This window comes from Podarcis erhardii (assembly GCF_964252035.2).
Source record: "Podarcis erhardii genome assembly, chromosome: 13".
NCBI classification, from domain to species: Eukaryota; Metazoa; Chordata; class Lepidosauria; order Squamata; family Lacertidae; genus Podarcis; species Podarcis erhardii.
The window spans coordinates 28,728,392-28,800,480 of NC_138502.1; the positions used below are offsets into that span (position 1 = coordinate 28,728,392).

At 44.6% G+C, this 72,089-nt stretch overlaps 1 protein-coding gene, 1 long non-coding RNA gene and 1 pseudogene across 3 annotated transcripts; 1 reads left to right on the forward strand and 2 right to left on the reverse strand.

Annotated features, from left to right (window-relative positions):
• Positions 1-2,805: 2,805 nt before the first annotated feature.
• Positions 2,806-46,364, reverse strand: LOC309327050 (uncharacterized protein). The gene is made up of 15 exons (XM_081836086.1): positions 45,764-46,364; positions 44,347-44,429; positions 43,618-43,774; positions 43,313-43,469; positions 42,218-42,387; positions 41,261-41,487; positions 39,491-39,615; positions 16,534-17,117; positions 14,740-14,822; positions 12,947-13,103; positions 11,499-11,660; positions 9,007-9,132; positions 8,428-8,651; positions 5,900-6,831; positions 2,806-3,587 (listed from the first exon to the last, which is right to left on the reverse strand). Exons 1-15 carry the CDS (start codon positions 46,253-46,255, stop codon positions 3,580-3,582), a joined length of 3,687 nt encoding a protein of 1,228 aa, XP_081692212.1. The 5' UTR covers positions 46,256-46,364; the 3' UTR covers positions 2,806-3,579.
• LOC309328272 (interleukin-13 receptor subunit alpha-1-like) lies at positions 23,688-32,108 on the forward strand (annotated as a pseudogene). The gene is made up of 2 exons (XR_014161589.1): positions 23,688-23,973; positions 29,617-32,108. The product of XR_014161589.1 is annotated as an interleukin-13 receptor subunit alpha-1-like (transcript).
• A 13,033-nt stretch (positions 46,365-59,397) lies between the features above and the next one.
• On the reverse strand, positions 59,398-61,595 carry LOC309328349. Its single transcript, XR_014150804.1, has 2 exons — positions 61,383-61,595; positions 59,398-60,056 (listed from the first exon to the last, which is right to left on the reverse strand). It is a non-coding gene; the product is annotated as an uncharacterized lncRNA (long non-coding RNA).
• Positions 61,596-72,089: the final 10,494 nt, after the last annotated feature.

The following is a 72,089-nucleotide window of genomic DNA, read 5'->3' on the forward strand; positions in this document are numbered from 1 at the left end:
TCAAAGGGATGGGCAAGGGAAGGATTCAGCAGACAGGGTGTGTGTCATTAGTGTTAATAAGATAAACTTAATTGCAAAATGATGCGTCCTCATTCTCACTCTTTGTTCCTTTATTTCTGCATTCTGGAGCATCCTCCAGAGTTTCTGCTGTGGCTGCGTCTCAGCCTGACTATTCTCCAGTCATAGAGGTGTGTTTGGAGGGAAGAACTGGAGGTGTTCTCTGCCACTGCCTTATAAAAGATCCTGACTGTTGGCATTCAAGCCCATAACTGGAGGGAGAGAAGCAGGAAGGCAGGTGGAAAATGTGATTTGAACACTGGGTTTAAATTAGAATTAATGTGTGGTGAGGAAAGGAGATAGTGTATGAGCTCAAGACTTGCAGTCACAACAAACTTGGATGTAGGGTTGCAAGGTCAGGAGCATCCCAGACCCTGAAATTTCAGAGCCCAAACCTGAGACCTAGGGGCAGTTCCTGAAGGTGTCATGGAGGCATAGCTGTCAACGTTTCCCTTTTTTAAAGGGAAATTCCCATATTCCGAATAGGATTCATTGCAAGAAAAGGGAAAAGTTGACAGCTATGCGTGGAGGTGGGCCCTGGAGATGGGGGTTAATTGGGAGAAGGGAGTGGAGGAAGGCAGCTCCCAACAGAATGTCTGTGCTACAATTTGGAGCTAGCTGTTGCTAAGCTGAATCTTGCAAGTTGTATGCACAATCTTCTTAATTATTTTTAATTATTCTTAAAGGCACTCTCACCCACCTGGAGATTCAGGTCCTCCACCTGCCACCTGGAGTGGGACAGGTAAACCTGGAGACTTCAGGTCAGAGCTGGAGGTTTGGCAACACTACCTAGAGTCTGTGGCAACTGGCCCTAAGAGGCATTTTCCTGGGATTTCCTTCTGATGAAACAGAGATGCTTTCAGTATAAAACATCTGTGTTAGGCTCTGGGAGAAGGCTGTGGCTCAGTAGCAGAGCACATACATTGCATGCAGAAGGCACTGGGTTCAAACCCAGGTGTCTTCAGATGGGGCTGGGGAAGACTTTTGCCCGAATCCCTGGGGCGCTGCTGCCTGTCAGCATCAAGAGTGCCAAGCTAGATGGAGCAGTGACCTGACTTGGTATAAGACAGTTCCTTATGTTCCTAGGATATAGGTGATGTGGCATATTCGCAAGTGACATCACAAAATTATTTAGGGGACTCAAATCTCACTGGGGTAACCTCCCTGAACCCCTTTCAAAAAAAATGGATCGCATTGATACATGATCCTCTGGGTCTCTTTCAACTCTACAATTCTCTGATTCTGTGTTTGGACACCTCCACCACAAGGCCTCTCCAACATCCATCTTAGTTTACAGGGGGCAGCAGCAAGGAAGGTTTGTGGCAACTGCAGTCTTCAAGCATACATGGCCATGCCAACTGGTGCAAGGAAGCAAAGGGACGAACCCTCATCAGCTGCAACTTCATATAAGGACAACCCAGCAACGTGCTCCATCTCAAGTTTCTCCAGATATGCATGATGCCATTTTAATTTTGGGTGGGGCTATTGGCGGGGCTGCAAAAGAGATCAGGCTGCCAGTATTCATTGCACCATCAGAGGATTAAGCTACGTGGCAATCACCAGCTTCATGACTCGGCAACTCCCACACTGCTTCACTTTTTAAAAGGGGGGACAATGTTTCCTTGTTGCTGGTGGACCTTACAACTGGATCCTGGACACAATCCTTGGTCAATTAGAAAAGTACTGGAAAGGTTCGAAGGAATTATGTGCATGCTCTTCCTTTTGCTGCTGTGATATAGGCAACCCTCCTCCTTCCCTTAGGGCTAGTCTGTGCTCCTCACACATGACAATTATGGGTGGGGCCAGTGCTGGACTTAGGTATAAGCTAAACAAGCTATAGCTTAGGGTCCCATTCTCTTGGGGCCCCCCCCAAAAAATTAAAGGAAAAAACTGGATGTACATTTCCAAAATATAAGATAAAAAACATGAAATAAAACCTACATACAGCAACAGTGTTTTGTGTTGTGTAGACTCCTATGATGTAAGTAATGGGCCCCGCCTGCTAGCCTGCTCCCTAAAATATCACTGGTTTGCTCATTTCTATATATAGGGTGCCTACATTCTGCATGGACTGATTGCATGGCAACATGCGTAAATGGCTTTAGATACCTATTAGGTCCATAAATTACCATGTAGCATATATTCAACACACAAAAACAGTGGTAATTTGTTGTTGACAAAGGACAGCTGGACATATAAAGGGCCCCATTACCTACATTAGCTTAGGGCCTCATCAAACCTAAATCTGGCCCTGGGTGGGGCCAAAGCTAGTGATGGGTGGGGCCAGAGCCCAAAGTGGGAGGAGTCACTCCTTTTCACTTTCTGCCACTCCCCCCCCCCACTCTCAAGCTCTCTCTTTCTGACATGCCCTGCCAGATCTGTCACCATTCCTGAGGATATATCTACCTGATAGGTTTCTGCACCACTGATAGCGTCAGGGCCTGAGCAATCCCAGCTTCTAGTTGCCCAGGAGCCAAAGATCTGAAACCATTATTCTACCCGTGTGCATAGGCTTGTTTGTCACAAGGGTGTGTGTGTGTGTGTGTGTGTGTGTGTGTGTGTGTGTGATATCAGCTTGGTGGCAACGCCTCCATTCCCAAATGCTGCAAGACTTCGAGAAGGAGCACACTTCTGAAACTTTTTAGAATGAACATTCAGCTGCCTCCCCAACTCTGTACCTCATGGTTACAAAACAGCCAGGCAGCCAGAAGCAACATTTGTGAAACAGAATCACTTTGGAAACCCATATTCCCAATTGCTTTATGCAGAAGTAAACTTTTATTAGAGGTGCAAGCACAGAGAAGATTGCAGAGAATGGGAAAAGCAGGTGTACATCAGAGGCAGGAAGGGAATCCATCTATACACACCCTTTATGTCCTTGCCACCTACACGAGAGGTTAGACGATGTGGGACTCCAATTTGTTTATGAAAATCCAAATGTATATTCACCTAAATTTTCTGAACTTTCTTGATCACCTATGCTGTGATGGCAGATATAGGTTGGGGCAAGTTAATCTACTTAAGGGTTTAGTTTCTTTCTTTTTAAGTGAAATTTCAAAAGTATAATAAATTTTTGAAATGTAAGAAGATTCTAATTCAAAACCTCTGCTTAATTCCGAAGGCATGTGCCATTTCATTTCAGGTATGTTAAAGCGCACATTTTGTTATGCACATTGGCTTCCATTGCAGCACTATTTTGGACAATATTTGGACATTGCCTTGTATATGCCGATTTAACATGTAGAATGTCCCTTTTCTTGCTTTGCAGCTCAGTCTAAAGATGGTACCCAACAAGGCTGCAGCAACTAAGTACATCTGGAAAATGTTATGGAATCATATAGTTTTGGAAGGGAAACCAAGGGTTGCGAGGGGCGGGGCATGCATTTGGGACCGGCCCCACTGACTTCATACTATCAGCAGTATCGGTCAAATGGAAGTAGAATTGTTTCTTGCTCTTTGCTCTTGCTTCAATCCGTTCTTTTATTTGGAAGAGGGAGATGTAGTCATGCCTTAATACGTCGGTTAATAGCCTATTGAAAGAGAGAGGAACATGTTTTTGCATTTTAAAGGCTCAGTGGTCACCAACGAAGAAGAAGAAGAAGAGTTTGGATTTGATATCCCACTTTATCACTACCCAAAGGAGTCTCAAAGCGGCTAACATTCTCCTTTCCCTTCCTCCCCCACAACAAACACTCTGTGAGGTGAGTGGGGCTGAGAGACTTCAGAGAAGTGTGACTGGCCCAAGGTCACCCAGCAGCTGCATGTGGAGGAGCGGGGAAGCGAACCTGGTTCACCAGATTACGAGTCCACCGCTCTTAACCACTGCACCACACTGGCTCTCAAACCACTCGGGAACAAGACCCAGATAGAGTCAGAGCAACCACACATAGCCAGAAACCTTAGCAGACTTTCTGGCCTTTCTGGCTTCTCCCACATCTTCCATTGTTACTCCTCTTTCTAACATTCAGCCCCACTCACGTAACTCTAGAAAACAAAAGATAGAAGATCAGGATACATTTTAAGTCCTATTCCTGCCCCCACCTCTTGCTCATATGGACAGGGTCCCCATATTCCAGATCTGCAAATCTCGGTTGCCTAGGTAAAGGTAAAGGGACCCCTGACCATTAGGTCCAGTCATGGCCGACTCTGGGGTTGCGGCACTCATCTCACTTTATTGGCCGAGGGAGCTGGCGTACAGCTTCCGGGTCATGTGGCCAGCATGACTAAGCCGCTTCAGGCGAACCAGAGCAGCGCACGGAAACGCCGTTTACCTTCCCACTGGAGCAGTACCTATTTATCTACTTGCACTTTGACGTGCTTTCGAACTGCTAGGTTGGCAGGAGCAGGGACCGAGCAACAGGAGCTCACCCCGTCGCGGGGATTCGAACCGCCAACCTTCTGATCGGCAAGCCCTAGGCTCTGTGGTTTAACCCACAGTGCCACCCACATCCCTACTATTATTAACCAAATTGTTTGCAATTGTTTTATTCCAGAGATGTGTTTGTGCATCATCTGCATAAAACTCACAGTGGCAAACATATCAAATAAGGAAAATGGAGGCAATAAAACATGATCCTAAAATCAATAATGCTCTAATTTGCTGAGAATTAAGCACCATTCATTTTAACACAATGCTGTAGCCTTAAACACATATATAATCTAGATCCAAACATAAGTTCATGACTCATGGCTACATTTACCACATAGTTGGGCCCTGTGTAGCTGGTTTCCTATTTTTAAAATAATCAGCACTTCTCCAAAGCTGGATCAGAACAATAGCATGCAGGGGAGATTCAACCTTTTTACCCCTCTCATAGTCACATTCTGAATCTCCCTCTTCTCCTGCAGTTACTGTTGTACCTTAGGTCCCAAATGCCTTGCAAGTTGAATGTTTTGGCTCCCGAATGCCACAAACCTGGAAGTGAGTGTTCCAGTTTGCGAATGTTCTTTAGAACCTGAAAGTTCAACAGGGCTGACAGGGCTTCCAATTGGCTGCAGGAGCTTCCTGCAGCCAACTGAAGCCGAGCTTTGGTTTCTGAATGTTTTGGAGGTCGAATGGACTTCCAGAATGGATTCCATTCAACTTCCAAGGTACAACTGTATAGACAAGGGCTAAGGTAAAGGTACCCCTGCCCGTACGGGCCAGTCGTTACCGACTCTAGGGTTGCACGCTCATCTCGCTCAAGAGGCCGGGAACCGGCACCGTCCGAAGACACTTCCGGGTCACATGGCCAGTGTGATGAAGCTGCAACTGGCGAGCCAGCCCCAGTGCCGCACACAGAAACGCCGTTTACTTTCCCGCTATAAAGCGGTACCTATTTATCTACTTGCATTTAGGGGTGCTTTCGAACTGCTAGGTGGGCAGGAGCTGGGACTGAATGACGGGAGCTCACCCTGCCGCGGGGATTTGAACCGTCGACCTTACAATCAGCAAGTCCTAGGCACTGAGGTTTTACCCACAGCACCATCCGCTAATTGATGTTAAATTAGCATAAAATGTTGATGAAAAGATGGAATGAAAATTATGTATACACACAGATGTATACATCCTGTTACAGAAATGCATAGATTGAGAAAGGTTAACTCAATGTTTCCAGGACAAGAAAGACTGGTTACAGGAAGTTCAGAACCTTTAAACACCTTTAAACAAAAACTTTTCTTTCTGCAAAGATTATGCAGGCATGAGATTTTTAGTTGATGGTGTCTGATTTAAAATTTTTAAATTGTTTCTATTATGTATAGCTACTATCCTAAACTGCTTTGATCATTTTTGTTTTTTAAAAAATATATTTTTCTAAATAAATAAATAAATAAATAATAAACATGGTATGGTTCTTCTTACCTTGCTCTTCGTAAGAGCCAGACTGGGATTGGGTGGATGAATGGCTGTGACATAATGAAGGCCTGCTTTGAGATGAGGGAGAAGATTGATAATGGCCACCACTTCCTCCAGAACTTCCTCCTTGTGAAATTCCACCAGGAGATTGCTGGCCTCCACTTCCTCCTCCTCTAGAACTTCCTCCTTGTGAAATTCCACCAGGAGATTGCTGCCCTCCACTTCCTCCTCTAGAACTTCCTCCTTGTGAAATTCCACCCGGTGATTGTCCTCCTCCACTTCCTCCTCCTCTAGAACTTCCTCCTTGAGAAATTCCACCAGGCGATTGCTGGCCTCCACTTCCTCCTCCTCTAGAACTTCCTCCTTGAGAAATTCCACCAGGCGATTGTCGTCCTCCACTAGAACTTCCTCCTTGAGAAATTCCACCAGGCGATTGCTGACCTCCACTTCCTCCTCCTCTAGAACTTCCTCCTTGAGAAATTCCACCAGGCGATTGTCGTCCTCCACTAGAACTTCCTCCATATGACATTCCACCAGGAGATTGCTGGCCTCCTCCTCTAGAACTTCCTCCATATGACATTCCACCAGGAGATTGCTGGCCTCCACTTCCTCCTCCTCTAGAACTTCCTCCTTGAGAAATTCCACCAGGTGATTGTCCTCCTCCACTTCCTCCTCCTCTAGAACTTCCTCCTTGAGAAATTCCACCAGGCGATTGTCGTCCTCCGCTAGAACTTCCTCCATATGACATTCCACCAGGAGATTGCTGGCCTCCACTTCCTCCTCCTCTAGAGCTTCCTCCATATGACATTCCACCAGGAGATTGCTGGCCTCCACTTCCTCCTCCTCTAGAACTTCCTCCATATGACATTCCACCAGATGATCGTCCTCCTCCTGAACTTCCACCAGATGATCCACCTCCTCCTTGCCCTATATCAGCCCTTTGATAAATAAAAAGAGGTGTCATTTTAGATGGGGGAAGAGAGATATCAGCTGCATGATTTGACAGCTCCTCTTTTGTATTTATATCATTTTTTTGCTGTATCATTGTGCCCCAGCCTGAATCAAATAACGTGGGTGATAAAAAGTACAGTGATATTTTGAGCAGATTGCCCAAGTTCATATTTGTTTGCCAAAATTTAAACACACTGGGATAGCTGCGACTAAGTAGGTCAACTTGCCTCTCCTTGATATCAATGTGAAAAGTTAGCCATGGCTTATTTTATTCAAAACATAATTATGCTTCATCAGAAGATTCCAGGGTAGTGCACAAAAGTGGGGAAACAATTCACACAATATATATACAACTATAAACAAAACAGCACAAGCTTCACTGATTTTGGTGGGATCTAAGTAGAACAGTCTGGATTGAAATCAAATCTTCTGATTTAGAGTTCCCTCTACCCAACATCCCTCATTACGGATGCTGTTGAATGCAGAAGGTTTGTGGTGTGAGGGATGGGAAGTTTAAAAGTAAAATATTTGACAGGTTAATAATATTTAGTGCAGTTGCCTTCTATGACACCAAGAAAATGTACAATTTAACATCTACCCCACAAAACACAATCCCAAGACTACCTGTAATTTATGGCAGCAGTTCATCTCACCAGGCATAAAAGTGCAGGAAAGTCTCTTATTTGAGGAAGAAGTGTATATTTAGATATTCAAAAGGATTTCAGGAAGCAACAGAGCAAAAATTGTTCAAGCCTGCCAGCGACTAAAGATTCACTGGATCAAAATCTGGCATGGACCTGGGGTCAAAACTGGGATTGGGTAGAAATTATAGAGCAGGAGATGTGCCCACCCTCCTCTCTGGCCCTAGAACCAGTAAAGGGCATGTCTACTGGAGCATGGCATTTTTAGCTGGATTTACCACTGAGTACCAACCAGTCTGGGATGCGGGTGGTGCTATGGTCTAAACCACAGAGCCTAGAGCTTGCCGATCAGAAGGTCAGCGGTTCGAATCCCCATGACGGGGTGAGCTCCCATCGCTCGGTCCCTGCTCCTGCCAACCTAGCAGTTTGAAAGCACGTCAAAGTGCAAGTAGATAAATAGGTACCACTTTGGCGAGAAGGTAAACAGCATTTCTGTGCGCTACTCTGGTTCTCTGGAAGTGGCATAGTCATGCTGGCCACATGACCCAGAAGCTGTATGCCAGTTCCCTCGGCCAATAAAGTGAGATGAGCACTGCAACCCCAGAGTCATCCACAACTGGACCTAACGGTCAGGGCCCCCTTTACTTTTCCCAACCAGTCTGGTCCAGTGGATAGGGTTGTAGAGTGGGGTCTGAAAATTTCAACTGTCAGTTGCACTTCCTCAATCTATCATCCAATTTCAAAGGTTTGTTGGGAAAGTGAATCAAGAGGTCATAAAGAGCCTTGCAGGACAATAAGCGCTCAAGAGGTGTAAAGCATAACAATTGCAAGTTTTGGGGAGAGATGTTCTCCAGGAGGAGATTCTCAGAGCCATTTCTCCCACAATCCTATAAATAGCGATGGCCGTATTATTGGACTCATTTCTGTGTGAATTCTACATACGCAAGGTGCTTCCCTTCCTCAAGCAGTTGACGATACTGGTTGATCTCCCCCTCCAGATGGGTCTTGATTCCAAGGAGTGTCTGGTACTCCTGGCTTTGATTCTGGATCTCATACTTAATACTGGCCAGCTCGTGTTCCAGGGGCTCAACGAGGCTCACAATCTGCTGCAGCTGCATGTTGTAGCGTCCTTCTGTGTCGTTCAGGTTGTTTTGCAGAGACTGGAGCTGCAAAGCAAATACAAAGCCTTCAAGAGCAGGGGCAAAACATAGGCCTAGCTTTGTTCATTCATTCCTGCATATCAGGTGTGGGGACCATTTGACCCTTCAGATGTTGCTGAACAACTTCCATCAGCCCTAGCAAGCATAGCCAATGGCCAGGGCTGATGGAAGATTTAGAACAGCAACATTTGGGAGGGGCAGCAAAGTGTCCCCACTCCTGTTCCACATTAGGTGTCAGGTCTAGCATAGCCTTCTTTCTGGTATGGTGTGAAGCTGCATTGCACCAAAAGATCCCAATGGCTTCAAGCAACTGAGACTAGTTCTACAGAACGATGACACAGAATTGGAAGCTGTGACTCACTAAACTAATCTGCGACTTCAGCTCAATTTCCAGGGTTTGATATTGCTGACTGAGCTCCATCACTTCTTTGCTACCGGTCCCAATCTCCTGGTCGCTCGACTTTTCTTGCTGACGAGATTCCTCCATCTGGAAAACACAAACAGAGGGCCATGAATCGGGCTTTCCGCAAGTATACACATTCCAAAACAAAGTGGGGGGAAATGAGGAGAATGTGTTGTGCAAAACAGAGGAATGGCAACTTTGGTGGATTTTCATAGTTGTTCCTATGCAGACACTTGAAATCATGGACAATTTGTTTATTTCCCCCTGCCCAAACTTAACAAATATCATTAATTGAAAAGATGGGAATATTTGTGTTTTTCACACTTTGGTGACAACAGTAACAATGTATTTTTTTCAATAATATTTCTAAACATGCAGTGCATATGTTACTAACCTCGTCTCAAATCTTAATGCAGTGGTACCTCGAACATAATCCGTTTCGGAAGTCCATTCAACTTCCAAAATGTTTGGAAACCAAGGTGCAGGGAAGTTTTTAACATTTGATGAATTATTGTATTTTAATCTTTGGTTGGAAGCCACCCAGAGTGGCTGGGGAAACCCAGCCGGATGGGCGGGCTATAATCAATAAATTAGTAGTAGTAGTAGTAGTAGTAGTAGTAGTAGTAGTAGTACGATTGGCTTCAGGAAGCTCCTGCATCCAATTGGAAGCTGTGGAAGCCCCATCGGACATTCGGGTTCCAAAGAACGTTCGCAAACCAGAACACTCACTTCCAGATTTGCAGCATTCGGGAGCCAAAATGTTTGACTTGTAAGGCATTCAGGATTCAAGGTGTATAAGAAGCCTGCCAGGTCAGAACAGAGGCCCATCTAATTCAGGTTCCAATTTCCTACAGTGGCCAATAGGAAGCCCACAAGTAAGCCATGAGCACAATGGCACTCTCCCCTCCTGTGGTTTCAGAGTCATATAGTATTCAGTGTCACATGACCTCCAACAGAGGAAGTAGAACCTAGCCATCAGGGTTATTAGCATTCTCCTCTTGCTGATAGCCTTGTCCTCTGTGACTTTGTCAGATCCTCTTTCAAAGCCAGCCAAACTGGTTTGTCATCCCTGCCTGCTGTGGGAGACTGTTCCATAATTCAATTATGCACTCGGTTTTCAACGGGTGAAGTGAGGGCACTTGGGGAAAGCACCGGGAAGGTATTGTTTTATACTCTGAGTGCTAAAGGTATGTTTACACTCTAAGGCTACATTGATTTGATTAAGTTTTCTAAAGAACTTGGGAACTGTAGCTCAGCCAGGGCGCTGAACATCTTCTGATAATGATCCCTAGTGTCAGATGGCTGTTGCGGTTGCTCGAGAGTAACCAGGCAGGACTCCAACCTGTGTTTTACAGGCTTTATTTTGGTGCAAACTATTTACACTGAAGAGCCCCAAAGCTCATGTTTGGCTCAACTGCTAGCAGAATCTGGGAGTGGTCTTTTATTGGACCTCCCCCAACATAAGAGTTTCATTAACCCCAACCTTCTCCTCCCCTCTCTGTGCTCCAGACTACTGCGCAGGATGGGCGATGGCAAGGGCGTGTTTCCTTCCTGTCCGGCTTGCTCAGGCGCGGAGTTAAGGCTTTTACTAGCATCCTCTGGTCCTTGCACCTCTTCCCCACTGGAGGTGGGGCTTTCCTCCTCCCCAGAAGAGGAACTGCTTTGCAAGATTTTCAGAGGCTCCCTGTAACACAACTGCCCTTCTATTTCTCGCCTTTGAGCTGATGGCAGTTCCCTGACACCTAGCCTCCTGTGTACAATTTGATTTCTCAAGGCTTCCAGGGCGGCGAGCTGGGGAATGACGATTAATAATAATAATAATAATAATAATAATAATAATAATAATAATAATTTATTTATACCCTGCCCATCTGGCTGGGCTTCCCCAGCCACTCTGGGCGGCTTCCAAAAAAATATTAAGATACTGTAATACATCAAACATTAAAAGCTTCCCTAAACAGGGCTGCTTTCAGATGTCTTCTAAAAGTCTGGTTGGTGTTGTTCTCTTTGACATCTGGTAGGAAGGCGTTCCACAGGACGGGTGCCACTACTGAGAAGGCCCTCTGCCTGGTTCCCTGTAACTTGGCTTCTCGTAGTGAGGGAACCGCCAGAAGGCCCTCAGCGCTGGACCTCAGTGTCTGGGTAGAATGATGGGGGTGGAGACGCTCCTTCAGATATACTGGACCAAGGCTGTTTAGGGCTTAAAAGGTCAGCACCAACACTTTGAATTGTGCTCGGAAATGTAAATTGATCATAAATCAATTTATGACTCTGGTACAGATTCCAGTGTTTGCTCCCCACACAGCTACCTACAAGTAGGCAAGCAATTGGGTACCTTTTTCTTATGTCAGACCCCTAATGAGTTAAAATTCTTTATTTCTTTTAGAGCTGGGGTAGGTTGCGGCAAAGCATCCTTTGACCCTGTTCACTGCACTCCCGGGGTTACTCACCTTCGCCTCATACCATTGTTCGACCTCTCTGCGGTTTTCCTGAATGATCTGTTCATATTCGTGTCTCAGATCATCCAGTCTCTTTTTCAGATCCACTCCGGGCTTGGAATCAACCTCAACAGTGACATCCCCACCGGACTGGTGTTGCATACTGTTCTTTACCTGCATGTCCAAAACAAATAAAACATTGAGACCCTCCCGGCACACACAGTGGGCACACTTCCTTAGGCACACCAATGTGTAAATGATTTACTGAGTCGGCGGGTGGTGGGTGCTCATTACTGAGAGCATTTGTACCCCACTCGTCAGCCAAAAAGACTTCCAGAGTGACTCACATACAGTCAGTTAAAGCAAGACAGTCCCTGTCCACAGGCTTACATTAAATAAATAAAAGACACACGAGAAAATGGACAGGGAAACCAAACTCAGGCACCAATTCTCAAACAGCTTTTCTTATAATGACCAACTGGCACAGTTCTAAATATTAAAGAATATTTAGAAAACTATGGAATAAAAGGAAACATCTTGGCAGAATTAGACTGATCCCTGTATTGTATAAATATAAGTTCGTAGGGAGGTAAAAAGAAACTATATAAGAAATATGTAACTGTGTGGTATAAAGTAATGGATAGAGAAGGTACAGAGATATTAATTGGAAGTCAGTTTTAAATTTCTTCTCTATAAGTTTTATAATTGTGTTCAGTATCAGAAGTATATATGATGATAATTATATTAATTTTCTTATATCTTATAGTGTGGTGGTTTGTTTGATTTTTCTGTTATTTGATTGATTGATTGATTGATTGATTGATTGATTGTATATTTGTTTACTTGTATGTACATCTGTTTTCTCATAAATGTATTTATTTTATATTAATAAAGATTAAAAAAACAGTTCAGGGGCAAGAGGTATGTGATGTATCTGGGCTGTTACAGCAGAGGTGATGGAGTAAACTCTGCTTCCCATCTCTCCCACTGACATAGTCACATTCAAAGTAATGGAGCGTATCCCATTCAAAGCAATGGCGTGTGGTTAGACTGCATCCTTCTTTGAGCTCATGTTTGACTGGGCATTGAAATGTGCAGCAATTTCATGCCCATAATTCCCAATTCTGCCAAGACTATGCACACACTATGTGCAAAATTGATGGGTTTCTGGGGAGCCTGGGGTGTGGGGAATCCTTTGGGGGGGGATGCTGAACCTTGCCTGGGAATCCCTCCTCTGTTTTAAAGTTCCCAAGAGTTACCATAAGGCCAGAGCTGCTGCGTCCTTTAGTCCCATACCTAGTGGGAAATAAGCTGCTGGTATATTCTGGGATTTCACAGAAATATTGGAAGATCTCAGTGGAGTGAGGAAGAAGATGCAAACTTCCTTTCTGAAATTTAACACGTGTCTTCCAAAGGCCTTGGATTTCATTCCAGGCAAGAGGGGAGTGGGCGGCTCTTACTTCACTGTGGTTTTTCTTAAGATGGCTCAGTTCTTCCTGCAGGGATTCATACTCCATCTCCAGGTCAGACTTTTCCAAAGTCAGCTTATCCAAAAGGGGACGTAAACCTTGCAGATCAGCCTCAACGCTTTGGAGAAGACCAGCCTCTGTCTCATACCTAAGAAAGCCAAGGAAGTTAGTCTGTAAGGCAACAAAGGCGCAATCTGCAGCGATCCATTTTGTTTGCAACAAAACTATTTGGTTGCTGTTGTTTCAAACGTCTCTCAGGGACCAATCCTAAATTCTAGGGATGCCAACAGGATTTCCAGAGGCTGGTACACTGGAAGAGCTACCTGCATGTTCTTGCCCCCCACCCCACCCCACTGCCACCTGCCGCTGCCATCAATTGATAGGAACTTCTGTTTCTGTACATGTGTCTAGCTTAGCATAGCCTACCTTGCTGGGTTGTTGTAAAGAGAAAAAGGGAGAGGGAAGGTAATTTACACAACCTTGGGCCCCTGAGAGGAAAAGCAAGGCAGGAATGCAACCTTCTTGTATTAATTTCCAAGGCCCTAAGTATTTAAGGTCCAGGATACCTCAAGGACTGCCTAATTCCTTACGTCTCTGCCCAGTCACAGAAGTCTTTGGGAAAGTCACTTGAACAGCCAGGAGGAAAAGCAAGATAGAAATATACAACTGCAAGCAGCAAATACTCAAAGCAAAACACTCACACACATTTTGTCATCCTGATAAAATATCATTGTTTTGAAGTATAGTCTATGGGAATTTGCTGTAGCTGCAAAGATATTTAATGATTTTATGGTTTCATTTGCTGATATTGTTTATGGAAGCAGAGTGGTTTAACCATCAATCCCTCTTCCCAGGGATTATTTTATACATACATACATACAGTGGTACCTCTGGTTACGTACTTAATTCGTTCCGGAGGTCTGTTCTTAACCTGAAACTGTTCTTAACCTGAAGCATCACTTTAGCTAATGGGGCCTCCTGCTGCAGCTGCACCACCGGAGCACGATTTCTGTTCTCATCCTGAAGCAAAGTTCTTAACCCGAGGTAATATTTCTGGGTTAGAAGTCTGTAACCTGAAGCGTATGTAACCCGAGGTACCACCATTGTACATACATACATACATACATACATACATACATACATACATACCCCACCCATCTGGCTGTGTTTCCCCATCCACCCTGAGCGGCTCCCAATAGAATATCAATATCACCAACAACAACAACAGTGATAAAAGATCAAACATTAAAAACTTCCCTAAACAGGGCTGCGTTCAGATGTCTTCTAAAAGTTTATTTCCTTGACAACTGATGGGAGGACGTTCCACAGGGTGGGTGCCACTACCAAGAAGGCACTCTACCTGGTTCCCTGTAACCTCACTTCTTGTGGTGAGGGAACCGCCAGAAAGCCCTCAGAGCTGGACCTCAGTGTCCAGGGTGAATGATGGGGAGCTCTGGGAATAATAGCTTCATGCAGTGCTTTTTTTCTATATATATAAAAAACGTTTAGGGGTACTCTCATTTTCCTACTCATATTGAATTACTGCCCCTCAATGAGGCTAAACTTAGATTCACAAAATGTTAAGGGGTATGCGTGCCTCTGTGTACCCCCAGAAAAAAGCACTGGCTCTATGAGATGAATAGGGGTCTCCTAAGAGTTCACAGCACCCTCAATGAACTACAGTTCCCAGGATTCTTTGAGAGAAGCCATGGCTGTTTAAAGTGGTATAAGAGCATGGGTGTGGGTGTGGCCTAGTAGGAAGCATCGCTGTATAATGGTCTTACTTCATCTTGAAGTCATTAGCAGCCATCTTTGTGTTATCGATGTCCAGGAGCATCTTGTTACTCTCGGCCACCGCATCAACCAGCTACAAGGAGTAAAGGGCACATTTGGTTACTAAGGATTCGGGACCACCATATTTCCCATAGTGATACAAAGGGAAGAAATACCAGACGCAAAACATCACTTTTTTAAAAAAATAATAATAATCATGTGTGGAAAGCTGACATTCTGATTGACATTCTGATTGTTGCCATTAGTGCTTAACTAGATGTTATTTAAAACTTGTGGCCGCCATCGAACCACAGCTCTTCCCCACATTCCCCACATTTAATTGAAGCAGTCGTGCTTTCCTCTAGGATACTACAACCTGGTGGGACCTCAAGCAAGCCAAGTCATTCTCCTTCTCATTCTGCAGGGTGGCATCCAACAAAGTAGATCTGCAGGCGTAAGAATTTGCTCTTTCGCTATGGAGCTTCCCCTCCCTCTCCTCTCCCAGGCACCCCACACCCCTCCCAAATCTGCTCCAGAGGAAAACTCCAGAACAGATTTAGGGATATACAGGGAGGGGAGAGGTAGAAGAAGTGCTTAGAAAGTAGAAGCAATTTTTATCTCTTTTAGTATTTTAGCTTTTGTATGTTTCAAAGTAGGGTTGTTATTTTTTCTTAATTTTTTACCTTTTGTAACCCCCTCCCCCATCAAGCGGTACATAAATTTTATGGAAAAATACATACAATAAAGTAAAATACTAGCTGCTGGAAACTGCAGAATGGGAGAATGTCATTGCACTCGTGGTTTTTCCATTGGCATCTATGAGAACAGGATGCTGCACGAGGTGAGCCTTTTGCCTGTTCCAGCAAGGCCTTTATTATATTCTTATGTCCCTCCCCTTTGTGATCTGAACAAAACACACATGTCACTAGGGGTGGATCTACACACAGGGGGAAAAACTCTATAAAAAGTAAGAAATTAAATTGTTATAAGAAAAGAAAAAAGACACTATATAAAATCGCTTAGATATTTTTTTTGCTCTCCAGCACCATCTGTTGTTGCATGTTTATAATGCATCCAAAACGCTGTTTCTTGACTAATGTAGCTGAGTCCTAGGTTCCTTAAGGAAAAAGTATTCACTGGCACCAGTGAGGGTTGGTATGTGACAATAATCTTCTTAAAAAAGAAACAATGGGAACTTTTCCGCAAGGCTTTATTTTAGTCATAGATCTGCTCCCTGATTGTTTCTTTTTGTGAATTGTTTTTAAACACACAGACACAACTCACATCAAAATTGTGCACATTTTATATGTATTCTACCCCTAAAGTAACACATTTTATTAATTATTTTTTTAAAAAACCACTTTCCCTAAAATACACATTTCTCCATATGTATAAATCTGGAATAAGTTAATCTGGTTTGGTTCTCTTTAAAATATCGACCATTTGGAGCCCTCCTCCAATCCTTGCTGTTGAGCAGTTCTCACAATCCATTCACCATAATCCCCATTCTACTGGATTTGAGAAGATGTTGCCAGCTTTGTGCCGCGTTCCACAAATGACCTTCTTAGTCGGAGCCCAAAGAGAAGCCCCTCTCCGAGAGTCAAAGCAGATGGGGAAGGGTGAATGAAACTTTATTTGCGTCGGCCATCGGCCATAGCTACCAAAGAACATTGGGATGTACGCAGAACAAAATAAAAAGCCGCTTATATAAAACACTTTTAGGGTCCTGAATCAGCAATCAAATAGTGGACCTTACTCGGATTGCCCCAGCTAGAAACTCTGATGGGGAAGGGTGATTACGCTACCTCGTGGGAGAGCTTGTCAATCTCGTCGTAGTAAGAGCTGTAGTCTTTCGGTGCGCCGCTCTGCCCATGTTTCCGATGCCACTCTTCGATCAGGTGCTCCAGCTGGTTGTTCTCTGCTTCCAGGTTCCGCACCTGGTCCAGATAAGAGGCCAGGCGGTCGTTGAGGTTCTGCATGGTGCTCTTCTCGTTGTTGGAGAGGAACCCAGCATCGTCGCCGCCACCAAACCCAAACCCCCCAGAGCTGCCTCCGAAGCCGCCGCCGCCACTAAAGCCACCACCACCAAAGCCGCCGCCACCAAAGCCGCTGCCACCAAAGCCACTCCCACCACTGAAGCCACTCCCACCCCCATAGCTATGCCCACCACCAAAGCCACCACCAAACCCTCCAGGCATGCTATGGCATATCCCCCCTCCAGAGCCAGATCTTCCTCCACTATAACTTCCACCAGAAAACCCTTGACTTTTTCTCATGGAGGAAGCGTTTCTCCTAGAGGAGACTGAGGAAGACCCTCCTCCTCCACCGCCACCGCCACCACCACAGGTAGAAGTCTGCTTGAAGCTAGAGATACAGCTCATCATGACGGCTATGTGGGGATTCTATCCAAAGCGATCTTTATTTATACCTTCTACTCCAGGTGTTTCTCCATCCTATGTGGGTTTGTCTGGCTTTATTTGCTGATCCCTGGCATGATTTGCCAAAGGTGACTGTCATTATTTCCAACAATCCCAGTCTGTGTGAGTTTGTTTGTTTGTTTAAAATTCCAACGGTGTAATTTTCACCTGGGTGGCTCCGTGTTTCGTTCTGATCACTTCCACGATTTTACACACCAAGTGACTCCTGCAAGTTTGGACTTAGCCTCCTTCAGCCCTGCAATAACATGAAAATTGCAACAAGGATTATTTGAGATCTATGGGTAGAATTGCAATTGCATACAGCCTCCTTGGCCCACGTAAGTGACCTCCTAGAGAGGGACTTGAAAGTTGAAATGGAAGAGTCATAGAATTGTGCAGGTCAGCCTTTGCCTACCTGTGTTCTTCAGATGCTATTGGACTCCAACTCCCATCAGCACCAGGTAATCTGGCAACTGTCAGACGTGGTGGTAGTTTTAGTCCCAACAACATCCAGAGAAAGTGAGAGAGCTTAATATATTTAATATTTTATTGTTTAATATATTTATACCCCACCTTTCTCCAAAGCTGGAATTCGGGTTGGCTTACAATATTTAAAAACATCATTATGAAAAACACACTACAGTGGTACCTCAGGTTAAGTACTTAATTCGTTCCAGAGGTCTGTTCTTAACCTGAAACTGTTCTTAACCTGAAGCACCACTTTAGCTAATGGGGCCTCCTGCTGCTGCTGCTGCTGCTGCTGCCGGAGAACGATTTCTGTTCTCATCCTGAAGCAAAGTTCTTACCCTGAAGTACTATTTCTGGGTTAGCGGAGTCTGTAACCTGAAGCGTCTGTAACCTGAAGCGTATGTTACCTGAGGTACCACTGTAGTTAAAAACAGTAAGTAAACTAGGGCTGCCATGCGTTCAGAATTTCCTGGGCATAGCTGGGATTCATTCATCGAAAATGGCGTCAGGGTGGAATTTTTGAAAATGGCTGCCCATATCGGAAGTGTTGCTCAACAACTTTTGAGTCCAGATTTTCACTTTTCGAAATATGGTAACCCTGAAGGAAGCTACGTCAAAGCTCATTTAAAGCGAGCAATTAAAAACAGTTTGCCCTGATAGTGGCCCAGTTGTCAGCATCATCTGCACCTTAATTTTCAAAAGCCTGTTTGAAAAGGAAAGTCTTAGCTGGCTGGTGGAAGGACAGCAAAGAGGAGCCAGCCTGACTTCTCTTGGGAGGGAATTCCACAATATGGGAGCAGCCACTGAAAAGACCCTTTCTCTCTCTCTCAAGAAGAGGCACTGAGTTCTGCCCAACATTGGGTGGGGCTTGTCGCATACGCATGATGCCACACATGTGAGACACGCGTATGATGTCACACACAGTGGGAGGAGGCCATGAGACCTGCTGAGGCCCGACGCCACCATGAGTAGGTCTGACCCCACCGCCACTGTGGGGTGCCCGCCAAGGCCCACCACCACCATAGGGAGGCCAGTAGGGCCCGGTTTCCACAGAAAGGCCTGCCAATACCTGGCCCCTCAAGATGGGGGGGAGCTCAACCCCTTCCCCCATACTTTGGGGGGGGGCAACATGTTCTCAGCCCCAGAGTTGGCACCTATGCTCCCATGCCACCACCAACCAAGAAAAGAGAAGGGGAGCTGAAGTTTAGGTGTGCTCCAAGCCTATTATGCATTGCTGATTGACAGAATGATTGCTAGCTTGGGTACTCCTTGGGTGGCCTGTTCCACAAGGCTGGGGCCATGACAGCAAAACGAAAGCCCTGCTCTAAAGCAACTTCCTTGGCTAATGTGATGCTGAAACTAAGCACCCACATGAAATTCTTGAGGAGGAGGGTTCTGGATTCCTGATCATTTCTCCTGTCAGGATTCTTTCCGAGAGAGCCACGTGGGTGCCTAGTTTCTGCTTGCATAGGAATCACTCCAAAAGCATTCATATGCAAATTGCATCTTTTGTGAGAAAGAACCCCCCAGCCTCAGGTTCTCCATTTGGAAAATGTGCTTAAAAGTATTTATCTTCTCCTCAGAGCTACCATGGGTGTGAATGAGCTGAAGAGTGTTCAGCATTATATATTAATATAAGAATGGTGTTGTCAAATATAAGGCATGATGGAAAGCCTGAAAAGGGCAATGGGAAAATTTCATGTTACAGTGGTACCTCGGGTTAAGAACTTAATTCGTTCTGGAGGTCCGTTCTTAACCTGAAACTGTTCTTAACCTGAGGTACCACTTTAGCTAATGAGGCCTTCCACTGCCGCCGCGCCACCAGAGCACAATTTCTGTTCTCATCCTGAAGCAAAGTTTTTAACCTGAGATAATATTTCTGGGTTAGCAGAGTCTGTAACCTGAAGTGTCTATAACCTGAAGCATCTGTAACCTGAGGTACCACTGTATTGGGCACATGTGAAGCTTTTCCGGTTAAGTGGGCGACATGTACTTCCTGGAAGCAGCCCACTTTTTCTGCTAGATGAAGACTGGGGGAGAGTGGGAGACTCAGCCTTCCTTAACTTGCTGTCTTTCCAGTGAAGCTGGACTACGACTCCCATCATCCTTGGCCATTGGCCATGTTGACTGTGACTGATGGGAGTTGGAGTCCAATACAACTGAGTCCTCTGCAATGGAGGGGTTCTTATTTTGTCTGGGGCTCTCGGGAAGTCCAGTGCTCTCCCTCAGGAAGTAATGATGACTACTAACTTGGATGGCTTTGCAAGAGGAATGGAGAAGTCATGGAGAAGTCAATCACTAGTTGCCATGACAGCATGGTCTGAGGCAGTAATGCTTCTAAATGCTAGTTGGTGGAAGCTGCAGAAGGGCAGAGTGTTTTTGTGCTCAAGTCCTGACTGCTGATTTTCTATGGGTATCTGGTTGGCCACTGGATGCTGGACTAGATAAGCCATTGGCCTGATCCACCAGGGGCCTTCTTCTGTTCTTATGTGGTTCTTCTAACCTTCCCAAGAACAGATGAATCTATGGAGCAGAGATGAAACTAAAGACTGGAGTTGTTGTTGTTGTTGTTGATCATCATCATCTTGCTGTTATTGTAGTTGTTACAGTGGTACCTCGGGTTACACACGCTTCAGGTTACAGACGCTTCAGGTTACAGACTCCACTGTACAGTAGTACCTCGGGTTAAGAACTTTGCTTCAGGATAAGAACAGAAATCGTGCAGCAGGAGGCCCCATTAGCTAAAGTAGTGCTTCAGGTTAAGAACAGTTTCAGGTTAAGAACGGACCTCCAGAACGAATTAAGTACTTAACCCGAGGTACCACTGTACTTGCCTTTCTTCACTGCTCATCCATTTTAGGGAGAGGGCAGTCACACTTGTCCTCAATAGCCCTCAAAATCATGGAACTGTCCAGGGATCATAAGGAGAGTTATGATCAGAAGAGTCTTTGAGCTGGTTAGTTGACATGAAATGGTCATTATGGCTTTAAATGACACACAGCAGCCACTGTTTGTCCTCTAGTGGCTGGAACTTGTGACACCTACCATCGCTGTGGCTTTCACCTTCAGTTTGTGTATATTTTTAACCTTTGGAATGACAAACGTAGCTTCAGCAAATCTGTCTATGCTCCACTTGAGATCTTGATCACATTCCTGCAGGACTGCCCCCCTGTTCCCCATGGGGACACTCAACAACCTGCATAAAGTTTTAGCATTTGGACAGATTATAGCCAGGTAATAACAATCTGGCTCTTTTAAAGACCTGTGTTTTATATATATCCTGTACAGTGCATCACCTGAAGCAGCTGGTTTTAAATCAATAGATGACTTCAGCAGGGCCTTCACCTACCTAGGCAGTGTGTTTAGAAAAGCTGTCATAATTATATTTTGGAAGCGTGCTGCAGATGATTTGTGGTCATGCTTCGTTGTCATTGGGTGTCTGCCTGGCACTGAGTGGCAAGATTTACCTGTTGCTATTACAAGAAACTTCCTGGCTGCACAAGGCTTGGTTTGTGTTTCCAGGCTGTGGTTAGACTAAAATAGTTTGAGAAGTCTTGGTGAGCACATACTTGAAAAGTGCACTCCAGCTAACTGGTCAAAGAAAACCCAGGGAAGTGCTGCAACCTTTCACATCCATGTTTCAAAACGCAAGGGAACGCGGAAATGTTTCCTACTCTAAAGTAAGGTCACCTCCAGACTGTCAATGCTTTGGAAGAGGGATTCAAGAGGATGCCAGGGGTTTAGGTTTGTGCAATTAAAGTGGATTAAAGAGTCCTTGGTGCAACAAATCAACTTCTCAGGTGTTTTGTTTGCAGTTAGGAAACTGATGAGGACATGTACTGAAATATGTGGGATGAGCAAACAATGACCGCTCCCCACTTAAAACGGGGGGCGCCTTTTGCGTGGACGCGTGCAGCCCTGGATCTGGAGTGGCCCCATCAGCATAGGCTTTGCCTTCCCTCAGGTGGGATACCTGGAGGTCCCCGCCTACCCCAGTGAGTTGTCCAATCCCACCTGGGGGAAGCGTTGCCAGGGAAACCAGGCCAGGTAAGGGGAGGGATTACCTGCCCACACAATAGAGGGTGGATCTTAATTGTTAATCCTCACTTGGCTCCAGAGCTTCTCCCACCCTACCCACCCTCAGTTAATGTCTTCTTTTGCAGGTTAACTTTTCTTCATAGGTTTTGCAGGTTAACCTGTCTCCACAGGTATGCGGGCGCTGCTACGATAAGGTCGCTGTTAAAGGGCAGGAAAGGAATTTCCCTGCATTGGCAGGTTTCGCCTTTCCCGTAGCAAAACGTCACAACTTTGGCGGTATCAGGCCTTGGGCGGAATCCTTTAGTCCATCTTCCTCTTTGCGGCGGCGATACCAGGGTTCCCCGTTAAAGGGGTTTTTGAAGGGAGGCTTTGGCCGTACGCCGAAAGGTCGTCATTGCTCTCCCCTGCGGCGGCGTAACGGGGGCGGCTATCTCTGCTTGAACATATGTTCTCCAGAGCCGGCCCATCCCCCCCACACACACTGGATAACCCTGATGCTCCCTAGGTCCCCGGCTGGGGACTAGGGAGGGAGAACGCCCAATGCCTGAGCCAAGGTCTACCCACATTTGAAATTTAATAAAGTTGTGGCCAATTTAATCCCATAGCACATTGTCTAGAGTCGTTATTCCACATGACGGGGGGGACCACTCGGGATCTGGGGACTCCGCCTGTCCACGCAATTAACGAGAAGATGTGCAAACACTTTGCAGGCAAACCAGGAGGGATGTGTGATGGATGTTCATTGCAGTACAACCTCATTGCAAACAGATCGGAACAAATGCTCAGTAAAGACTGGAGAGAGAGAGAGAGAGAGAGAGAGAGAGAGAGAGAGAGAGAGAGAGGTGGAATAATAGAATCCTTGAACTGGAAGGAACCCTGAGGATCATTTAGTCCAGTGTTTCCCAAACTTGGGTCTCCAGCTGCTTTTGGACTACAATTCCCATCCCAATGACTTTAAAAAGGATTGGAAACCTTTTAAGATATATATACAGCAGCAATACATTGAAATGAACTCACTTGCAGGATTTGAGTAATACACTTACAATGAACAAATACAAACAGTAAATACAAATAGGGACTAAGAGGTTAAGAACTGATTAGGAAAGGAATTTATTTTAGAATAGAAGGTACGCAAAATTATATGCAGAACGGAAATAATATACTCTAAACCAGAAAGGGAAGTTGGGGGGAGTCATGGGGGGGTTAAATTGAAAATGTAAAATGTAATCTATTTTTTCTGAATATGTTAAAATTTGGCGAAAAACCTCAATAAAAAATATTTACACACAAAAAAACCTCACAATTCCCACCATCCCTGACTGCTGGTCTTGTCAGCTAGAGATGGTGGGAGTTGTAGCCCAAAACCAGCAGGCGACCCGAGTTTGGGAAACACTGATCTACTTGATTTCCTTCTGTTTGTAAAAACAAATGTTCTGTATCTGAGGGGTTGTGTAGGGCTGCTTCTGCCTGTTGTTCCAGGCCATATGGCGTGATTGGCTTTATATGTTTTGGGTATTACCTTCCATTCTTCTTCTTGCTGTTGTTTTCTTTTCCTAGCGCCGCTTTCCTAGCGCTTACTGGTTTTAATTTTCGCAAAAAGTCAAAATTAAGTATTACTGCGATTCACAGCGACATGTCAGTGAGTCCTCACTTGCTCTCAGAATGTGTGCTATAATGATAGGCAGCGATCGGAGCCCTTGTATTGCTTCATAGCTGACTTTACCATTTGATTCTGAGGAGATTTAAAGCTTCCATAAACTTTACTCAACAGTAAGCTAGCACTTGTGTGACTGTTACACAGTCATAGACACATGCACCACATTACTGCGCAACTGGGTTCTGACAGAAAACTCTGCCTGTTTTCTTAAGAAAAGAAAATGGCAAGAAGCCAAGCCCCCCTCCCAACACATACCTCATTTATGCTCAGCCCATATGTAAATCTGCTCATATGCCTGCTCAGCCCATATGTAAATCTGCTGCTGCTGCTGCCAGCCTTAGTATAACTGGGTCTTAAAAGCAGAACCAGCCCCCCACCCAGGAAGTAAGATGAAATGATTGCCGCCTCCATGCCCCCACAGCTGCTGTGGCCTGAGCCCCTGAAGCTTCTCCTCCAGCTGTGTTTCCCCTTCCTGGCGTGGAGAGAGATGAGCAAGCAAAGTCTTGCATGCACTTCCCTTTTACTAAGAATTCCAGCAAAAGGCAGGCCTTCCTCTCCAGCGTTGCTTCCTGGTTTCCCCTCCCTGACTCCACTCCTTACGGCAAGGCGAAACCAGCAAGCAAACTCTTCCATTCCCGCGTGTGTTTAAACAGTGGGGCTGACAAGTAAGTCTTCTGCTTCCCTCTACTCTCCTGCTCTTGATTCCTTCCCCCCCTTCATAAATAAACCTCCTGTGTTTCAGTTGATCTGCTTTTAAGTGCAACGTGTGCTTCTCTCCCAGATGTTGAGCGTTCACAGCTCCCTGGGTCTGCTGCTGATGCTGGCTGCTTTCCCTCCCCTGCAAAAACAAAAAACAAAAACCCTTAGTTTTCTGGGTTTGGTTTGGTTTTGTTTTTGCTGCCACTGCTGTGCAAAATACAGAAAACTAAGTTGGAGGGCAGCCAACACTCCCTCCTTTCCCCTTCCTGAACTGTATTTTGTTTTAAACTGTATATTGAGTGAGAGAAGTCCCATATGCGACAGCAATGCAGTTTATGCAAGTCCGCTCACCCCTCTTGGTGTGGCAGCATTGCGGGATGGCAGAGGCTTCCCTGGGGCTCCAGTGTTAGATCTGGAACTGCCATGCCCTTCCTGATAGGCAGGGGGCAGCAGAAGCCCCCGCCGCCTATCAGGAATCAGATCCTAGCCTGCACCCTGCTTTGGCCAATGGAGGTGCAGGCTGGGACTTGGGCTGTGACAGGGCGAAGCCGACATAGCCAATGTTGGGCTTCCCTCAGATCCGCCCCTTGCCCATTTAAGCAGCCCACACTACCTGCTCCTTCCCTTGCCAGTTTTCCCCACCCACCTACCCTTGGTTTAAGCTAATAGTCAGTGATGTTGTTGTGGCTATGGTGGTCGCCATCCTTTAAGGGGCCTGGTAGGAATTTGCCCACCTGGCTAATTGGCACTGACGCGGTGGTTTTGCCTATCTCATAGCAATCATCACAACTGGTTGGGCACTGGGCACTTTGTTTTGGATAGAGGGGAGGTTGTATGCTGGGGTATCCCATTAAAGAGATCTGGGGGGAGTGGCCATGTCCGCATGCCCAGGTGGAGCCAGGGCTGAAAGCACTCCAGCAGATGGTGGCCCCTGCAGGGGTCACCCTATTGGATGGTCACCTTAGGAACCCCCGCCTGGCTTGACCACACGTCACTTCCAGCAGGTGGGCCAGAAGTATTTACCATATTTTCCCATGTATAAGATGATTTTTAAATAATAATAATAATAATAATAATAATAATAATAATAATAATAATAATTTAAAATTATGGGTCGTCTAATACACAGATAGTGCAGAGGAGGGATGGGTGATTGGTGGCAGCCGCAAGCAGGAGATTGTCAGTGGTGATTGGGCAGTTGATTGGTGGCTGAGTCAAGGCCTGCTGATGATTAGCTGCTGCTGCAGCAATTGGGCGGGCGATTGACGGCTTTGGCGAAGCATGCAATTGGCAGTGGCAATCAAGTGGGTGAGCGATTGGTGGCAATCCCCCCCCCCAAAAAAAGCTTAACAACTCTGAGCAATCACTGCCCATTTCCTTAATTTGGGCCCTTATACACAGGGGTGGTGTTATACATGGAAAAATACGGTAGATTGCTCCATGCCCAAGCCAAACCTCTTTCATCTGTATTCGATAAAGTTGTGGCTTGTTTTGACCCCAAACCAGGCTTATTGGTCTCTTATTTATATGGGTTGGGATATGGGGAGCCTGTTGCCTGGTCCCACAGTAGTAGGCACTGTAACTCTTTGATGCTAACCGCCAAAGATGCACTCCTTCACTGTCTCCCAAGACAGGCAGATGCCAACAGTTGTTTGCTATAAGAAATAAGCTTGACTCTTCCGTCTGTGTGTAGGACCCTTAACAAACTACAATCCTTGGAGCGCAATTTTCAAATTCACTTCAGGTGCCACAATGACCTAAACACAACCACACACCCTTGCTTACAAGGACTGACTAGCTCAGCTTTCAGTTTGAATCAGGAAGAGTTGTATTCAAATCCTCTGTGGGTCATGAAGTTCACTGTGCTTTGAATTCACAGGACAGAGGTGAGGATGAAGTGGTTGAAAACTACCCAGTTTGGCATGGGAAGCTTAGAGGACCCACCAGTCAGGAAGTGAGACAATAATTTTTATCTTGAGAACAGAATAACCACAGGAAACCCCCGACTCCAGCCAGATGAAACCAAGCCTAGTGATTAAACGTCATAATGAAACAATCTACACAGAATTTACGTTGCCCTGAGCTCTTCATGGAGAATCCTGGGAACTGTAGCTCAGTGAGGTGAGCACCTCTGACAAACTACAGTTCTCAGTATGACTGTTAAAATGGTGTAAGAGTGATTTAAAAATATGGTGTGAATGTAAACAGACTGGAAATTCCTGCAATGTGTTTTTGATGCATTAGGTTAGAGCTCACTCTGTCCTGGTGAAGCGAGGTCAAACCACATGTGGTGGTGGAGATTAGTGATCTGATCCGCATCTCCTTTTAATGTTAAGCAGATGAAAGGAACACCAAACGTGATCTGGAGAGAGGGGTGTTTCGCTTTTCACCATGCTGTTTTCCTGATTTATTTATTTATTTTTAAACCATGCAGCTAATCAAGATGACAGTGATAGGATGAGGGAATTGCACAAGCCTACATTTCCCTGCCATGGGGCAACCAGGAGGCAGGCTATTTTCAAATCAGGGAAATGGCAAGGGGGGGGGGAGAGTTAAAGCACATATTCTCCCAGGGCTGCAGCTGTGCATACGCGCAGAGCTGTTTTAAAGTAAAAAGTAAACAAATGGGGAGATCTTATCACTGTTCTCCAGCAACATGTGCAGCTTGCCTCATAAGATATGTAAAAATGTGTTGCTGAGGGTGGTATGCAAAAACACAGCGTCAATCAGCTGCTGTCTGTCACCCAATACCTGCTCAAACAGAAAGGTTTCTTGACGCTTTGTACCTCCGTCAGAGGAGAACTGTGGACCTGTTATAGGTAATACAGTGGTACCTTGGGTTACAGATGCTTCAGGTTACAGACGCTTCAGGTTACAGACTCTGCTAACCCAGAAATAGTACCTCGGGTTAAAAACTTTCCTTCAGGATGAGAACAGAAATCGTGCGGTGACAGCGAGAGGCCCCATTAGCTAAAGTGGTACCTCAAGTTAAGAACAGTTTCAGGTTAAGAATGGACCTCCAGAACGAATTAAGTTCTTCACCCGAGGTACCACTGTATTCCTTGATATTTGAGCTTAGTGTCCTTTCTCCTTTTGATATTCTGCCATTATTAAAAAGATGCTCTTCAATAGTCTTAAGAATTTCAATGTGCATACAGAGATAGAATCTTTCTCTAGAGCAGAGGTGGGCAAATCAGGATCTACTCTTTGTACACACATTTTATTTTTATTTTTATTCTAGAACCAATGGAGACTGAGCACTTGTCTCCCCACACACAGAGACATAGTCCACACGCTGTCTAGATCTATTGCATATATATTTTTGCCCCTGGAAAGTGTGTCTTCAGAAGCTGATTGCATTCTGGAAATAAAAGTTGGTTGCAGATTGATTCTGTATTGCCCCACAGCCTGTCCATTTAAAAACAGGTGAATGTATCCACAACTGCTCAATGATGTGGGCATATATCAATATCACAACCTCCACATCCTTCTTCTGGGGCATTTGCAGGGAGGAAAAGGTTTTTTTCAAAAGCACACACACACCCCTGTGGGCAGCAGGATCTAGTATCACTCTTGACTGAAAGCAGCATACTGGATGGAGAAAAACTACATTTTTTGTGCTACATACAAGTTGGTGTGTATCAATCAAAGAGATACTGGAAGATGCCTTATTGGTATTGCAGAAAACCAGTAAGGTTTCTGTCTATCAATTGCTGAACCACTGCAATGACAAAATGACTTGTTCTTAGGCTGCCAAAATGGGGGGCTTGTAACCAGGAGTGGACTTCTGTGTCGGAAAGGACTGTGAACTTAGTTCAATTCTGGAAGTGAAAGCAAATTCCTAGACTCGGGATATGATCAAAGGCATCCTGTTCTATAATTCCAGCTGCCTGTATTTTGCATTTGGTTGGTTGGTATAGCTGGCATTTTAGCAAAAGATGGAGTAGATCTGGCAAGCCTGAAATTTGTGCATCCATGTTACATTTTATAATGTGTGTGTGTTTAACATTTGCATCTGCTATATAACATGTACGAGAATCCTTGGGCTCCTCCAGACATCCTTTTTATTGCACATTCATGCTGATTTGTGTTCATGACGCTATTGGAGCTGTCATATGCGATCCCACTTTTAATACTGTTTGCACCTGTAAAAGTGTTGTGGGTGGTCACACAGCTTCATTTCTAGTAGTACATAGCATGTAGTTTCCTGCTAACACCCCGTAACCCTTTAAACCACAAATATTCTGGTTTATTTTTGTCCTGCTCTTGTTGCGCTACAGCTCCACCAGACCCTAATAATGTGTTAGCATTGGAGACACATTGCAGAATGAATCCCCCACTAATGGGCTATTATTGTGTCAATAACATCTTACAGAATACACTCACAATAAAACACCACTCTGGAGGGCCGCCTTATGTGGCGGTATCAGCAGACAGGCCCAGCTATTGGACAGAAGGGATATTTGTCCAAATTGTTGAGTTTGCAAGACGCACACCTGATATCTCAAATGTATTCGTTTATCCCAGCCTAGAATATCTTGAGTTTTGCCTGCTGATTCTCTATTGGACTACACCATATCAACAGCTCCTCATGTCTGTCAATAAACCCAGCAGCACCCATTGGCCTCGTTTGTTGTGGCATGTTGAATATCTCTCATGCACTACCTTCCCAATATGCCTCCCTTCGTGATTTTGACTGATGCTCATTTAGATGGCTGCGTTATTGCAGCAAGATTTAGCAACTTTCACAGAGGTTTTGTCCCCTTCCGCCTCATTGCTCAACACAAACCATGACATTAGTCTCTCACCCACACAGCCAGCCAACACCCAAAGTGCCATCTCCCATCACTGCAGTTGAAAGCTGGGATAAGTGAAGCCAAGTACGTATAATGTATGGTTTGATTCAGCTGAAGTCACTTCCAAGGAAATGGCTTTGAAAGTAATGGCTTCCATCAAACTGTTATATATGATTTCATATATATATATATATATATATATATATATATATATATATATATATAATTTTTATTAGTTTTTTTAACATATCATTTTCAACAGTAATTAAACATACTTTTACATCTTATTCAAATGTTTGACTTCCATCAATCCTGTATGAAAATTTTCCAATCTAATCTCTCCGTCTGCATTTCTTATCTTCCCTATTACATTTCAAACTCATAACCAATATCTCTATCTTTTTCTACTTTGTAACACTTCATATATTTCTCCTTACAAAACTTCTTGTATTCCTACTAGCATAATTTGTTGATTACAGTTGCTCTTCAAATAATTCATATACTTCTTCCAATCTTCCGTAAATCTCTGGTCCCGCAGGTTTCGAATCCTTCCTGTCATTTTGTCCAATTCTGCATAGTCCATTAATTTCATCTGCCATTCTTCTTTCGTTGGAATTTCTTATTGTTTCCATTTCTGGGCTAACAATTGCCGCAGTTGTTGCATATAAAAACAATTTAACATCTTGCCTATTAATGTCTGGACCTATAATACCAAGTAAAAATGCTTCTGGTTTTTTAAAAAATGTATATTTCAACGAATATACATTGTTATATATGATTTCCTGTCTTCCCTGTCTGTGTCTCTCAGGGGAGCAAACCGCAGCTGATGTGTCAATGAATGGAAGCCCTGCCAGCAGTCCTTCCTATGAAAATCAGCCCTCGGTCGATATCAGGAGATGAGATGGGGCAGGGAAACTTCAGGGGGACACTGGTGCTGTTGCTTGTCACCCTCATTGGGGCTGTCAAAGGAGCCACGCTGACTCTTCCTCGCCCATCAAACGTGAGTTATACCCTCAATGAAACACGCTGCCAGTTGGATGTGGTGTGGACTCCTGTAAGAATGGAAGGGGCCTGCGATGTAAAGTATCGGAGTGCTATAAGGACCGGTGGAGTTTGGGTCGTGGAGCGTATTCATAGAAACCACTCCCGGACAGTGCAGGTACCTCTGGGTAAAGAAGTTGTTTTCCGAGTCAGAACGGAATGTCAGCAAGAACAGAGGCAGAAAGGAGAGTGGCTTAATATCTCTCTTCCACAAAACGGTGTTCCAGGTACAGGAGCGGTTAATGTCAGCTGTGTTTGGCATATGGAGAGATCCCTGGAGTGCTCATGGCTTCGTGGAGAGAATGCAAGTCGTGACGCAAACTATAGCTTGACTTTGTGGATCCCAGAACTCAGAAGAGAACAGCCATGCACAAATTACACAAAGCAAGGTGGTGCCTTTCGATGTGCATTTGACTTGAAATATGAATGGATAGAACTTAGCATTTCATTACAAGGCAATTCCAAGGACATTCAACCTGTGTGTATCCTTAGCAAAATGGCGGGAGAAGTCGGATTTCCAGTCAGACTGAAGACTCCATCGATTGTAAACATCACAAAGAACAATGAAGATGTTTTTTTGAACTGGACTAAACCATCCCTATGGAGCGGCATGAACTATGAAGTAGAAATTAATAACTCTGGATCAGAGATACAGCAAACTCACAATACTAATATATCAATCAGTCTCAAGCCTAAGGCACGGCACACTTTTCGAGTGAGAGCAAAGTTCTACAATAGTGGGGAAATCTGGACCAGTGATTGGAGCGAGGAGGTGGGCTGGGATGAGAGAGACCACACATTATATATCGCATACATTCTCGCTCCATTATGTGTGGCCGTCCTGACTGTCGTTTTTCTCATTTACCGGAAACGGATTAAAGAGATGATTCTTCCTACAATTCCCGAGCCTAGAAACTTTCTGGAGCAAATATTTGACGGGGAAAGCGAAGACTATTCAAAAGTAAAATCTGTCCCAGAAGACCCCAAATTAAGCTGAGCAAATCCATTTGATGGTATTCATGCAGCCTTCTTAGGGGAGCCCACTTGAATAAAATATTGTGGGGGCTCAGGTAAGCCCCACCCTGCATAATCGATCACATGACATGGCGAATACACACCATTTGAATGGCAATGCCCATCAACTTTGGGGGGGGAGCCCCCTCAAATATTTTATTGGGGGCACTGAAGTGACCTTGGCCTCTTAAGAGTTGGCTCCTATGCTTCACATTATGGGATCTGAGGAGAGCAGATGGTTCTCCTTGCCTGAAATGTTTTCTGATCTTTAGGGACAGTGACTGATGCTCCTAGCTGATGAACCATCTCAATCAGCTGGTGGACAATTTTGCTGCCCTGGGTTCCTTCAGGAGAAAAGGTGGGATATAAGTTCAATGAACCAAATAGTCTCCTAAATCGTTAGCCTGAGGGCGAGGGCATGTCCTCTGGTAATGGAATGGAACGACTTGAAAGAAGGAGAGAAAGAATAGAGAGGAGAGCACTCCACCAGCCATCCCTATCCTGATGCCCTTCTGATCTTGCTGGACTACAATTCCCATTATCCCCGCCCAACAGCCACACACTAGTTGGGGCTGATGGGGGTTGTAGTCCGAAATACCTGGATGGCACCAGGTTGGGGAAAGATGCACCATAGTTATGTACATCTTGTTGTGTGCATTGAAAGAAATTGAGGAGTGCTCCTTGATGGCTAGTCAGGGTGTTCATGGGATGTCTCCAGCCCTCCAGGTGTCAGGAGAACACAGCGCACCTGTCTTGTTGTGTGGGTGGCAAGCAAGTGTTGCAGGTCAGCGTGGGTGATGTGATTCATGTCCACAAATGTGTCAATTAGCAAACTTGGGCAACTAACCTTTGCCTCCTCCAAGTGGTTGGAGTGGGTAGCTGCAGTTCTTCATCTTGTTTCTACCAGTCTCATCTTGAGGTTGTTAGAATGGGTTGGTCTTTTAAATGAAAGGACTGGTGTTCTGCTGTCCCTCAAGGCAGATGGTTTAAATATGCCTTCACCCTGGTATGACTCTCCTTCATCACATACACAGCTCAACAAGTCAATGACAATAATCCACCAACAGCATACAAATCAATATGGCTAACCTGACTCAAAACACCCACCCACCACACTCACACATGAAAACAAAGATCACCACAGCCAATCACAAATGAACAACCACACCCTAGGCCAACCCCAACCTCTCTCAACACCAAAGGAACACAAGTGAATAGCAAAGAACCGGCAAGAGTAACGCTGACACAAAACCCCACATATATTAAGTAAAATAGAAACATCGCCACCCAACCCCACCCCCACCCATCTTTCCCCCCTCCCCCCTTCCCCCTCTTCTTCCTAATGTCTCAACAAACAAAACTGACCTGTAAAAAAATGTTACTTGAAAGAGAGAGAGAGAGAGAGAGAGAGAGACAGACAGACAGAGACATTGCACATACTTTTGTAAACCAAGAAAATCTTTAATAAAAATACATTTTTTTTAAAAAATGAACTCTATATGCAATAGGTTTATGTGGACACCACCTAGTGGGCAAATGGGAAAAGTGATTCTTTAGAAAAGTTGGAAATGAGCATGCTCTATGCCTGTGATTACGGGAATAAAATCAAAATGGAAACCAGACTAAGAACTCTGTCAAAACAAACCAAGAAATAAAACCAGCTATTTTTCCATCTTCCTGGTGTGGTCTATGTACATTACACTCTCAGCTATGCTCTGTAGATCAGGGCCTAGTTTATAAACTAGGATGAGACTGTCTATCAAAAAAAATCCCCGAACACATAAGAGTTTAAAAGAAAATGCCTGGGATGAAATTTGTACAGTATTTGCTACAATTAGTATTTATGCATATGTGGAAGGTGGGTGAGATTCTCAGGCCAGTTCTCATTTAAAATTCCATGCTGAGTTGGACACTCATGAGGCTGTTACCTTCAGGTATTTTTCAATCAGTTGTTTGGCGTAGTTCGCTCGGTTTTATTGTACAGAACTTCTTTACAAATTTTCAAAGTAGAATTTCTAATTCTGTTTCACCTCTAATCACAGCCTCTATATTCAGCTGATAGCACCTTCTGCAGATCATAATCTGTATGACAAAGCCCTGATACCAAAGGCATGTTCTAGACAGGGCCGTAGCTAGGCGGTGGCAAGGTGGGCCCCCGCCATGAGCACAGGCGGGGGGTGCAAAATGGGCTAAAAAATAGGTCCTTAAATATGTTTATAAATAAAAATATTGATTATTGCTTCATAAGAAAGGGTTTTTAATAGAGAGCGAATTGAATGGGGGGAGGGTTGGAAGAGAGGCGGAAAGAAGAGCTAATTTGTCATTGGTTAGGGGGCGCAAAATGGACAGTTCTGTCAGGGGTGCAAGATCACCTAGCTATGGCTCTGGTTCTAGGGTATTTTTTACAGCAGGAAACTGGCTGGAACTAGACACTAAGGGAAGTTTGCAAGATAGCACTGCGGCGATCCTTCTGTCAGCACAATAATTTCAGCTTGCCCGTTGGAACAATCCTGCCTCTCCATCCTCGCATGCTGTTCCAGGGTTCTCGTGAACCCCAGCACAAGCCAATTTTGGGGGCACGGGGGTTCACGGGGGGGAGGAGATGGGGTGAAAAACACCATTGCATTAGTGGAACTCCTTGCACTAGCTTCCACTAGCAGAACTCATTAGCTGAATTCAGCCCTATGAATCTTACCACTAACTGCTTCTTCTCTTTTATGTGGCTCATGAAGAAGAAGAAGAAGAAGAAGAAGAAGAAGAAGAAGAAGAAGAAGGGGAGAAGGAGTTTGGATTTGATATCCCGCCTTTCACTCCCTTTACTGGCCTAATATATTGTATGTACTCAAGTCAAATGCACCATGGAATCTAATGCACACCCCAATTTTCCCTTTAAGGAGTCTCAAAGCGGCTAACATTCTCCTTTCCCTTCCTCCCCCACAACAAACACTCTGTGAGGTGAGTGGGGCTGAGAGACTTCAGAGAAGTGTGACTGACCCAAGGTCACCCAGCAGCTGCATGTGGAGGAGCGGAGACGCGAACCCGGTCCCCCAGATTACGAAACTACCGCTCTTAACCACTACACCACACTGGTTAAGGAACAAAAATGTTCTCAGGATCTTGATCTGGCAATCTTGGGTGGATATTAACCAAAAGCCTAAATCAGGGACGTCTCACTCCCAATCTGAGGGCCTGATCTTTACCCCCGAAGTAATTTTTTGTGGACCCCCAAGACCTTGGAGGAGGCAGCACAGAGGCAGGGAGAAATAAAGTGCACATGGTGCTGTGGTTGTTGGAGGCACTTAAATACCTTGTCCCAGAACAGTGCCCTGACGGGGATGTGAATTCTGCACTTCCTGCTCATCAGATCTGCACAGATCAGCTGTGGGGGGGCTCTGTCTGTGCAAGTGGGTGCACATGGGAGAGTGTTGGGTGATCAATAGCGTTGAGGGAGAAGTTCAGATTAGTTCACACTTAAAGCTGAACCTGCTTCATTTGCACTTTCTGAAACAATACATGATCCAAAACACAGCCACCTTTCAAAACTCCATCTTCCCTGAATTTTGCAATGCAGTTGTCTGAGCTAAAAAAAATTGCTTTAAATAAGTCAGAAATTAAATCATTTTAACAAATGGGGAAAACCACCATTGAAAATCACAAATAACTTTTTTTTTTGCTCTCCAGCATCATCTGGTGTTACATGTTTAAAAAGCATTCAAAATGATGTTTTTTTGACTAATGTAGCTGAGTCCCAAATAATGTTTACAAAATTTCAAGTGCCATGCTGAACTTGCATATAAAGTAAATATGAGTGAAAATAGCAAACTAAAATGCATTATATCAGAGGAAGATGCTTTGCAAAAAAAATAAAAAATACTGTACTTATTCAGATCTAATGTGCACCTTTTTTCGGCCAAATCACGTTGTGAAAATCAAGGTGCTATTAAGATCTGATGGCGCATTTACATTCACCAGCAAATCCTCTTTTTTTGTTTCAAGGTTCTGAAAATTGGGGTGTGCATTAGATTCCATGGTGCATTTGACTTGAGTACATACAATATATTAGGCCAGATTGCATGTCTAAATGTGAAAACTGGGAGAAATTCACACTAAAATGTGTTTATATATTGTGGTTTTATGTTGTAACCTCCCTGAGGCCTGTGGGTATAGGGCTATATACTGAATGAGTGAGTGAATGAGTGAATGCTCATGGGATTTTTCTTCTTCTTAATTGCAAACTGATTTGGAAATGTGGAGAATGGAACTGGAAAAATGAGAAAGTGATAGAAAATGTATTTGACGGGTTCACTCATCCCTGGTGGCCACACCCACTTTTGGCCACACCCACCACTGGCATCCCAGAGGACTGGGCAAGGGCAAACCAGGTGAAAGAAAGCTTAGCCACTTCTCTTCTATATAAATAACAACAACAACACAAGCAGCAGCAGCAATGGAAAGGGTTGCGCATGTCTTTACAACAACCTACGACCAAGGTTAGGGACATGGGTGGTGCTGTGGGTTAAACCACAGAGCCTAGGACTTGCTGATCAGAAGGTCGGCAGTTCGAATCCCTGCAATGGGGTGAGCTCCCGTTGCTCAGTCCCTGCTCCTGCCCACCTAGCAGTTTGAAAGCACGTCAAAATGCAAGTAGATAAATAGGTACCGCTCCGGCGGGAAGGTAAACGGCGTTTCCGTGCACTGCTCTGGTTTGCCAGAAACGGCTTAGTCCTGCTTTCCCCATGACCCGGAAGCTGTATGCCGGCTCCCTCAGCCAATAAAGCAAGATGAGCGCCGCAACCCCAGAGTCGGTCACGACTAGACCTAATGGTCAGGGGTCCCTTTACCTTTACCTTTACCTTATGACCAAGGTTACAACCACCTGTTTATAGAAATAACCCTTTAAGTGGAAAGGTTACAAGGGATGCCCTCCTGCACTGCTATAATACTAAACTGGATTCCCTCCCCACAAACACGAAAAGAAAAGAAAAATAAAGAATGCAAATAATATGCTAAACCCACATTCAGGCATGTTTATAATTGAGCACATTTTTGCCAGGCAGCCAAAGATTACTTAATCCCCTAATTAGCAAAGCAAAACACACTAAAAAGCAAGCACATGTTTTGGAACACAGCTTGAAACCACTAGAAAAATGAAATAAGAGACGCCCTTGTTGAGGCTGGCAGCAGAGCGCCCTCTAAAGGGGAAACGGAGAATGGCCAGTCAGTGCCAGCGTGTGAATCTTGTGTCATTAAAATAACTTCCTGGAAGATTACATCTTCCACCCTTGTTGCGCATGAAGCCTTCGAGTATAAATGAAGGTGGAAGAAACATCACAAAAGTCAGAGACAGGGAAGAAATGGATCCACTTCTGTGAGGTCTGGCATATCTGTAAAATGGGGAAACCGTACCCTGCATACTTTGAATTATAATTGCAAAGATTGCTGAGATAATACACGTGTGGTACCTTAAATGGTTTAGAGAGAAAAAAAAACATAATTAGGAAACCTTATTAAAAACTAGGAATTTGGCCTGGGGTGGAAATAGAAACTATATTTTGCAGGGACCCATGAGAAAAGAGCTACACAGTATAATATTCAGGGAGAGGCACAATAAATATATGAGAATTCCATGTCTCACAATTTATCATTAATATTTTTGTGACATTAAAAAAAAAAAGATCAAGCAAATGGCTCGGACATGTGGGTAAAATACTTTTTTATGCTTCTATTAACGTTTTAAAATTATTTTCTTCCTTCAGCTCCTTTGCAACACCAAGTTCATCGCCTCTCCATCTTTCTTTGTTTTCGTTCATAAAGGCCGCCACAAGAAAGAAGGGGATTGGCTAGTAATGATGTTGTGTGGTCCTTCAAAGGGTTTCAATGTTTTTGGAGTCAGAGAGGATTGGACTTACTTTTTTTCTGCTTCCACCCTGCCTTTGTTCCTCAAACTTGCTCCTCCTTTTCTCTTGCCTTTGCCTTATTTCGAGTGGTCTCTCTGACCAAGGATAGAACCTGTCAGTCCGTATCAAATGCTGCATTGTGAAGTTCGAGATCAAAAGCCAGCCAATTCTGGCTGATATTTCTCAACTTTGGAAACCTGTCCTCTGAAACCAGCATTATGTTAAGCGTGCTGCTTTGGCAAGCCTTATCAACATTCGCCAGCATTTCTTGCTAAGCCAGTTTGCATGTCATTCTTTTAACCACAAAAATCCTAATGATTTAATTCTGTGTTTGCAGTTCTGCTTTCTCTAAATAATCTGCTAAAAGTGGGGTTTGTGTGTGTGCATTGCACCTTCTAAACTAGGGGTCAGCAAACTTTTTCAGCAGGGGGCCAGTCCAATGTCCCTCAGACCTTGTGGGCAGCTGGACTATGTTTTGAAGGGGGGGAAACGAACAAATTCCTATGCCCCACAAATAACCCAGAGATGCATTTTAAATAAAAGCACACATTCTACTCATGTAAAAACACGCTGATTCCCTGACTGTCTGCGGGCCGGATTTAGAAGGCAATTGGGCTGGATCCGGCCCCCGGGCCTTAGTTTTCCTACCCATGTTGTAAACCATATCATATAATAGATTTTTTAAAAAAGAAATTGATACCATTTAAGTGGCTTATGGGTGTTGTCTGATATCAGAGGTTTATGCTTCCAAACAGATTTGGCTCCAGGGTTGAGCGGCTCCTTGTCAAATTGTCCTCTGGTGAATTTGTTCCTTGGTCAGTAGACCACCTTACCTGGCAGCAGAAGTGGGTGACGGTGGGTCGCCATTTTAAACGCCCCCAATGTAGCATCACTCTGGAGCATTGTGGGAAATTTTAAAATAGTGGCTTATAAGCCCAACCATCCAGTACAGGCAAAGTGTCAGTGCCACCACAGACAGTAGATCCTGGCACCTGCTCAAAGTTCCTGGGTGCTACTGGGCCAGTAACTATTTGGGATGCATGAATCTGTCAAATCCAGGTTCTGTATGCTTCTTGTTTTCTTAATCTTAAATTCAGTTCACCACATTGCCATAGCAATTTGCAAAAATAGCAATTATAATAAAGAAATTCAAGAAAACTCCTCATTGTTTCAGAGTTAATTACCCCTAATAAACAGGTTTTTGTATGCAGATTTGACTAACATGCACATTTTTGAGAAGCAATTGCCCATGGTCTGCCATTTTCATCAACATATGCATTTATATGCATGCTTTACACTAGTTAATGCATTCTGGAATCGAATGTTGAACCAAATTTGACCAGCCCTGCCACCTCTGCTGTCCTTTCAGCAGCAATAAAACAGATAACTAGTGGCAGTTCTTCCAATGTCTAAGGAGCTCAGGTAATATTTACCCATTTCAGCGGGTTTTTTGGTTGCCTGTAATTACGGGGTCTGCATCTAAAGGAACAACAGAGATAACTCCAAATGATCAGCCATATGTTAATGATGACACAGAGACACAGAGTTTTTGTTTGCATCAGGCAGAAGCATAGCTTTATTGAAGTCCCACAATGCCCAAGACCAACCCCACAATGCTGGTTAACATTTAGCCATGGTTAATAATACCCTGGAGCTTATAGAAGTGAGTAATATAATGAGCTTGGAGGTCAGCCCACTGGTGGGTGGTTGGTATTTATAGTGTTCAGTAGCTGGGGGGGGGGGGAGAGATTCCTCTTGCTTGTCAATATGAGCTTAGAAAGTTTACAGGATAGAATTGCAATAGCTGCATCTACAGAAGATGCTCTTCTCCTTCCAGTTCTTATCTGCTGTACCCTGGAGAGTGGGGGGGAAAGAGAAAAACTTCAGCTATGACCAAAGAAAGAATATTTCAAGCTAATGCATGCAGCCTCACTAAAGATGGTGATGATAGCTTGGCAGAAAGGAAGGAGTCTTCCCAATGCTCCAGAGGACATTTGCTAGGGGATCCATATGGTTTTCATATGGTTTTTAAATTAGACTAGAAGTTACAGATTAATACCTGTAAAGTTTATATATATAATTTTGATTAAATTTTCTGTTTTACAATTTAGAATACTTATTTCAACAACCTTAAAATATCAGTGGCTTCCCTTCTTCTCTTTCCATGGTTCGTTTTGCATAGCATAAATCCCTGCATATTTTATATAAACTAAACCATTCAGTATTCCATTATTACTTCCAATTTATTTGCACTGTTGAATTTGTCTTAATGCTTCCAACGTTTTCAGGTGTACACAATCCCCACCCCCATATACTGAATAAACAATTTCCAATCTTCTCTAAACCTATGTTCTTCTTGTTCTCTTATTCTTGTTCTCTAAGTCTGCAAGCTGAGCATATTCCGTCAACTTAAGTTGCCATTCTTCTTTAGTTGGGACCTCACTCATTTTCCACTTTGGGGCTAACAAAACACAGGCCTCAGTAGCGGCATACATAAATAACCTTTTTTTCACACCTGGGAATTTCCATCTGAATTATCCCCAACAAAAGGACTCTGGGTTTTTTTTCTCCAAAAGTGCTTTTAAACATTTTTTCGATTCATTATAAATTATTTCCCAATACTCCTTTACCCTTTTACAGGACCACCACATGTGAAAGAAAGTTTGTTCCTTCTTGAATACCTGTAAAGTTTCAATACTTGGCGAATGTAGGAGACCCCATGGTTCCCCACTTACCTTTGACATCAGGCTGGCAAGGCTGGCACTGGGAAGAGGAGGCCGTGTACGTGTGGGAGGTTCTAGTCACACCTCCTCCTGACTGCCTGCAGGCTCCGCCTCCTGAACCGCCACTGCTCGAGCCCCTGGGGCAGAGAGAGGAAGAGGGTTGTTGGATGAGATCAAAAGTAGGTGAACAGCATTGGAAGCTAACGATACTTGCGCTTTTATGTCATGCACCCAGGGCTGGAGTGAGGGGATGAGGAGATGTTTTGAGGAGACAACTACAGTGGTGCCTTGGAAGTCGAACAGAACCCAAAACTTCCAAAATGTTCAAAAACCAAAGTGTGGTTTACGATTGGCTGCAGGAAGCTCCTGCAGCCAATCAGAAGCCGCAGAAGCCCCATCAGACGTTCGTCTTCCAAAAAAAGTGTTGGAAAACCAGAACAGTCACTTTCGGTTTTCGATCGTTCAGGAGCCAGAGCGTTCGACTCCCAAGGCGTTTGGGAACTGAGGTATGACTGTATATCAAATCCATGCATGCTTCACCTCCACTATAAAATCATCTAAAGTGTTATTTGAACAGATTTTGATGCTTTCCAAGTCAGGATGGAAAGATCTGTCCATTTCAATTCTCACAGTTTTCACATTTTTCCAATTTCACATCCTGTTCTCTGCATTTTTTTTTAACCGTCATGAAAGTTCTTCAGCTGTTTGGTGTATATTTCTCCCAATAAACTCATTTTTGTCTGCAGTTTTAACTGTTGTACACTTTTTTATCAGCAGTTTCTTCTAATATAATGCCTCTTGTGTGTGTTTTTCAGGAATATATTCATTCTTACCTAATCTATGCATTTTTGTAAACATTGGTTGGTCGGAGAAGTACGTCATAAGATTTAGAGAAGTGTGAATTTTGAGGGGTGGCTGCGTTTCGGTTCTTGTATCGCTTCGGAAAGTACAGATTTGATAGTTTTGCCTTTAAATGTGAACTGAATCATATTGGTATGGTATGTTTTGTGCTTCCCTAAGCCAAAATGGTTTTTATGTAAGTAATGGCTTATAGGAGATAGCCATCCGAGGCTGGACTACTTCTAAGCAGACTCTTTTTTTCTGTCGTCTATGCCAATATAAACAACATATTTGGCAGTGGGGAAGGAGGGAAGCAGCAATCGAGGACAGGACTGGCAGGATACGGGTGCTGGACCCTGATTTGGATTGGATGCACACTCCAGATCAGGACTTGGGAGACCTGAGTTCAAATCCCCGCTGAGGTACGCTAGATGACCTTGGGCCAGTACCTTCTCTTAGCCTAACCTACCTCTCAGGGTTGTTGTGAGGATAGAATGGGAAAGGGGAGAACTATGGACACCAGCTTGTGCTTGCTGTGGGAAGGCAGGATATAAATATAATAAATATATATATATATATGAAGACTGGGGATCAAGAGGCCTCTCATGCAAAGTAGGGTCATCAGTACATCAGCCCCACTGCAGGTGGTTAAGCCACACACCGCTCTGGCCACAATTTCTGGAAATCAGTAGTGAGGAGTGTGCTTTTGCACTCAGGTCCTGCTTGTGAGCTTTCCAGTAAACATCTGGTTGGCCACTGTGAGAACAGGATGCTGGTCTGAAGAGGCTTTGGTTTCATTCAGCAGGGCTTTTCTTAAGAATTAAAAATTTGCCAGTATTCATTTCAGTTCTAAGCAAATCTGTTCCATGGGGTTTCTCCCTAGTCACTCATGAATGATAGGGGAAGCACAGGGGAAACCCGAGAACGTGGCAGTCTACCTACACAATGTCATTCTGGCCTCCCTCTAGCAGGCAGCGGTAGGTCTGGATCTCCTGTTCCAGGCGGCATTTGACATCCAGGAGGTCCCTGTATTCTCGGTTCTGGCATTCCATCTCTGTCCTCAACTCTGCCAGCTGCTGCTCCACGCAAGAGATCTGGTTCTGTATTTCGCACAAGTGGCTGTTATATCGACACTCGGTCTCGGCCAAGGATCCTTGCAGCGTGTCTCTCTGAAGAATTAAAAAACGCAAAGGCAAAACCTTTAGCACAAATAAGTTTGGGGGAGACGAGAGAGAGAGAGAGAGAGAGAGAGAGAGAGAGAGAGAGAGAGAGAGAGAGCCCAAAATATCCTACGAGCTATTGTGGAAAGAAGAGAATTTGGTGAGTGTATGGAGAATATCATTTACCCGGGATTAAACTTTGCCAGTTGCTCATAATGCATGCAAATTTTGGTGTGTGAGGAAGCTCTCTCTAAAATAGTTTGTGGTACTTTAGCAATAATTACAGGCAATTCCACAGAATATGTCTCCTTTTCCTTTTCCTTCCTGCTTTCGCCACAACTCCTGCCTCACTGTGGATTCTTTTTGGCTCAGCCTCTTTTCTTCCTACAGGTCCCCACTTTCTCTTTTAATGCTGTCAGCAGTCGCCTGCTGGTTACAGTTGTCCCATGCAAGAGGGACCTGAATGTGGAATTGTCCAGACAGCTGAAAGTATATGGAACCCCCTGTGCTCACTAAGCTGGTGTATGTGAGTGCATGCTCACATCTGCCTCAAAGCTACAAACCTTCCAGATTCCCATAGCTGTTGAGCAGCTACTGATACTATTACTTTAGGACAGTAATATATACCTATTGCACAGGCAGTATTGTTAGTGGGACTAATTCAGACAGTTTTGGGAAGCAGATACAAAGGTAAGGTTTATTGGGTCCAAGGTAGAAGACTGCCCGCATAAACACTTACCAGGCTAAGCTGAGCCTGCAGATCAATTTCCAAGGTCTGCAGCTGGCGCTTCAGGTCAACAACTTGGTTGTTGCAGTCTTCAACCTCTTTGCTGCTGTTACAGACTTCCTGATTCACTTCCTCCATCTGAAAAGGCAGCAAACACAAAATTGGGGTGGTGGGGTTTAGGGCTTATTGGAGGAATTGTTGAGTTGTTTTCATGATGAGCTTCAGCCAAGCAAAAGGATATAATAATGACAACCGCAAACGATGAAGGTAAGGATGGTGGGGGTGTCAAAAGATCCACTAAAAAGATTAATCAAAGACCAATTAGTTGGATGTAGAAAATTTGGGTATAGGTTAAAGATATGCCATGAAGATAAAAAAAAACTCATGAGGATGATTCCAAAGTTTGTCTGCAAATCATTATTATTATTATTATTATTATTATTATTATTATTATTATTTGTACCCCACCCATCTGACTGGGTTGTCCCCACCACTCTGGGAGGCTTAACTCTAAGGGTTAACTGTCTTCTTTAGCTTTTCAATCACACTTCCTTAAAGGATCACTTGTGGCCATTGATTCATGATATTCACTAAACCAAATACTTCTCTTTAAACTGAGATACCTCTATTTGTACAGCCCTTTCTCAGCATTCTTCTTTCCTAACCTGGTGAAGCCATATCTTTTAATTTTGCCCAAAAGGCAAGATCGCTATATTTGTTCTTCAGTTCACCACTTCCACCTTGAATTCATCCTTCCTAAACACGATAGATATTGTGTTGTAGATGGGCCTTCACTAGTGCTTCCTACTTGGGTACCAAAACCCAGTGTGGGACCAGATGAGGGTGTTGGGACAAACCAGTGGCTGAGGAGAATCTCAGGAGAAGAGAAGGTGTGTCTTTCCTTGCTTATTCTCCTACCACCAGCCCCTTAGCTTCTGAGTAACTTCGCATAACATAGAAGGGAGAGAGGTTCGAAACCAGCTCCCCCTAAAGGGTGAGATCTGGCTCAGAGCTGCCTGCTACTACCCCCTACCAAATATGCATGGATGATTTCAAGCTTCTTTTCTTTCAATACCTGGCTGCATACAGTATATTAACCTACCTTACATTCATACCACTGTTCAACTTCTCTGCGGTTGTTCTCAATCATAGTTTCATACTGGCATCTCATTTCTTCCAAGACCTTCTTCAGGTCTGGGCCTGGGCAGGAGTTGACTTCCACACTCACGTCCCCAGTTGCTTGGTTCCTCAGACCCTTGATTTCCTGAAAAGGAAATTCTAGTTAATTGGAATGTGGTTTTTGTTGTTGTTGTGTGTTGTTAAATGTGCTTCCCAGTGCCAGGAGCTGACTGTGAGAGGGGATACCCTTCCTTTGTAGGCCCTCCATCTCTTTGTAAGGGGCCAGGGTTTACCTCTTCATGGTTTTTCTTGAGGCAACACAGCTCTTCTCGGAGGGCTTCCAGCTGAGCCTCCAAGTCAGACCTGCAAAGGGTCAGTTGATCCAGGACTTGGCGTAAGCCATTGATGTCAGCTTCCACATTTTGGCAGAGGGCCAGCTCAGTCTCATACCTACAGAACCAAAAAAGAGGGGAAAGGATGAATTGTTGGTCCCTACAGGGGCCAATAAAAGGGACGCGGGTGGCGCTGTGGGTTAAACCACAGAGCCTAGGACTTGCTGATCAAAAGGTCGGCGGTTCGAATCCCCACGACCGGGTGAGCTCCCGTTGCTTGGTCCCTGCTCCTGCCAACCTAGCAGTTCGAAATCACATCAAAGTGCAAGTAGATAAATAGGTACCGCTCCGGCAGGAAGATAAACGGCGTTTCTGTGCAATGCTCTGGTTCACCAGAAGCAGCTTAGTCATGCTGGCCACATGACCCGGAAGCTGTACGCCGGCTCCCTCGGCCAATAAAGCAAGTTGAGCACTGCAACCCCAGAGTCGGTCACGACTGGACCTAATGGTCAGGGGTCCCTTTACCCTTTACGTTTTACAGGGGCCAATAGAGAGAGAAAGTGTGTGTGGACTTGAGTGCTAACTCATTATGGGCACTTTGGGAACTACATATTTAGGTTTTAAGGGAAACAAAATAAAGGATTTGCCCCACCCACCCAGAGCCCCTCGTACAACTCAAGAGGGACTCACTTCAGTCTGAAGTCATCTGCAGTCATCCGGTTATTATCAATATCCAGAACAAGCTTGCTGTTGTCCACAGTGGCGCAGATAATCTGTGGGTTGGGGAATAAAACAGTTTGCGCTTGTCCATCTGTTTCTTCTTGATGCCCACAGCATCATGCATCAAACTGCAGTTTTTGGTTTTTCATTCTACTGTCTCGCCTATGATTCATTTACAGGGTCATCCCGAAACCAGAAGGATTGTATTGGACCAACTGACCTTTGGGCTTCTTCCATCCTGTAACTCTCTGCATCCATGAACAGCCCCATCTGCACTATTACATTTAAAGTGTTATCACAGTTCCCCCAAACAATCTTGGGAAATGTAGCTTGTTAAGGGTGCAGAGATTTGTAAGGAGACCTTTATTTCCCTCACACAGCTACAATTCCCTGAGTTCTCTGGGAAGGAGCATTGACTTTTAAACCACTCTGAAAACTATAACTCTCTGAGTAGAATAGAGGTCTCCTAAGAGCTCTGAGCTCCCTTAACAAACTACAGTTTCCAGGATTCTTTGGGGGGAGCCATGGCTGTGTGAAGTGCTATGATGATGCTTTGAATGTATCACACAGATGGGGTCAACATTTGGCTAAATCTGGACAACCTATTAGCCCACAGCTCTGTGCCAGGACATCCCTAAGTCTCATTCCATCCTCACATCCTTTTTTTCTATCAGTTTTACCACTACAGCAGCAGATGCACCACTGAGGGCCACAATACCACTTTTGATTTGTTTTATTGATGTGTTTGTGATCTATACCTTTGTAGATATAGCCATTCTTACAGCAAATAAGTTGCTGCCATTTCTTTTCTTCTCCTTTCATTTACAGTGGTACCTTGGGTTACAGACGCTTCAGGTTACAGACTCCACTAACCCAGAAGTAGTACCTCAGGTTAAGAACTTTGCTTCAGGATGAGAACAGAAATGGTGCTCTGGCGGCACGGCAGCAGGAGGAGGCCGCATTAGCTAAAGTGGTACCTCAGGTCAAGAACAGTTTCAGGTTAAGAACAGACCTCCAGAACGAGTTAAGTTCTTAACCAGAGGTACCACTGTAATTGTTTTAGACAATAGAGTTTTCAAAAAAAATACATTAATCTAATGATACAGCCTCTAATCATTCTGGGTTCTATCTAAATCATGGTTTTTAAAGCCCAACCAGAAACACCATCATTCATTCAACAATATGAAGTTCTGAACATAAAGGGATTTGACAAGAGTCCTTGGAGAATGATATTTTTGGACGTTCTTCGTAAGCCAGATTGGAAAGATCTGCTGCCGTAAATAATAATGAATGAGTGCTCTGCTGTCAGAGCAAGGAGCCCTGCTCTCTATCTCCCTTAGCTTGATGCTACATCTGGTTCTAAGCTGCAGAGGAAACATAGTCCTACCTGGTTTTTAAGGTCTTCAATTTGTTGGTAGTAACAGCTGTAGTCCTTGGGGTCACAGAGGGCACCTTGGCGGTCATACCACTCCCTGATTTTGCAGTCGAGCTGAGCATTCTCCTCCTCCAGGCACCGTACTTTGTCCAAGTAAGAGGCCAAGCGGTCGTTGAGGTTCTGCATGGTCATCTTCTCATCGCAGGAGATCAAGGGCGCATCATTGCAAATGCCAAAGCCACCAAAGCGGGCGACGCCGCCACCAGGAGCACACATGTACCCGCCACCAAAGCCACCATCGATGCAGCTGCCTCCACTCAGGCCCCCTCCAAAACTCACTCCGCTGCAGTAGCTCCTCCCAGACATATCACACCTAACGCTACCTACGGCAGGGGCAGCACACATCCCGGAGACTCCCGAAGAAACCCGGATTCCACCGCAGCTCCCACTGCTGCTTCTGCCTCTCGTGTACATGGTGGATGCCTGTTTGGTGCTGCAGCTCATTGCGAAAGACCTTCAGAAAGAAGCCCAAAGACTAAGCAGAAGCCCCAAAGACACAAAAGCTCGATACGGAAGACAAGACTGCAGATTCTGGCATCCACACAGGTCTCTATTTATACCTTCCACGGCGTGGGTGTAGCTGTGAGGGTGTTGCTTTGTCTTCCTGCTCTTCTTCTTCCACGGGGCTGGCTCACCTGGCTGCCTCTGCCAAGAAAAAATTGTCCCTGGGGCAAACTTGCTTGTGGAAATCTGAGTTGCATGAGGGAGGCATTTCATGGCGTCAGCACCTTGCTTCCAAAAATATCATCCGCAGCATTGTCCTGTGAATCATCAGGCTTTGCCCCATACTGAACACTTTACCGGAGAGCATCATCAAATAAAACAGCCCTAAAATATGAGTGGAGAACAAATAATTACAGCCCATTGCAACAAAGCAACCTTCTGCTGTCATTAGAGATATTTTATTTTCATTTCATTTTAATTTTATTTTTACTTAATGAGCATTGGGGTTTTCTTTAACTAGCAGCAAAGACACAAAGCTGAATGTGGAGGCTTCCCTCATCATAGAACCATAAAACTGTAGAGTTGGAAAGGACTCTTAAGGGTTATCTAGTCTGACCCCCTGCAATGCACAAATCAAAGCTAAAGAATCCCTCACAGATTCTTTTAAACCTCTGTTTAATAACCTCCAAAGAAGGAGAGTCCACCACCTTCTGTTCCACTGTCAAACAGCTCTTACTGCCAAGAAGTTCTTCCTCATGTTTAGTTGGAATCGCCTTCCTTGTATAGTCATACCTTGGGTGTCTAACGGAATCTGTTCCAGAAGTCCATTCAACTTCCGAAAACAATCGAAAACCAAGGAGCTCCCTGCAGCCAATCAGAAGCCGTATATATTTTTTATATATATAAATATTTATTAAAGTTTTTGAATATGAATGCACAAATAATAAACAATCTTACTTCTATCACAATCGTAGTTTCATCACTTCTTTGGACTCCCTCGCATCTCCCGCTCCCATTTACATCGTTAAAAGATTTTTCCAAACAAATTATCAACTTATTTACAATCTCGTGTCCACTCCTTCAAATATAATCTAGCAATTCTTCCAAAAAAATTTATATTTTCTTTAGTCTCACTTATCATCAAATTTAAATCTAATTTAGTGGTGGCCAATTTTTTATAATCTAGCATCCTTCTTAACATTCAACCAAATTACAATGTTTTTGTAGATACATCTTAAATTTCTTCCAGTCTTCCTCAATCTTCTCTTCTCCCAGGTCTCGGATTCTGCCAGTCATCTCGGCCAGTTGCATATAGTCCATCAGCTGCATCTGCCACTCTTCCAGTGTGGGTAGATCTTGAGTTTTCCAGCTTTTTGCGATGAGTATCCTTGCTGCCATTGTTGCATACATAAAGAATGTTCGGTCCTTTTTTAGCACCTTCTGGCCGACAATACCCAGAAGGAAGGCCTCTGGTTTCTTAGTGAAGGTATACTTAAATACCTTTTTCAGCTCATTATATATCATTTCCCAGAAGGCCTTCACCTTAGGGCATGTCCACCAGAGGTGAAAGAATGTTCCTTCATTTTCTTTACATTTCCAACATTTATTATCAGACGAATGGTATATTTTGGCAAGTTTAACTGGGGTTATGTACCATCTATATATCATTTTCATTACATTTTCCTTCAGAGCATTACATGCGGTGAAGTTCAGCCCAGTGGTCCACAACCTTTCCCAATCCTCAAACATAATGTTATGCCCAATGTCCTGTGCCCACTTTATCATAGCCGATTTAACCATTTCGTCTTGTGTATTCCATTTTAACAGCAAGTTATACATTCTAGAGAGTACCTTAGTCTTTGGTTCTAACAATTCTGTTTCTAACTTCGATTTCTCCACCTGGAACCCTAACTTTTTGTCATTTTTAAAAACTTCTTTAATCTGAGCGTAATGTAACCAGTCTCGCACTTTATCCTTCATTTTCTCCAAACTCTGCAATTTCCAATTGTCCCAATCAGAAGCCGTATAAGCCACATTGGATGTTTAGCTTCCAAGGAACGTTCGAAAACCAGAACACCCACTTCCGGGTTTGGGGCGTTCAGGCGCCAAAATGGATGAATACCAAGGCGTTCAACAACCAAGATATGACTGTAATTTGGATCTGTTGGTTTGGGTCCTACCCTATGGAGCAGCAGAAAGCAAGCTTGCATCATCTTCCATGTGACAGCCCTTGGGATATGGGAAGATCGCTGTCATAACACCTCTCAATCAACCCAGCTTTGCTTCACCTCGGAACAAACAGAGAAGCAAATCAAACCACAGATACAAGGCCAAAGTCTTTCAGGTACTTGTCCCTAGAAGGATGGCCAAATCCCAAGCATCCCATGGAAAGGAAGCAGGAAGAGGTTCCTCGCTGGGTGGGGAAGAGTTTCATAATGGAGCATATTATTGGACGTCACAAAGAAACCTTTCCCCTAACTTCTTTTTCTTCTTTGGCGATCACTCGTAGCTGAGTAAGATTGTCTTCCATAAACACAGTTTTAACAATGAGTCTGTAAGTGACTGTGGAGGCCAATTCTGGATCCACACGTCCTTCCACAGTGGGGACACTGGTTTCTGTGTGGGAGGTGAGGATGTGGATTTGCCAAGCGTGTCTTCCTCTTAACACGTTTTTCCCTTGCTTCCTGAGTTTGAGTGTCTTCAAAGCCTATGACACCTTTGGTAAAGGCTGTTCTCCAACTGGAGCGCTCAAAGGCCAGTGTTTCCCAGTTGTCAGTGTTTGTAATGCATTTTTAAAAATTTGCCTTGAGACAGTCTTTGGACCACCAGCATTACGCTTTCCATTTTGAAGTTCGGAATAGAGTACGGTAGTTGCTTTGGAAGATGATCATCAGGCATCCGCACAACCAGCCACATTTCAAATATTACTGGACTACAGTTCCCAGCATTCCTGATCAGCTGTAATGCTGGCTGGATCTGATGGGATCTGGTGCCTGACAACATCTGGAGGACTGCAGATTCTGCACTTCTACATTAGACTATTGCCCTTGCCCAGAGTTCATTTTGCCTACCTGCTTGCCAGCTGCCTTGGTGTTTCCTGGGCCTAAGCCAGATCCACTTGCTGTTATGGATCTGACCCTGCAAAGACTCCACATAGCCAAGGCTTTACTTTGACAAAAGAATGGGGTGTTCAGAGGCAGTTCGTCATAACATACCTGACTTCACATTTATATCCTAGTAGCTGTCGACTTGCACAATCCTAAGACTCTGTCCTCCCATGGTGTTTAAAACAGATCTCTTGTCCTCATATTTGCTGGAAAACAAGTCATTGGTATTTTTGCTGAATGCTTCTGCACTAGAGACACTTTTGGTGGGGCTTTTTACAAGTCAGGGAGTGGAAGTTATTCATGCAGTGAAGATCTCTGCCATGCTAACTCTCTGAATGCCTACATTTCTTTTACAGTCTGAAGCATGAAACAGAAAACCTGCCTCTTCCTTCCCAAGACCCAAAGATCTTGCACAAAAATTATCAATCTTTTAAAATTATTCAAAATTATTATTCAAAATTAGAAGTGGAGAGAGAGAGAGAGAGAGAGAGAGATTCCAAGAAATTGAAACCAAAGTCTAAAGAAATTGAAACAGAAATAATGCATAACTAACTGTGTTTTCCTCCTTGTAATACGAGTTACGATCTATAAGCATTATGTCCCCTACATATGTGCAGGAAGGTGAAATTATGGGTATAAAGTTGATACTGGTCAAATCTGTGTAATTGGTTTTTCCCAAATAATGTTGGATTTTTGGTAAAAGATTCCAATTTACTTAAATATTTTCAGTTTCTCTTAATACTAATATAGCCCTGAGGAAAATACTACCCCTTCCATTTTCTGTTAACATTGCTGATTTTATTTTCCTCTGTTTGACCTGCCTTCTCACTTGACCACCTCTCTCTTTCTGTATCTTATAAGTACTTGCTAAATCACAACATCTCTCTAATCCATTATTCTGTTTTCTTTAGAAGCCTCTACTTAAAAGTGTTAGCAAAGTTACTGAAATAGTGCAGATGGAATCCAGCAAGGAAATTAATCCTGCTATTGCTTTACTGAGGGAACTTAACAAAAACAATGTATAGTTTGATGAGAAAGGACCAGAGAGATTTTTGTCTGTCTTAGCTCACGTTTTGTACATATTAGGAAAACATACAATCAAACTCACAGGGGAAAACTCCCTCAGAACTACACAACCAATCAGAGCACAGACTACCTCAGCAAACATCATGTCACTCTGCATGGTTGCTAAGCAACACCTCCACCCATCCCCTCTTGGCTAGTTGACTTTAACACTAACAAGATTAACCCTTAAGTTGCACATGGAATGATCTCTGTTGTTGCAATTCCAGCAACAAGCACTCATAAACATTCTTCTTTCTCCTTCTCTTTCTGTCTATCCTTCTGTCTGTGTGTGCATCCTCCACTTTTAAAAAATAAATAAATCTGACAATCCATAACATATTTGGGAAATGTCCCATTCTCTCTGCTCCAGGAGGCTGTATTGCATAACCAAGCAATGACAGTATGAAAACATCTGGAGCTTCTTGAAAGACACATTAATGTGATGCCGTGGGGGGAAATTCTCATTCATATTCACAGTTGTTCAGATGTTCAGATAAAGGAAGCTGAAGTTCAGAATCTACATTTCAATTCGCATTTGAAGCTTTCGGGTTTGGTGCCAGCCAGCGTTCAGTATGAGCGATACTCCAGTTTGTCTCGATGTTCCAGTCTGGCTTGGAAGACGTGAACTTCAGCCTTTTTAAAAGCTCTGATTATGAAATGCTAAATTTAGGAAGCCCTGTGGGTTTCACAGGAATCCGTGAAAAAGGCCATTTCAGCCTTGGTTCTCCCCTGTCTCCAGCCCACAAAAACAAGCATCAAGCATTATGTTTATGTTGTTGCTTCAGTGGCAAAAATGAGCCAAGACAATCTTTTCCACTGCTAACTTCTAGAGCAGGGGTAGGCAACCTAAGGCCTGGGGGCCGGATGCAGCCCAATCGCCTTCTCAATCCGGCCCGTGGACGATCTGGGAATCAGTGTGTTTTTACATGAGTAGAATGTGTCCTTTTATTTAAAATGCATCTCTGGGTTATTTGTGGGGCATAGGAATTCGTTCATCCCCCCCCCAAAAAAAGTAGTCCAGCCCACCACATGGTCTAGGGACGGTGGACTGGCCCACGCCTGAAAAAGGTTGCTAACCCCTGTTCTAGATGCTTAGTTTCCTTTGCGATGATGATTATCTGTGCTCATGGTGGTATCGGGGCAGTTATATACAACCCCACTTTCAATGCTGTTTCTGCCTGCAAAAGTTTCAGAGCAGACATACTGCTTCATTTCCATTCTGTGAACGTCCTGTAACATCCTGCTGAAATCCTGCCACTTTTTATGCCACAAATGCTACAGTTTCTTATTCTGTGGCACCACAGTGCAAGAGTCTATATCTCCAAGCAACAATAATGCAATAACAATGGGGAAACACTGCTGAATATCCAATAAAGTGGAATGATGTGTGGACAGTCCAGTATAAATCTACCACTATTGTACTATGATTGCAGAAAACACTCAAAAATTCTCCCATCCAATCCCCACCAAAGTCATTCTGGCTTCCCATGATTATATAAAAGAAAGTACTTCTCCGCTCAGCACATAGTTTAACTATGAAACTCGCTCCCACAGCTACTGATAGCTATGATGGCTATGCTCTACCTCCACAGCTGGAGACAGCAACTGTGCTGGAAACCACAGAAGGGGGCAGTGCTCAGATTACACTTGTGGGTTTCCCATAGTCATCTGGTTGGCCACTGTGAGAACACGATGCTGGACAAGATGGGCCGTTAGCCTGGTCCAGCAGGCTCTTGTTATGTTCTTGTGTTTCTGCAACAACAAAAACTTATACAGTAGATTCTCGGGTTGCAGGAGGCACGTTTGCAACCCGCAGCGCCGCGTCTGCCCATGTGTGGGTCGCGATTTGATGCTTCTGTGCATGCGCAAAGCGTGAATTAGTACTTCTATGCGATTTAGTACTTTTAGTACTGCAAGCGCCGAAACCCAGAAGTATCCCATTCCAGTACTTCTGGTTTCAGCGCGGTGCGCAACCTGAAAATGCTCAGTCTGAAGCATCTGTAACCCAAGGTATGACTGTACGTAGATTGCATTCAATCAGTTAGCATGACATCGACTCCTCCCCCCCCATTCACACATATTTAGGTGTGCACTTAAAACTTAATAGGTGTAGATCCAGAAAACATAATGTGTAAAGCAAGTGTAAGGTTCAGTTGAAAGAAGGAGAATCTGCCTATCCCATCTCAACTGGACAGCAATCACCTGAAGCATTCATGGAATCTCAGAGATGTGCACCTGCACTCCAGTGACGGCCCGAGGAGCACTGAAGGCACGCCCAAAGTGGTGTGAGCTTTGGCTCAAATGTACCCCTTAAAGCATATCTCAGAGCACTTTTTTTCTCCTCCCCAACAAGCAGAAAGGGCACTCTTCCTTTTCCAGTATGGGCAGAAAGCAGCTATTAACAGTAATTGGCTTTTGAGTTGGGCCTACCAAGCCCTTTAGGGGACCTTCTGTTGTACTTCCTTATTACAAACGTGGCGTCACATGTGGCGCCAGGTAAAGGCAACGGAAAAGCTGTGCTGGCGAAAGAAAACAGGCTGCTGCGAGGCGCTTCTTTCTCATGATGAAGCACCAGCAACTGATCCAGCGGAGGACAAATCTGCAATGCCGGGTGAGAGAATTTAGCGCTTGTCAAGGTGGTGTGGGGTCTCCCTTAGGAAGACTGTCCATGGTTGGCAGGAGAAAAGCTTGCCTATCTAGCCAAACTGATAGTCGTTCTTGGTTTTGCCATGCAGTAGCCAGTTAATGCACTCTTTAGATTCAGTGGGGTTTGTTTGAACACTTGAGATATCTGAGAAACCACATTCTCCTGTGTCAACTTGCCCATTCATTCAAGACAGCGGGTGATGGTCTCCTCTGAATAAGGTGCCCAATGCAAGGCTCCATGGAAGATCCTTTTTGGTGGTGGCTCCACAGTTGTGGCTTTGCCTCTACAGCAGAGGCGAGGAACCTAATCAGCAGATCCTCCCATCTCCTACTCTTGTAGGCCAAATGTGATAAGTGGGAAATCTGCATGCTGTTTTCAGGCGTGCATATTTTTTTTTAATGCACACTTTCTGCTAATCACCCTTATTGCTCATCTCTATAACCTGGAAAACCATCAAATCAAAGATTGTGTTTTGAGCCATGATTTGCAATCCTGTATAAAAACCAAGCTGAGGCTATGGGCAGCCTCTCTAAGACTCAACACCTCATTCAAAGCAAGACTAGGATAACTCTCAAGGCGAGAAGTGCAGGAGTAGACAGAGGCAGTGAGGGGAAGATGGGGGACTCTGAACAGAGAGCTCAACCCTCGGTTCGGGAAAGTGTCGTCAGGAGGCATGGCCTCCAGTTGGGTCTGTAACCCAGCACCAGCAAGGCCAGCCTGAGACATTTTGGCACCTGAGACAAACCACAAAATGATTCCCACCCCAGCAAGGAAGAAGAGATGAGTGAAGTTCTACATCGGGGGGAGGGGGGAGAGAAGAAGAAGAATTTGGATTTGATATCCCGCTTTATCACTACCCGAAGGAGTCTCAAAGCGGCTAACATTCTCCTTTCCCTTCCTCCCCCACAACAAACACTCTGTGAGGTGAGTGGGGCTGAGAGACTTCAGAGAAGCGTGACTGGTCCAAGGTCACCCAGCAGCTGCATGTGGAGGAGCGGGGAATCGAACCCGGTTCACCAGATTACGAGTCTACCACTCTTAACCACTACACCACACTGGCTACACCACTGGAAAGGGAGAAAGGAAGATCTACACTTAGTACAAGGGGGTGGAATCAAAGCAAACTTAGCCGATGGTTGACTTGAAAATCAAAGGTCATTGCTGGGGGGAAGAGTCTACTCTGAAACATGCTGGGCAGGTGCAGAACCCAGGAGACCCCACCATTTCCTTCCTAGGGATGGGAGGAGACCAGCAGCTCATCCTATTCACCAAGAGACCACTGTAGAGACAGCATTGTTGAGGGCTGCCAAGGAAACAGCAGATCCAGCCTCCAAGTAGTGTGTCACAGCCATTGCTACCACTATGGCAGCGGCGGTAGCAGTGAGCGATGCTTTCCTTGGAGGCCAGATCGGCTGCCCCTGTGAATTCTGCCACCCAAGGCTGTTGCCCCACCTTGCCTCATGGGTGGGCCAGGGCCAGCCCTACTCAACAGGGACAAGTGGTGCAACACAAACCACGTCTGAGCTTGTGGATTTGCTGCCACGAATCCAGCAAAAGGATTAGGTTTCCTCGATTCCTCTTTGACATTTTAGGAGAATACTTAATCCTCATTTAAGTCTTAAGGTTCTTCAATCCCTGTTTTACAAGCTTGGTTGGCAACAGCACCATAAATGATTTGGTGGTTTGAGAGCAGTCCGCCGCGGGGTGTACCGCTGGTCCCTCTAGAAACTCAGCTCTGCAGACAGTTCCTCACCCTTCCCCTCAGGACAGCACTCAAGTCGGTCCCCAAGTACAAGCTCAGCAAATATCTCCAAAATTGAAATCATGGATGAAAAGGTCCTCTGGGCAAGGAGGGGAGACTCAGGGAATCCTAATTGGTTTAGGGGAGTGGCTGTGCAAGAGGACAGGTGTTAGCATAATGTTTTGTTTTGTTTTGTTTTGATTGCACTGTGTTGCATCCGTGATGGAATTGCATAACAAACTGTCTGCAACAAACCACTTCACCTACACAATGCAATCTCTGGGTCCATTTCTGCTCAAACATCTTCAGTGGTATGAAGTGCCTTCCATCAGCTTCAGCTGGTGGCCCAGTTATGCCCCAATCAGGACAGGGATTGCCCATCTTCTGCTTCTGTGCTCTGGTGACCTCTAGGCAAGATTACTGCAATTTGTTATACATGGGGCTGCCTTTGAAGACAGTTTCGAAGCTGTAACTGGTACAGAATTCAGTGGCTAGGCTGCTCACCAGGGCAAAACAGCCAGGGCACATAGCACCAATCCCGACCCAACTGCACTGGCAATAGTGACCAGGCAATCAACACAAGGCTGCTGTAAGAGGTTAGTTGTCTGCATCCATGAACATTTTTGTCTACTTAAGTTGCCAGTCCTCTTTAGTTGGGACCTTGTTCACTTTCCATTTGGGGGCTAACAAAATATGGGCCGCAGTTGTTGCATACATAAATAACCTTTTCCGACACCTGGGAAGACACGCCCTTGCATTCTCTGCCATGGTCTCACTAACTGTTTTCAGGACTAATTTCATTCTCAGTGTTCTCTATCTGCGAAATGGGTTAATGTGTTCTAGAATCTACTAAAGGCTTAATTCCTTAATAATACGCTGCATATATACTTATGCCTTGACATGTAATTGCAGCTATGCTCGTCTTGCCTGACTTGTGTTCTGTGTGCACTTTTGATTCCTGCTTTGTGCTTTGACTCTGCTGGTAATTTGTACAGGGTATGGATTCTGCACAACCAAAAAAAACCCCCACAATCCATGCACAAGAGGGAGATAGCAGCAGGTTTGGATGAATCCAAAGGTTTGTGGAAGTTAGAAAAAAGTGGGGAAAGAAACAAGAGGAGGACAAAAGCACCCTCTTAGAGCTAAGCATGCTCCATGGCCACAGAAGGCTGGCTAAGTGTTGGAGAAAACCAAGGGGGTGTCAAATGGAGTGCAGTCGTACCTTGGAAGTCAAACAGAATCCGTTCCGGAAGTCTGTTTGACTTCCAAAATGTCAGAAAACCAAAGCGCAGTTTCTGATTGGCTGCAGGAAGCTCCTGCAGCCAATCAGAAGCCACAGAAGCTCCATCGGACATTTGGCTTCCAAAAGAATGTCCAAAAACCGGAACACTCACTTCCGGGTTTCGATCGTTCGGGAGCCAAACCGTTCAAGAACTAGGCTGTTCAAAAGCCAAGGTGCAACTGTATCCTAGAAATGGGCATGCCTGGCTAAACACCCAATCCCACCAGGAGAACAGAATATCCAAGAAGTTCTTCCATTCCCTGAGAAATGCTTTGCCTCCACCAGCAACTATGCAAAGCTTTTTTAAAAAAAATATTGTTGCCTGTCATAATGAGCTTGCTCGATTTACATAATGCCTAGCAGGCACCATCTGATGAAGACTTTTTCCGTGTCTTTGATGTGCTAGGGAAGTAATGTTGAGGAAGAAATTAGCATAGGAAAAATAATGAATGTGGGCTTTTAATTTGTGTTTGCGTGTTAGACACACAGAGAGAGGCATTAAATTTTAATTCTATATTACATGTTTACTTAATTCATGTATTCATTACAGTTCATGAGGCGCAGCTACAACCTGAAAAATGTTAGTGCTGCATTTTTTTCCCTTTTTAATGATGGGGTTGCCTTTAATATATATTTGACTGTATTATGTTGGCTGACAGGGCATCCCTTATTCTAATTCATCCCCTTTTCTTGGTGTCACAGAGGATTCATTTAAAAAAAGTAAAAAATCCAGTATCCAAAGGAGACCATCACATGGTTAAATTAGTGCTGGATAGACCCAGAACATCTTCATCATCTGAATTATATCCTGACCTTCCTCCTCAAGTAGCAAATGGATACCCAATTTCAAAATAAAAAATCACCACGAAAACACTCCAAAAGTTTTAAAGCTTTCTAAAAACAGTTACAATGAAAAACATCTAAAAGCAGTTTCAGTTTTAATATATATATAGCTATAAGCAATTACAGCTAAAAGCATTCTTTCTTCGGGTTTGTCAGGAATGGTGTTCTTCAGCCACTGAATGTCTGGGTGAATAGGAATGTTTTCACATTCTTCCTGAATGTTAAAGGGGAAAAGTTCCAGAAGAATTTCAAAGGTCTCCTCTCCAGCTGAGAGGCACATTCTGTTATCTCAAAGCATTTGTCTTGGCATTCAAGGCCTCACTCTGCCTGTTCCACAGAGTCCCAGCCCTTCCCCACCCCCTTGGACATTCCACATTCTTCAGTGGACTTTTAAAGGTTAGGATTTTGCAAGTGAAAGAAAGGTAGATGTGGAGGGCCCCTTAGGAGCGGTCCGCGGGACCCAATTTGACCCAATTGCTCCAATTGCCTTAAGGTCAGCCCTGATGAGACTGTGCAGGGGTTGGACTGACAAGCCCTGCACCTCCTACGTCCCTGGTGTCACCATTCAGAGTACAGACTCAAGAACTTGTTATGGAAATAACTTAGTGGAAATCAGTTTTGTCACCCCTCTCCCCCCCCAAACCCCGAGACAATGAGCCCAGCCACCTTTTATTCACAGTCGCATAAGCACTACACTACAGCATGGCCATAAACTTGTACGGTCAACCGCTGAAATATACACGCAATATGTAGCAATGGAGATTTATGTTACTGCTTTATGAATGAACACTGTGTTTTATGTATGGTCTCTATATTTTGTGAATTACCTAAGAGCCACCAATAGAATCTGACACCAATTGGGTACTACCAAACAGTGACCCCTATTGCTGAAAGCAGGTAACCAGCAGGGAATGCTTCAGCTCAGCCTTTGCACTGTTGGCTGAACACCCCCTGCTATGCAGATAATGGATGCCCTTCTCTATTATGCTGGTGTAAACCCTGGTGCAAAGTCTTTCAAAGTCTTCCTAATTTATAACCCTAACCCAAAATACAGGCCAAAAGAGAGCAGGTCTGGGAAGTGCGAGGCCCTGCTCCGTATAACTCCTGCCCTGTCATTTGATAGAGTGCCCACTTGCCCTCCTTCTTGACATGGAATGCTCTCTATTGGAGTCTCCAGGTCCAGTACAAAGAGCATAAGAAGGGAGAGCAGGGACCTTGAAGTTCCCAACAGCTGTTAATCAAGCAAGCAAGCACACAGGTCACCTTTGTCACAGTCAGGATACCAATGTCCTGGCCAGGCCTGCACCCAATCTTGTTTTTGTACAATCTTGTTTGTCCCCGGTAACCAAAATTATATTATCAACATATACAAGTAGAAAAGTTGTTTTCTTTCATTTGCAAGGAATCGTACAAAACGAAGTGGCACTAATAAAGAAAAGTTCCAGGGTGGCAACAGAAAGCAAACTAAAAATGCTTTTGCAGTTCATCAAAATTATGCAGCAATATCAAGTTATAGGAAAACTGGTGCTATTGACAGTAATCGTTCTAGTTGGTTAATTGGTTCAGCAACTTCCATGCACATGACGTGTGATGCTAATTATTTCCCCCAAGAGTTAAATGATAACTAATCAGAGGCAGCTGCAGGAGAGCTATGAGATTCAAGTGAGGGTCAGATGCCTTGTCAATCCCAGCAGGTATATAAGAGGCCCCCAGGCCTATGGCCTGCCCATCACCAAGCTCTGGAGTTTGCAAAATCCAAATAATGCAGCTGTTGGATACAGCCATGTGCCCTTCAAGTCATTCTAGAGATCAATCTGCATTCCTCCAATAAAAAACTTAAATTTTGCAAACTTGCATGCCACCCAAATTGCACCCCTAAAATGTGTCCCGGACCATCGCCATGGCTGCCCCCCCCCCACACTACACCACTGAATGCATGACCTCCAGAACTGTGACAATTCTACACTGCTGTGTAGACTCAGCTCAGAGGTGGGGTTGAATGTGGTTGCTGGGGTCTCAAGGCCATGAGCTGCCTGTTAGATAGTGAAGGGGACTTGGAAGCCATGCCTGCAGGTGGGTCTACCTGGTGCACAGCAGGTCTGTTTGGAAGTACCATGGCATAGAAAGAAGCTGGGATGGTGATGGGTTTAGTGTTGACTTGGTAGTTGATGGAAACTCGCCAAGAACCTGCCTGGCAGATGACAGCAGAGAAGTGAGGCCTAACTCATCTGCACCTGTTGTCCTTCTCAAAGACCATCTGTATTATTATCATTAACCGTAATGGTTTGTTATTCATGAGAATGACACGTTGGAACTAGTCTTGTCTAAGGCAGTTTTATGGGGGACATCCAAAGTGTAGGGTGAACACAACCTGTCATTTTGTGATGCCTCTTAAATGTGGTTTCTCATATGACTGTCACCATCACACAGTCAGAATTGACGAAGCTGCTGTTCAGGTTCAGTTGCAACCGGCAAAGCCTTTATTAGCCTTTATTAGAAACAAGTGGGTTGATTAAACAGTAAAATGAGCAAGTTGTGTGGATTAGCAGAATAGGTGCCAGAAGCAAAAAAAAATGCAGAAAGATGATCACTTCAACAGAAGGCTGACACAGAGCAATGCTTCCTGAACACTTTCTCCCCCTTTCACTGCAGTCCCCTGCAGGTTACCAAAAGGAGTTTTTCCATGTTTGCAAAAATCTCCCCCTCTTTCAGCTCAGCCTTATTCAGAAGTAGAAATGGCCAGAAGCCATTAAAAACTGAAACCAAGAATTAAGATGCAGGTATTTCAACATAGTTGGCCTTTGCTGGAAATTAACCTTAGTCCCAATCTAGTCATGCAACGGAAATGGTAGGGGATAAGAAATTAGGCTGTTCTTTCATGGTGCGGCATGTACTTCGCCTGGCACATTTTCTAGCAGGCTGCGGTATGTCTGGATCTCTTGCTCCAACTTCTTCTTAACGTCCAGGAGCTCTTTGTATTCCCGGTCCTGGCCCTCCATTTCCAAGCGCAGCTCTGCCAGCTGCTGCTCCATGCAGGAGATGCGATCCTGTATTTTGGCTAGCTGAGCATTGTAGCGTTGTTCTCCTTCAGCCAAGGACACTTGCAGTGTGTCTCTCTAAAGGGGTGAGGAGGGAACAAGAGGCAGCATCCTAAGTGCCTTAAATGTGTGGGCATGAACGAAAAGCTTTTGGAACCAGAAGCTACGCAGAAACCAGAGAGAAAGTACATAGGTGAGCATAAATCAAACAAGCCTATCAATGGCTACTAACCATGATGTCTGTATACTACCCCCAGGATCAGGGTGCTATTCCTCTGAATGCCAGTTGCTGAGGAACAGATTGTCAATGATGCTCAAAGTGGCCTACAACATGGGGGGTGCGGGTGGCACTGTGGTCTAAACCACCGAGCCTCTTGGGCTTGCCGATCAGAAGGTTGGCGGTTCAAACCCCTGTGACGGGGTGAGCTCCTATTGCTCTGTCTAAGCTCCTGCCAATCTAGCAGTTCAAAAGCACACCAGTGCAACTAGATAAATAGGTACCACTGCGGTGGGAAGGTAAACGGCGTTTCCATGCTCTCTGGTTTCCATCACAGTGCTCCATTGCACCAGAAGTGGTTTGGTCATCCTGGCCACATGACCCAGAAAGCTGTCTGTGGACAAACGCCAGCTCTCTCGGCCTGAAAAGCGAGATGAGTGGCACAACCCCATAGTCGCCTTTGACTGGACTTAACTGTCCAGGGGTCCTTTACCTTTACCCTCCCCCCCCTCATGTGACACCTTTGCTGAAGCCTCATCTAGTATCAAGCCAGGTTCAAAGTCTCTTCCATTAATCTACAAAGCCCTGAACAACCTAGGGTAGATTAGGAACTGTCTGAAACCTTATATCCTAGTTCGATCATTGAGATACAGTGGTACCTCAGGTTAAGAACTTAATTTGTTCTGGAGGTCCATTCTTAACCTGAAACTGTTCTTAACCTGAGGTACCACTTTAGCTAATGGGGCCTCTACCTGCTGTCGCGCCGGCGCTGCCTGATTTCTGTTCTCATCCTGAAGCAAAGTTCTGAACCCGAGGTACTATTTCTGAGTTAGCGGAGTCTGTAACCTGAAGCATCTGTAACCTGAAGTGTCTGTAACCCGAGGTACCACTGTAATTATTTTATGTATTAATGATTACAACAGTGTTCCAGTGCCACTCTGCTTCATCCTACCCCACCAACCACTACTAGACCTAAGTTGAGTGCTCTCCCCTTGTGCACTCAAGCATCTGTCCCCACTGAATGTCTGGAGAGGACCCCATGGCATGGCATGGCATGATTGAAACTAAGGGATTTGTGGACCTGATTAGTCCCAGGATGGAAACCCACCGTGACTCCACCATGTGAGTTGCTTTGAGCTGCAAAAAGGATAGAGCAATAAGATGCATCCCACGCTCTCTCTCCTTACCAGATTGCGCTGGGCTTGGAGATCAATCTCTAAGGCCTGCAGCTGACGTTTCAGATCAATGGCCTTATGGTCGCCATCCTCCGCTTCCTTGCTAGTGGTGCAGATTTCCTGGTTCACTTCCTTCAGCTGAAACACAGATTGACTGAAACATCAGCATTTTCAGAGGTTTTATGTACTATTTGGTATGCGAGGGGGGGGGAGTGGAACATTGGCTTTGGCAGAACAAAAGAAGAGAAAAGAGCATGTTCTTTTCTATTTTAAAGATGCTGAGCCAGGATTGTATATGCTTTGATTTCCCCCCACCTCTTTTTTTAGAAGCTCTAGTTACTGCAACCTGAATAACATTGCACTTTTGGATATTCTGCTGCACGGTTCTTTGATTAGCCAAAGGGAAGAGCAGTGGCGAGACCTGGGTTCCAATCTCCATGCAAGGTCATGAAGCTTGCTGGCTTACCTTGAATCAGTCACCATCTCCCAGCCTAACCTACCTTACAGGCTTGTTGTGAGGATGAGATGGAGGAGGTGGGAGGAACCACACTCGGTCTTTGAGGGAAGGTGTGGGTGTAAAAGTAGTGAATAACAAAACAACGCAGAGCATCGTACCACCAGCATCACCCTGGAGACTCCTGCAGCCCCTGCCCTTTTCCCATCAGGCTTCTTCTTTTAAAGTTTTGCTTCCTTACAGGGGCCGGATTCATTTACCTTGCCTTCATACCAATCTGCAACCTCCTTGCGGTTTGAGTCGATCGTCGCTTCGTACTTGCATCTTATCTCCTCCAGGATTTTCTTCAGATCTGGACCGGGGCAGGCACTGATTTCCAGGTTGACATCACTTGAACAAAGTTTTTGCAAAGAGATTAATTCCTGCAAAGAGAACTTTGATGAGAACCATGCCTTTGCTGTTGTATTATAAAAGGGCTGGCTGCACACAGCATCAACTGTTCAACCTTTCCTGTGGAACGACATAAGAAGAGCCTGATGTTGGTCCATCTAGTCCAGCATCCTGTTCTCACAGTGGCCACTCAGATGACTGGACCAGAGCACAAGAGAATTCTCCTCTCCTGCAGTTTCCAGCAACTGGCATTCAGAAGCATAACTTACTACATGGAGAAAGAGAATAGACCTTATGGCTAGTTACCATTGATAGCCCACTCCTCTATGAATTTGATCAATCCTCTTTGAATATGTGTGTGTGTTTGAAATCATGAATGTAATCTGTTTGGGGGCACTTTGTGTCAAAAAGTGGCTTGTGCCAATTTTTTGTATAAAGTACGCAGTTCATGCATGTGTTGTTTTTATGAAAACGAGGGGCTCATATTTTGGTGAGCCAATCATGTACCTCTTCGTGGTTCTTTTTGAGACCAGACAGTTCTTCTTGCAGTGACTTCAGTTCAGCTTCCATGTCAGTCTTACAGCTGGCCAGTTGATCCAAAACGGGGTATAAGCCATTAATGTCAGCCTCCACGTTCTCACAAAGGCCACACTCAGTATCAAGCCTATGTTGACAAAAAAAGGAAGGGCTCTGAGACTTAGCTGCACTCTATTTCTTTAGTAACCATGCTTATTTCTGCAGGGCCAGTGCAGCCGCTAAAAATTAAACTCAATAGATTTTCCCCATTTTAACACTACTGAGTATGAGCATGCTCAGATGCAACAACTGAATCAAAGGCTAGACATCAGGTAAACGTACCCCTGACCATTAGGTCCAGTCGCGGACAACTCTGGGATTGCGGCGCTCATCCTGATCTATAGGCGGCGTTTCTCCACAGACAGCTTCCAGGTCATGTGGCCAGCATGACTAAGCAGCTTCTGGCGAACCAGAGCAGCACATGGAAATGCCATTTACCTTCCCGCAGGAGCAATACCTATTTATCTACTTGCACTTTGACATGCTTTCAAACTGCTAGGTTGGCAGGAGCAGGGACCAAGCAATGGGAGTTCACCCCATCGCGGGGATTTGAACCGCTGACCTTCTGATCGGCAAGCCCTAGCCACCCACATCCCAACTAGACATCAGGGGGAACAGTATATTTTTTTTAATGTGTTGGTTTCTTATTTGTTATTTGTATCTTGCATTTCCACCAAACGATGCTCAAGGGAGCTAACAACAATATCAACACAGATAATAAAATATTATGAAAACACAATAAAACACAAAAGTAAGGCTAATAAAATGACAATTTGACACAAGACCCGGCTGAATACGTCTTCTGGTGGAAAATTATGAGAGATGGGGTTAGCTAGGCCTTCTTAGCAAGCTGGGGTTGTTGTTTTTACACGCCTTCAAAATCTGTGCACCTGACAGAAGTACTTCAGGTAAACCCACAGAAACGCTCCACTGCTTTATGCTGGAACGATAGGTTTAATGAGACAAAGTACGAACATAAGAGCCCTTGCTGGATCAGGCCAGTGGGCCCATCTAAGTCCAGCATCCTGTTCTCACAGTGGCCCACCAGTGGCCCATGAGAAGCCTGTGTGCAGAGCATGGGAGAAACTAGATTCTGAGCACATTTGAAAGTGTTCGTGCTGACCTTTAACTCGCTAAACAGCCTCGACCCTATATACCTGAAAGAGCATCTCCACCCCCATCACTCAGCCCAGACACTGAGGTCCCACTCCGAGGGCCTTCTGGTGGTTCCCTCACTGCAAGAAGTGAGGTTACAGGGAACCAGGAAGAAGGCCTTCTTGGTAGTGCCGCCCACCCTGTGGAATGCTCTCCCATCAGACGGCAAGAAGTAACTATACAGCCTTTAGAAGACATCTGAAGGCAGCCCTGTATAGGAAGGTTTTTAATGTTTGATGTTTTATTATGTTTCTGTATATACTGGAAGCCGCCCAGAGTGGCTGGGGCAACACAGTCAGATGGGCAGGGTACAAATAAAATAATAATAATTATTACTGGAAAATGATTCCCATCCTAGAATGAACAAATTAGCTTTATGCATTTCATGATAAGCCCAGCCCTGATTCATTCATGGCACGCTAAAATTGGTAGGTGTTTGCCATAAACGGAAATGACTAAAGGCTGGCTTTAGTATGATTTGAACGATAAAAGCAATTTGGGATCCTTATGTTCTGTCCCAGCTAGTGCTCCTCCTCTGAGTTTCTGAACATCAAATTAAATTAAATGAGACATTGCAAAAGAACCGTGGCTACTGACAAAGTTAGCAGGCCTGGGTCTCTTGTTTAGCAAGGGCCAAACTAAATGCAACTCTAATTGCATTAATTGAATTTACATGATTTCTTATTAAATAAATAGCAGTGTGGTGGTGGGTGAACCTGAGCAGCCTCGGGATGGGGGTGGAGAAGGAGAGGGAGTTCACGTCTTTCTGCCGCTGCCCCAATCCAAATAAAAACCCCTCTCCAGAGCAGGGATGGGAGAGAAGATTAACTCATTGCTCATTTAAAACAAGCTTGCACCACTGGCACTTTCTAAAACAAGACAGGGATTGGAACATAGTGGCCCTTCAAAATTTGCACGTTCAGAAGCAATACATGAACCAAAACATAGCCATCCATCAAAAGTCACACTTGTCTTAATTTTGCAGCACAGTTCTCCAACCAAGGAGGTTGTACAAAAAGGCCTGTGACTGGGTAAAGTATGCACAGAAGTACATAAATTAGTGTGATGTCTACAGTCTTAGAGACATCTGCACACCTCCCCTGTTTATGCACCCATTCCAGCCATCTTCCCCAACCTAATCCAAGTTTTCTGCAAATATGAATTTAATAGTGACACAAAGATTTCAGGCTCAAAAGGCAAGAGACGTTCAGAGCAATGCGTAACTCACTTGTGCTTCATGTCTTCAACGTTCAGGTGATTGTTGTCAATCTTGATAATTATACTGTTGTTCTCCACCGTTGTACGTACAATCTGGGGCGGGATGGGAGAAAGAAATGGAATTTGTTAATTTCTCCTGGTCTATATGAAAAAGCTGGTTTGGGTAGATGGCTTTCTTTGCCTACAACACAAGAACTACAATGCACACACTGACCTGCTTCACACAACGGGGTAAGCCAAACAATGGCTCACTGGTATAGCAAGAAGGGGTGGGCTTCCCCAGAGCCGCTAACAACCATTTGGTTCCTCCCCAGTCCTTTTTGCTCTCATGGGCTAAGCCATGGTTTGGCTTAGCCTTCAATCCGGACTAGTATTCGTGGTTAAGAACTGTCCTCACCAACCACGAGCTGTAAATCATTCCTACAGCTTGTGGTTAGTGAGGACAAGGGATGGGGCAGCAAGTTGATTAGGTTCCCTTTTTAAGCCAAGCCTACCTCATTTCCGCTTTCTGAAACAACACAAGAACCAAAGCACAGCCGTCCTTCAAAATTCGCAGCTCTCTGAACTTTGCAGTGCAGTTCTTCAGCCAAGTGATGGGTATTAAAATGCATACACAGGGGTCAAGTGTCCACAGAAATGCATATAATGCTAAAAATAACATACTGGAATGCATTATTTTCAGAGAAATTGCTTTACATAAATGTGTGTATTTGACAGAATAACACACACAAACGTGTATATTGGGAGAAATTCACATTAAAATGCTGCTCGGTTTTCACAAGGGCATCTTATTTATTTATTTAAATCACAGACCAATATGGAAATGTGAAGAACTGAGATTAAGACTGGGAAAATGAGCAACAGAGAGAAACTGAATTGGACAGAACTTTGCCATCCCTGGTGAGGATGGAGCTTAGCCACAAGTCCCTGTTTGTACCACATTCTAAGTCAGGCATAGGCAAACTCCAGCCTTCCAGATGTTTGGGACTACAATTCTCATCATCCCTAGCTAACAGGACCAGTGGTCAGGGATGATGGGAATTGTAGTCCCAAACATCTGGAAGGCCGGAGTTTGCATATGTCTGTGCTAAGACAATCCTTGGCTTAGCTCAGCACAGCACCACAAATGACTGTGGAGAAGCAAAGAGGCTCCAAGTCCCTCTCTAGGCATCCACACATCCACATGACCCCAGCAAGCCATCGTTGGGCTTATCATGTCATGTAAACCACGCCACCAGGAATGCTTTGAGTGTTCCTGAGAGATGACATTCCTACCTGGTTTTGAAGCTCCTCAATCTGCTGGTAATAGTGGCTGTAGTCCTTCGCTTCCCCAGCCAACTTGTTCTTGGCATGGAAATCACTGATCTTGGACTGAAGCTCAGCATTTTCAGCCTCCAGGCATCGCACTTGGTCTATATAACTGGCCAAGCGGTCATTGAGGTCCTGCATGACCGCCTTTCCATCAGTAGAAGAAAAGACAATGCCGCAAGCTTTGGGATCACCACCCGTCCCGCCAACTCCACTGCCGGCTCCATCGGACCTGACTTCAGCTATCCCATCCCCATATCCAAATGGAGGATAACCGCCATGGTTACCAGTGGGGCAGCTACCTGTACTCATTCTCCTCCTATGGCCACCCCTGATAAATGCACCACTACAACCGCTGCTCAGAAAGTTGCGTTGGCCAATTCCATAGTCATAGGTGGAACGACCTTCAAAGTGGGAGGAATTGCCTCTGGCACTACCGAGCCCACAAGAGGTGTGATAGCTGGAAGAGACAGAGGGAAACCTGGACCTCCCATTCGAGCCAACACTTGCGCTATTTCTTCCCACAATTACTGGACTGTGCATGGCGCTGCTTCTCATAACGAGAGCGACTCGGAGATCCAACCCAAAGCAGAAGCCAACACTCAAAGTTTGACACTCGGTCAGAGTGTGTCGCAGTTATCCTGCAGGTCTCGATTTATACCTTTTGCTAAGGGTGTCACCACTGGGAAGGAGTGTTGATTTTTCTTCTCGCAGGTTTGCTGCTGGCTTCTCCTTCGTCCCACTGGCAATTTGCCTCCAGATACCCCACCAAATAGGCAGTTTCTTCACACTGCTCGTTTTAAACAAGGTTACCACACCAGATGTTATTAAAGTTGTACAGAATCATCAAAAGTTTGCCTTGTTTTTCTTAAGGAGAGGAAACGGCAGTTCCTTGAAGCAACTGGGGGAGGGGACCCTTTTGTTTTCCATATTATGAGATGGAATCGATGCTGGCCAAAGACATTTCGCTACCTTGGGGGTACTGCTGGATCCATTGCTAGCACTAATAATAATAATAATAATAATAATAATAATAATAATAATAAATAAATAAATAATTTATTTATTTATTACTTATACCCTGTCCATCTGGCCGGGCCTCCCCAGCCACTCTGGGCAGGTCCCAACAGAATATTAAAAACATGATAAAACATCAAACATTAAAAACTTCCCTAAACAGGGCTGCCTTCAGATGTTTTCTAAAAGTCAGGTAGTTGTGGCTCACATGGCATGGCTGTTTCAAAGTGCCTTCCATCAGCTTCAGCTGGTGGCACAGTTGTGCCCCTATTTGGTCAGGGACAACTTCTGTTGTCTGTGCTCTGCTAGCCTCTAGGCTATATTACTGCAGTGTGTTATACATGGGGTTACATTTAAAGATGTTTCAGAAACTTCAGCTAGTGCAAAATTCAGCAGCCAGGTTGCTCACCAGGACAAGATGGTTTGAGCATAGAACACCAATCTTGGCCCAACTGCACTAGCTGCCAATCAGTTTCTGGGCCCAATTTAAATGGCTGGTTTTGACCTATAAAGCCTTAAATGGCTCAGGACCACAATACCTCAAGGACCCATCTCTCCCCATATGAACCATTCTGGACTCTGTGATCATAGTCAGAGACACTTTTGGTGTGCCCTGTCAATGGAAGGTCCAGAGGGTGGGAACATGAGAACAGGGCCTTTTCTGCAGTGGCTCCCCACTTGTGGAATGCTCTCCCCAGGGAGGCTTGCCTGGCACCTTCATTACTTATCTTTAGGTGCCAGGCAAAAACATGCCTCTTCTTCCAGGGCTTTGGCTAATTAAATAATATATGACCTTTTAAACTGGGGGAGGTGTATTGTTTTGTTTGTTATTGTGTGTTTTCATTATTTTTCTATAGTAAACTACCTTGTGATTCTCAAGTGAAAGGCAGTGTAGAAGATAAATAAGTAAAGGTGCTTCCACCAACCTTGCTCAGGCCAAAACCTTAAAATGTCTTGCTTTACCATTAAGGATCAGAAAGTACATTAATTTCAGTTTCTCATTTTCCCAATCTCAAATTCACTTCTCCACATTTCCATGCCAATTTGTAACACAATTATTTAAGCCCTTGTGAAAATTCATCAGCATTTTAGTGCAAATTTCTCCCAATAAGCATGTTTTTGCAAAGCAGTTTTGCCCAATACAATGCACTTTTGCATATTATTGTCACTGATATATGCATTTATGTGCACGCTTTGCCGCAGTGTGTCCATTTTCATACGCATCACTCGGCTGAGGGATTCGGTGTGAAATTCAGAGAAGTGTAAATTTCAAAGGATGGCTATGTTTCAGTTTGTGTATTGTTTCAGAAAGTGTGGAACTGGTGAGTTGGTCTTCAGATGCAAACTGAATTACATTTCTCCCACACCCCTATGTGGGAATGCACCCTGATTATGTGATGAGATGGACAAAAGGGGAAGCAGCAATGTTCTCCAGTAGGATTGTGGGTGGCTGGGGAGGGAGAGACAGTTCTGGGAACAGACTCAACTCTGTGGGAGCGGGAATGTTGCACTGCTCAAGGCCACACACCAGTTCTTCAGTTCTCCTTGCAATTCTTGTTCCTTATTTCATGCTATCTTGAAATACAAATGAGAGAGCCCAGTTCTTCCCCCATCTCCTTGCCTTGCCCTACTAAACAACTCAATTTCCCCAACGGGAAAACAGCATCCCAGCTTCTCCCTAGATGCAAGTCAGCAAAGACTCAAAGACCCAGTTCAAAAGCCCCTCTGGGCAAGGAGGCAGACATATTACTGTAATTGCAGCTTAGGCAGAATGCTTGTTTTCTTTAAAACATAAGATAATATTATTCATCATGGGATTTTACTCACACTGTTCCTTCAGGACACTTGTACAACTTTTATTTCAAGGTAGGGATGGGGGGGGTTCACTTTTAAAGGCAAACCTGACAATTCCACGCTTTACGAAGCTTTATGTGAATACAACCATCCTTTGAAATTCCCACTTCTCTGAATTTTGCAACGCAGTTCTCCAGCAAAGTAGTGTGCACAAATATGCATATACTAGGGTAGAAATGCATAAAAATGCATATATATTTGTGAAAATATCATTAAAAATTTGTTACATTAACGGCAGGCATGGTCAAACTTGGCCCTCCAGATGTTTTGGGACTACAACTCCCATCATCCCTAGCTAACAGGACCAGTGGTCAGGGATGATGGAGATTGTAGTCCCAAAACATCTGGAGGGCCAAGTTTGGCCATGCCTGCATTAGGGGAAATTGCTTTGCAAAAATTGGGCTAAATTGCACAGAAAAATTTGTTCATTCGGAGAAATTTGCACTAAAATGCTGGTGAATGTTCATGGGGATTTTGTTTTAGAAAAATCATGAATGGTTGCAGAAATGTGGAGGACTGAATTTAAGACCGGAAAAATGAGAAACCAAGAGAACTGAAATTGACAGATCCCTCCCTCCCTACTGAAGGAGGACTGTGAATTCCAGAAACATCCATTTGGCCACTGTGGCACACAAGACCGCAAGCTCTGATGGGCTTTGAGACCAGCCTTTCCCACATTGTGGCAAATGCATCTCCAGCTTGAGATCATATGCTGCAGAGTATAGAAAGAGCAGGCACAGGGAAATTATCCAACAAATAAGATGGCTTTGTTTGTGGATCACATCGTCTTCACTGGCTTCACTGCCTCAGGAACCACAAGTCACTTTCCTTATCCTTGTCACAAAAGTCTGATCTTTGGAGGAAGTGTGTTTGTGGTACAAGACCACCCAATCCACTGTAGTTGGACAACCTGAACCTACCAGTATGTGACTGAATCACACCTGAAAACACCAACCATCTGGCACTGTCCTTTGTCTCTCTCCCACCCACCCCTTTTTACATTCACATATTCACACTTTCCTCCTGTTCATTCACACATTCTTCTGGAGTGCTTAAGAATTCAAAATTGCATGAATCACTTAGATGTCACAATCAGAGTGTGTTACACAAATTGTGTGGTTTGCATCCTTAATTCTGGGTGCAAGGTTTTGACAGTCCCTGGTGCAGAATTTGGATGGGGAAGCACATTCTCCTGCATCACCATCAATGAAGCTATGCTGTTTCCATATGTGGGGCCACCTCAACTAATGGCTAGATGGTACATTTGTCCTGGAGAGGACAACCAGCTACCCAATGCCCTTGCTTTGGGGCAAAAAAAAGAGACAGAGGAAAAAGCAGCCCAGTCATAAGATATGAACCTCATCTCAGGTGCTCTGAAGCCCAAGAATTGTACTCTCTGCAAGATCTCCCCTTTCTTTGCCAAGCTGAGGTGGCAGTCATGGTAGGTAAAGGTAAAGGGAACCCTGCCCATTAGGTCCAGTCATGGACAACTCTGGGGTTGTGGCGCTCATCTCTGGACCTAATTGGCCGAGAGAGCCGGCGTACAGCTTCCAGGTCATGTGGCCAGCATGACTAAGCCACTTCTGGCTAACCAGAGCAGCGCACGGAAACACCGTTTACCTTCCTGCCAGAGCGGTACCTATTTATCTACTTGCACTTTGATGTGCTTTCAAACTGCTAGGTTGGCAGGAGCAGGGACCTTTAGCTATTCTTCCCATTATATATATATTTTAAAAAGCAATCAGCCAAGCCCAGCAAAATATCCTAGTTGCACGCATGAACATCTCCACGTTGTATGTTTGTGAGCGTTGCTTTTGACCAAGATGCTAATGAGAACGTCTCATAGCTAATTCTGCACTTATTGGCAACCAAGCTGATTCCTCCAAGAAGCACACAATAGGAGTGATGGTTATCTGATGTAAGAGAACTTGTGGTGACCCCGGGAGTGCATCACACAGCGCTGGATTGTAATCCTTTAAGAGTATCAGACATTCCTAATATAAATACCTACATCCTCCAACTGGCATTCCTCCAACCCAAGCAGTCATGGCAGACTCGCCCTACTATTATATAATCTCCATGACAGAATAGAAAAGTCTCGTGCTACCAGAGGGGAGGTAAAGTGGAGCTTCTTTAGAGGAATGCAGGGCTGAGATATGAGAGGATTCCACAGTTTTAAAATGTCTGTTTATAGCAAGGGTGGGTAACTTCAGACCAGAGGGTCAAATGCGGCCTTCTAGGCCTGATGCCAGGCTGCACACCCTTCTCCAGCCCTGTTTCACCACACCCTGCTTTAGATCTTTCCCCTGCCTGGGCTATGTCCTTCAGCTGTCCTAAGGCCTCTTGCTCGCCTGCATGGAGAGATTCAAGTGTAGAAACCTCTGGCTTCCATGTGGTGGCTGGCCCACGGCCCACTGTATAGAGATAAGGGCTGTGTACACATTATACCTTCAAAGCACATTTCTCCCCTTAAAGAATTCTGGCGACTGTAGTATGTTTTTGGTTCCTGGGAACAGTAACTCTGTGAGCGGTAAACTACAATGCCTAGAATTACTGAGGGAGGAATGCACCTTGAATGTGCTTTAAAGATATGGTGCATATCCCTCAACTGTCCTGGTAAAACCTGGACATCCTGGGGGGTTTTCTGCACAAGAGCATGGCGGCCATTTTGGGCACCATAAGCTCACACGATTTTGTGCCCCTGAAATAAGGCTGCTATCTTGCATGGTACTCCCAAAATGCTCATT

Coding starts and splice junctions, on each gene's coding strand:
- LOC309327050 (XM_081836086.1), bottom strand. CDS start 46,255: ATGAGCTGCAGCACCAAACAGGCATCCACCATGTACACGAGAGGCAGA. Junction 42,388..43,312: donor AGTTGAACAGTGGTATGAAT/GTAAGGTAGGTT, acceptor TCCTCCAATAAG/CCCTAAACCCCACCACCCCA. Junction 17,118..39,490: donor TTGCCAGCCTGATGTCAAAG/GTAAGTGGGGAA, acceptor ATCCCCACATAG/CCGTCATGATGAGCTGTATC.